This window comes from Notolepis coatsorum (genome assembly GCF_963971535.1).
Source record: "Notolepis coatsorum genome assembly, chromosome: 8".
NCBI lineage: Eukaryota > Metazoa > Chordata > Actinopteri > Aulopiformes > Paralepididae > Notolepis > Notolepis coatsorum.
This window is the reverse complement of record NC_140172.1, coordinates 39352868-39420106: the sequence shown is the minus strand read 5'-3', so window position 1 is coordinate 39420106 and position 67239 is coordinate 39352868. Positions and strand designations below refer to the sequence as shown.

At 42.3% G+C, this 67239-nt stretch overlaps 1 protein-coding gene across 1 annotated transcript; it reads left to right on the top strand.

Annotated features, from left to right (window-relative positions):
* The first annotated feature begins 16878 nt into the window (after nucleotides 1–16878).
* slc7a3a (solute carrier family 7 member 3a) lies at nucleotides 16879–55612 on the top strand. Its single transcript, XM_084319628.1, has 12 exons — nucleotides 16879–16958; nucleotides 35293–35756; nucleotides 36433–36594; nucleotides 39111–39279; nucleotides 42741–42856; nucleotides 43093–43315; nucleotides 43455–43594; nucleotides 44300–44402; nucleotides 46014–46243; nucleotides 46459–46625; nucleotides 46888–46996; nucleotides 51627–55612. Exons 2-12 carry the CDS (start codon nucleotides 35381–35383, stop codon nucleotides 51782–51784), a joined length of 1953 nt encoding a protein of 650 aa, XP_084175754.1. The 5' UTR covers nucleotides 16879–16958; nucleotides 35293–35380; the 3' UTR covers nucleotides 51785–55612.
* Nucleotides 55613–67239: the final 11627 nt, after the last annotated feature.

Here is a 67239-nt window from a genome sequence, read left to right as displayed (position 1 = left end):
ACTAAAGGGTTGCCACCTGTTACGTAAAATATTGAATATTTCCTTACTTTAAATATTAAAAGTGTTCTGTTATGGTGGGTGACAATATTGTCACAAGGAAAGATGAAATTGCCTACCTGGGTTCCATCCTAGAGGCTAATCTTTCCTGTGACAAAATGGCATCCAATGTAATAAAAAAAGTCAACCAACGAACTCGATTCTTGTACCGGATCTCCTCTCTGGTAAACAAGAATACCCTGAAGACTCTGGCAGGAGCACTCATTCAAGGGTACTACGACTATGCTTGCACCTCATGGTACCAAAGCACCTCAAAGGCACTAAAAACCTGGTCTACAAGATACACTACACGACCAAGGTACCCATGTACATGTCAAAATACTTCCCAAAGGTCAGTGAATACCACAATCACAACACCAGAAGGAGCTCCACAAATCATGTTAAACCCAGATTCGGCTCAAACAAGGGACTAAACACGTTTCGCAATTATGCCACATCAATGTGGAACGCCCTACCCAAAGCTGTAAGGAATGTGAATCACTATCCACTTTCAAAAACACTCTCAAAGAACACCTACGGGAGACTGCAATTCGAAACTGGCCCTGCAAAAGTCCTAACCCAACCCCTCCAATGTACAGTAAATGACCAAGTATGGCTTTGTCAATATTCCAATGTACAGTGTACAGTGCCCCCCCCCCTACCCAACTCCCCACCCCAACCACCTCCAATGTACAGTGCCCCCCCCCCACCTAACCAACCTCCTCCAATGTACAGTTTCTACGTCAAATGTATATACTCTCTTTTCTGGACTCTTTTTGTATCACAAACAGTACTGTATTTGCAAATCTGGAATGTCATAAATGTATAGATGTAGCAGTACTGTCTATCTGTATGTTGTGTGTGTCATATTATGTTATGATGATGAATTGAAAATGGGGGACTCTGATGTAAACAAGACGAAAGTCTTTCTCTGGTCTGCATCCCCTTAACAATTGTATGTATTGAGCTGTATACTGTACCCATTCTGCAATCTGTTAATAAAGTTTTCAATCAATCAATCAATCAATGGGATTTCTTCCGTATTTTCATCCCTCCCTGACATGAGGGTCAGAGCTAGAGGGAGAGTAGAGGTGTGGAGCACTGGAAGGAAAGTCTGGCCAACAGGGAACACTTTGTATTTATCATGCAAACTGACTTTTCAAATGCAAATCGATTAGGAGGAGGTGGATCCCACTGCTATATAAATGCGTATTACGTTACGCTTGGGCCATTGGCTCTGGTATTGTCATCAGTGTTGTTTTGTCTCATTTGCAATTGGATCTGGAGGCAGATACCCAGGCTCATTGTTGGAGTACTCGCTATACCTTGGTTCGTCAGGTAGTATTGGTCTAACGTGGTGGCCTCTTTAGTAGGCTACATTATGATGTGGTTTGCTTATTAATGTTGAGTTTTTAAAGTAAAATAAATAAACATTTATTTAATATACGAAACAATATAAATACAGTGCCCATGTGAAGAAAATAAACAACTTTGATATGTTAAATGCTCAACCAGTCTGGAAAATTGCATTCTTCAATACTAATGTTCATGGAAGAGGGTTGAGGGAAGGAGGAATGTTGTTTTAAAGTGTCATATATTGTTCAATCTCTTTAGCTTATTTCTAATATTCATTGTTAATAATGCAAACTTATATGAATCTGAACCAAACTGGAGCTTGATTTTCCACAACATGTAAAAGGGGACATCATAGCCCCTTTACACCGGCCAGGCTCTGTGCTGGAGCCGGTTCCCGAACGTAATCTCGCACCGGCTGGCGCGTTCAGACCGGGATTAATTGGTTCAGAGTGTGACAAATCGGTGCGTGTGTGCTTTTGTGTGTGCACTCTGACGCTGAGGCTCACTCTCCACGCATTATTTTTACCTGAGTAACGCCCCCGTTGATGACGGAGACGGTGGAATGTTGGTTCTGCTTAAATGGGTGTAAACGCGGGGTGGTTCGCCAGAGAGTACCAAGGTTCAGAGGGTTCAGAACGGAGCTGGAGCTTGAACCGGAGCCCGGGCGGTTTAAAAGCACTAACGTTAGGTTATGACTATAACCAAGTTCTGTTAGTAGTGGTGACGCTCGGCGTCACTCGTGCACTGTCCTCGCACACGTGCACGTGCACTGAATAAAGACCACAATGTACCTTTAATCCCAATATTTGTCTGACCACACCCCTATCAGCTTACCCATATAAGCAGGGGTGGGGCCACCCACTCGCCTCCTTCCCAAGCTTTCACCACAAGGCGAGATCAAGGGCTGCAGCGGCGTCGGACGCCGAGCGTCACCACTACTAACAGAACTTGGTTATAGTCATAACCTAACGTTCTGTATCGTAGTCGGTTCCGCTCGGCGTCACTCATGCACATAGGGAGGCCGAGCGGAGCCACCAAAAAGCCCCCAAAAAGCATAAAAAGGGGGCTCCCCGCCCGGAAAGGGCCCTTGAAAATCGCCCTTGTGCGCTACGCGCGCTCGGTTTATAAATATACACACAAGTGTAGTGCCCTTTTCAGCATTTGAGCACCTGCCCCTCTAAAGTCCTGTGCACGTCCCTGACTGGGAGCCAGTGAAGGGAGGCAAGAACAGGGGTGATGTGAGCTCTCTTCTGAGTACCTGTGTGCAGTCTAGCAGCAGCGTTTTGGGGTAGCTGTAGGTGGTCTATGGTCGACTTATTAAGATTCAAGATAGATTCAAGAGGTTTATCGTCACATACATACACAAGACATATAGTGAATTGAAGGTGGCCATGCCCGCCTTCTATTGTGCAAAAATACAATATAATAATAGAATAAAATAGAATAGATAATAAAACAGACATGATAAAATGTAAAGATAAAATATAATACAATGCTAAGCTTACGAATTAAAAGGTAATGGGTCCTATGTACACTACTATACAATATCCTATACAATATACAAGTACCTGGGGGTCCACATCTCAGAGGACCTGACATGGTCAACACACATAGCCACAGTAGTAAAGAAAGCGAAGCAGCGCCTCTACCACCTGAGACAGTTAAGGAAGTTCAGAGTATCGGGGAAGATACTCCAGTCCTTCTACTCAGGAGCTGTAGAGAGCATCTTGACCGGAAACATCACTGCCTGGTATGGGAACAGCACGGCACAGGACAAGAAGGCCCTACAGAGAGTGGTGCGCTCAGCCGAGCGTACCACGGGTATTGCGCTACCTCCCCTGCAGGCTCTATACGACAAGAGGTGCAGATCCAGAGCCTGCAGGATAATGAAAGACCCCCACCACCCCAATAACAGCCTGTTCCAGCTGCTGAGGTCAGGCAGACGCCTGCGAATTCTAGAGACTAAGACGGAGAGGCTTAGGCTAAGCTTCTTCCCCCAGGCCATCAGAGCCTTGAACAATGAACATTGAGAGACACAGAAACTGAACTATCCACACACAAGTACATACACGACACGCACGCTGAGCACGCTCACACACTAGCAGCCACTTTAACACTCATGCCGCACACACGCACACTTATGGCCAGAGGAAAGGCCACTTAAGTAGTATAACATCAGGAACAGTGTATTGCACTACCAAAGCTAACTAGCATTCCTATATGCTCTGTAAATACTAATGTACAGATACCGAGATGGCACACCATGTGCCTGTTTATTGCACTGTTTTATTGGATTCTATTAATATGTTGTACCACTGTATTTTTATTGGATTCTATTATATGTTGTACCACTGTATTGCACATCGTCGCGGGCAAGACCAGCCGCATTTCATTGTATACCTGTATGCCGTGACAATTAAAACTCTTGAATCTTGAATCTTGAATCTTGTTATACTATGTATACTAAACTATCCTAGCTATACTAACTATGAATGAATGAATGAATGAAAACTTTATTAACAGATTGCAGAATGGGTACAGTGCAGTACAGCTCAATACATACAATTGTTAAGGGGATGCAGACCAGAGAAAGACTTTCGTCTTGTTTCCACCAGGGTCCCCCATTTCCATTTCATCGTAACATATATGACATACATGACATACAGATAGACAGTACTGCTACATCTATACATTTATGACATACCAGATTTGCAATTACAGTACTGTATTTGTGATACAAAAAGAGTCCAGAAAGAAAAGAGTATATACATTAGGCGTAGAAACTGTACATTGGATTGGGTAGGTGGGGGTGGGACTGTACATTGGAGGTGGTTGGGGGGGGGGGGGGGGGGGGGGGGGGGGGGTAGGAGTGGGGGGGGGGGGGGGGGGGGTTGGGTAGGAGGGGTGGGTGGGGGACACTCTATAACTGTACAAACAACACTGTACATTGGATTATGGGACTGTACATTGGACTGTACATTGGAGGTGGTGGGTGGGTGGGGGGGGGGTGGGTAGGAGGGGTGGGTGGGGGACACTGTACAACTGTACAAACAACACTGTACATTGGATTATTGACAAGACCATACTTGGTAATTTACTGTACATTGGCGGGGGTTGTGTTCGGACATTTACAGGGGCCAGTTTCGAGTTGCAGTCTCCCTTAGGTGTTTTTTGAGAGTGTTTTTGAAAGTGGGTAGTGATTCACATTCCTTTACAGCTTTGGGTAGGGCGTTCCACATTGATGTGGCATAATTGCGAAACGTGTTTAGTCCCTTGTTTGAGCCGAATCTGGGTTTAACATGATTTGTGGAGCTCCCTCTGGTGTTGTGATCGTGGTATTCACTGACCTTTGGGAAGTATTTAGTCATGTACATGGGTACCTTGGTCGTGTAGTGTATCTTGTAGACCAGGCCCATTGCAAGTTGCTGTACTCTGTCGTCTACTCTAAGCCATCCTAGGTTGTCAAAGTGGGCAGGGGTGAGGTGGGTTCTAGGAGTAAGGTCAAGCAGTAGTCTGACCAGTTTGTTTTGAGATGTTTGTAATTTTGTTTTTAGCGCCTTTGAGGTGCTTTGGTACCATGAGGTGCAAGCATAGTCGTAGTACCCTTGAATGAGTGCTCCTGCTAGAGTCTTCAGGGTATTCTTGTTTACCAGTGAGGAGATCCGGTACAAGAAACGAGTTCGTTGGTTGACTTTTTTTATTACATTGGATGCCATTTTGTCACAGGAAAGATTTGCCTCTAGGATGGAACCCAGGTAGGTAATATCTTCTTTCCTTGTGACAATATTGTCACCCACTGTAACTGAGAAGCCGTCGGTCTTGCTGAGTTTGTTATTTGAACCGAAGAGAATGGACTCTGTTTTGCCCATGTGTAATGATAGTTTGTTATCAGCGAGCCATATGCAGATTTTGCTTAGTTCTGAGCTGAGGGTTTTTTCAACCTGTAATTTGTTCTTGTCAGAGACCAGCAGGGCTGAGTCGTCCGCAAACAGGAACAAGTTGCAGTCACAAGCTGACGACATGTCATTTGCATAAATTAGGAACAGTAGCGGACCTAGTATGCTTCCTTGTGGAACACCACAGTTTACTGTGAGGGGGGGGGATAGGGTACCGTTTACCTCCACCATCTGCTCTCTCCCCTCCAGGTAGGATTGCATCCAGCTCACTGATAGACTATCAAAACCAATTGCTTTTAGCTTGTCAATCAGAATGGTGTGATTGACAGTGTCGAAGGCCTTTTGTAGGTCCAGCATGACCATGCCGCAGTATTCACACAGAACTGCATGTTCTGTACTATACAGAACATGCAGTTATGTTTTTTTCCTTTAAAGTAACCTTTTCTTTTGTGTTTAAAGTGACCTGTAGTGTGTTTGTGTGTGGGAGAGTGCAGGTTGTGTGGTGTGTGGGTGTGTGTGTGTTCATGTGTGACTGTGTGTGAGGGATCAGTGTTGTTCAGTGTTCTGATGGCCTAGGGGAAGAAGCAGAGTCTGAGTCTCTCTGTTCTTGTTGCATGTATGCGTAGGCGCTTGCCTGACCGCAGCAGCTTGAACAGGCTATTGTTGGGGTGGTGAGGGTCCTTCATTATTCTGCAGGCTCTGGATTTGCACCTCCTATAAGTCCTGCAGTGGAGGTAGTGCAATACCCGTAGTACGCTCTGCTGAGCCTTCCTGTCCTGTAAGCCCCAGGTACAGGGAGTTGCAATAGTCTAATTGTGAGGGTATGAAGGCGTGAATGACTCTCTCAAGGTCTGAGCGGGAGAGAATGGCCTTGATCCTAGCTATGGACCGGAGCTGGAAGAAACACCCCTTCACCACGAGTTCACCTGCCTATTGAAACTAAATTCGGGGTCAAAGAACACGCCCAGGCCAGTTGTTCAAAAGGTTTAATCTGAATAAAACTGATCTGGAAATCCTATGTTTTGCTATCCAGGATCACGTAATCCAGTTTATTTTTGTGCCGTTTTTTCAAAGCAACATCGGATTGGATTAGTCTGATCCGGATACAAACTTTTCAGGATGACCAAATCCGGATAACCAGTGCTCGAAATGGGATAGGCTATCACAATGTAGGCTACTAGCTACGTAGACAGGTAGAATAGCCAGCGTGGGGTCACTTCAAGTGTTTTTTATTTTTTTTATTTTAACAGAAAACAACACAATAAAAAAAAATCGATTTTTGGAAACCGGCAGTCCGCTCATCTGAGACCTAAAAATACTGTACATTGAGGATAGTTAGAACAAGTTTCAAATAAAGATGTATTGAATTGAATAAAAAGGCTAAATGTCCAATACTTACCAAAAATAAATAACTTCAGAGTTCTTCATCATCTGCTGTGGAGAGCCGCTTTTAGCAGGCGGATCTCAAGTCTAGCCTTGCTTTGCTGTAGTCCCCTAAGATTACAAATGTAAAAAAAATATATCTTTTTTGTAATAATTTTTTTTTATGTTTTATTCTTGTTTTATTATTATTATTATTATTATTATTATTATTATTATTATTATTATTATTATTATTATTATTATTATTATTATTATTATTATTACAGACATGGATTGGCGGTAGTAGCCTGTTGACCTCATTGGTTAACTATAAAAAAATAAAAAATAATGTCAAAGATGTTGGTAACGTCATGTCAAGTCCCAGTCCGACATTCAACACAAGACGTGGAAGCAGATGTAGCTATAGCTACCTACTGTAACTAGTTTAGTAATAGTGCATTTGCCAGTGCTGATGGGCAACAAGACAAGTATGTTGAAACGTTAGTTAGCACTATATAAAATTACTGACTATTATTCTGACAGAGAACGTTGTCAAATTGGTCATTAGTTCCATGGTGTTGGTGTAATCAGAGGTGCGTTGCTCATGGGACAGGGTTGCACGCTGGGCAACCAAGCTTTTGTGAGCAGAAGCGCGTGCACGCACATGCACGGATGTGCGCGCGCATGCGCGTGCACGCAAGAACGTGCTGCACTCGACTCGTCGCGTGTACCTGGCTACCCGCATAAGCATAACAATTCATGGTATTCACATTCACAGGTTTGGTGTGAACGGTCAGACCATCATTCACACCAAACCTGAGGAATGTGCTGCACTCAACTGATGCGCCAACTCGCTAAGTACCCACCTGGCTACTTTGCATAACAATAGCTCAGGTCGTCAAGTGTGTTCAAATACGTTCTCAGATACATTCACACAAAACTTGTGAATGAAATGTGTTACATTCCATTCGTAGAGGCAATTAGGCATTGTCTTTAGTCTGTGCAAACGCGAGGGGAAATTAATGCCTCAAATTAATCAATTTTGGGCCTCAAAATAATATTTTGTGGCTTCAAAATAGAAAAATATTTTGTGGCCTCAAAATAGTTACCCCAAGTATTTTGTTCCCTCAAATTAATCAATTTGAGGCCTCAAAATAATATTTTTGGGCCTCATAATAGTATTTTGTTCCCTCATGATTTGAACAAACCTTCACTCACTGGAAATGTCTTTTTCCCATAGATGGATACAGGGGCGGACTGGGACACAAATTCAGCCTGGGACATTCAGACGCACCGGCCCCGAAACTGGCCCACACAACGCCCGTTATGAAACACTCGTCCAGTATTAAACAACCCAAGGCTGTGGCTAAGGAGTCAACATCAGGGAGACCAAATCTACACCCGCCACTAGATGTGCACTTGTGCACAGTGCACACACACACACACACACACACGCACACACACACACACACACACACACACACACACATACACACACACACGCACACTAACTCTAGAATTGCCACAGTTATCTACAATAGCAACGATAAAGAAGTGCCAACCACATATTATTATAATAATTCATCCAGTTTTCTTTTAAGTGTTTTGGTTAATCAGAGTGTTTACCATAATATATTATCGTTTTTTTTGTTCCAAGTGTTATTTTTGATTACATCACTAACAAAATAATAAAAGAAAAAGATTAATCACTTTATTCAAATTGAGGATTTAGTTTGAGGATACAAAACATTTTTTTTAAAAAGAATTTATTAAAAAAAAATGTGAATTCGTTTTTTTATTAAATTTTTTTAATTAAAAACGAAGGTTCGAACGTCCGTTAGAAAAACCCTGACGGAGTTTGAATCACTTTATTCAAATTGAGGATTTAGTTTGAGGATATATATATGTGAGGCGGCTATGGCTCAGGGGTAGAGCGGGGCGTCCAATGATCGAAGGGTTGGTGGTTCGAATCCCGCTCAAGCCCATGTCCATCCCATTGCCGTTGTGTCCTTGGGCAAGACACTTAACCTACTTGCCTCGTATGAATGTGTATGCATGTGAATGAATGTTGGTGGTGGTCGGAGGGGCCGTAGGTGATGATTATTCGCAACGCTTCCGTGAGTCTGCCTCAGGGCAGCTCTGGCTGCAATTGTAGCTTACCACCACCGGTATGACTGTGTATGAATGAATAATGGAGTCTGTGAAGCCCTCTGAGTCAGAGAAGAGCACTATATAAATCCAATCCATTATTATTTATATATATAAAAATATATATTTTTATTTTACTTTTTTAATTAAAAACGAAGGTTTGAACGTCCGTTCGAAGAACCCTGACGAAGTTTGAATCCCAAAAATTTGTGTCACAGTATGATGTCATAATAGAACATTCTAGAACATTTGTGATGTCACAGTATGATGTCATAATAGAACATTCTAGAACATTTGTGTTCTATATATATTCAACAATTCTCTTGTATGACAAGAGGAGCAGAGAAGAAGGAGACAGAGACGATAGAAATGTGTTTTGAAGATGAGAAGAAGAAGAAGAGGAGTGTAAACTTTCTCAAGTGTGGGCGAAGCAAGAATTGTGGAGGGCAGTAATACGCCACGATGCGTCTACACTGCCGGAAATTCAAATAAGAAGAAGAAGAAGAAGAAGATCTCATTAACAGATAGACTAAACAACATAGATTGAAGCCTGCATTTCTCAACCAAGGAGCCTTGCAGACCGGTTTGCTGTGGAAAGGTGAGTGTCCACAACGGCTTATAGCTGTTCTACTTGAATACTGAATGTTAATATTGAATCAGACAATATACTGAATCAGACCATATTGAATACTGAATGTTAATTCAGGTTGACAGTTGAAATCATGTGACAGTTGACAGGGGGCTGGAAAGTTGTTTTTAAAGGGGACATGCATTATAAATGCCTTTTTTCTGTGTTTAGCATGGTTTGATAGTAATACAGGTTAGTATCAATGGGTCTGTGTCTCTAATTACCATATTGACTCATCAGTCTAGTCTCGAGTTCACAAGATCTTCCCTCACTCAACTAAACTGTTCTGATTTGACGGTTTCTGTGACGTCGACATAGCATTGATCTGCAGTAACGCCCCCTCTATGGTTGTAGTGCAGTGTAACCCGACACTTCCTCAAACGGGTTTTCACAGGCAGAGAACGAGCGAGAGGGAGAGAGAGAGAGAGAGAGAGAGAGAGAGAGAGAGAGAGAGAGAGAGAGAGAGAGAGAGAGAGAGAGAGAGAGAGAGAGAGAGAGAGAGGGCGGGACTGCAGAAGTGTGTGTAATGTGTGTGCGCCATCTCTCTCCCTCGTCGGGGACACACACATACACAAACTTGACTGCGTGTGTGTCGGGGACGTAGGCATAGTGTAACCCGACACTTCCTCAAACAGGGTTTGACAGGCAGAGAACTAGCGAGGAGAGGGAGAGAGAGAGAGAGAGAGAGAGAGAGAGAGAGAGAGAGAGAGAGAGAGAGAGAGAGAGACGGCGGGAGGGACTGCAGAAGTGTGTGTAATGTCAGGATATATGAAAAAATCTCTCTCTCCCTCTCTATCTCTCTCTCTTCCTCTCTTTCTCTCCCTCTCTCTCTCTCGAACGCAGTGAGCGCTCCATAATATGATCATGATGATCGACTGGAATAAAGAACAATAATAATAGGTTTACTACTTACATACTGTAGTTGTTCATTAATGTTACCTAAATGTCATAAGTGAATTATATAGAAACAACTCACCAAAATTGACTATTGCACAACTGATTTGACCAAAAAAAATCCACCAAGGGGGGGGGGGGGACCCCCCCTTTACCCCCCAGCCCCTGCACCCTCCCTTGCCTGACCATGGCATTTAGTGAAATTATGCTACTGCTCTAGGGGCTGAGCCCCCCTGAAGGTCTGATGCTAGAACCGCCCCTGCCAGTGAGGAATCGGATCCACCTTCTTCCTCAATGATGGGGCTGAGATCCAAAATAAATGTGTCCTCTGGATCAGGAGGAACTGGCTCACTTTCCTCTCAAATTGCAGGCTCACCATGCCCTACATACAACACCTTGAATCCCATGCAGAGTTTGTGACTTCTCACCTCCAATAATGTCAAGTACCACACATGTGTAATCACCCCTCTTAAGGGCTTGTTGCCTGTTTGGGTGTTTTTGGCTTCAGCGTGGTCCTTTGTTGCCCTGGCCCTAAGATTCTTCCATCTAGCTTTCACTTGCTCTGTGGTCCTCTTCTGGCCAGACCCCATGGCATTCACATTCTGGGTGATTTCTACCCAAATATAATTTTTCTTTTTGTTGGTAAGTTCTCCACCCTTAGCAGAAAGCTCCCTACTATTGAGTCAAAATGGCACCTAACACCCTCTAGTAGCGCAGGTTTCTGCAACAGTGAAATTAGGGCCTTTTGAGTCCATGGTTCCATCGCTTTGGTGTAGTGAACATAGTTCATCATTTATAGGCCTTGGTTATGATTGCCTTAATTGAACACAAGTCAAAGTCAAATGACTGATGACCATGTCAGTGATAAGTGACAGGTTATAATTTATATATTATTTGTGTTCAATACTGACTCTTTGGGGGATTATTTTATGAGGCCAAAATCTTTTTAATTTGCTGTACTGAAAGGCTGAATACGTAGCATAATGTCTACTTTATATATTTGATCATTAGCGGATGAACAAATTAAGTGAAAATCTTATGAATAAATGTATACTGTATAATCCAAATATTGGATACACATTTAAAAGTTTCATTACATTTTGTGACTGAAATCCACCCTGAATCCACCGTTCTACTGGATCAGTTTAAGCCTGATTTTTTGGATCAAAGTGATCCCAATCCTACTAAAGGTTTTTGAACAACGCATACTGAAGGTTTGATCCGGATCAAAACCAAGATTTGATTACGTAATCCAATCCGATTTCAGAATCCTTTTTTTCTTTTGAACAACCCATTTTCAAGATTTGATCAAATCTGTTATCCGAAATCCGATCGGATTACTTTTGAAGGTTTTTCACAAAGGGCTGGACTAGGGCAGACAGGTTACCCAGGCTGCAGGTGATGACACTGACAAACCTCCCTACCTCTATAGGGAGGTGTAGTCTGACGTCGCTTTGGACCGCCCGCGAGGTCCACCCGTATAGGGATTTATCATTGGGAAAATGGATTATCGGCTATTGTAACAATTCTGCCTCATGGAAATTGAAAAGCTTTCCATTTGTGCACAAAATGAGTTCCCGTCTATCACTGACATTATTGTTTAAGATTTTTTGGTTGAAATCAAATTCGGCTGGTTTTTTTTATGATTAATTGTGAATATTTTCATGTTGAGCTATAGATTGTGTGAATACGCACAGAAAGGTACACCATGCAAATGTTAATGCTTTATTTGTTTTAAACGAGACAATTTAGAAATGGGCAATGGGGAAATACATTGCGTTGGACAGAGGGTGGAACACGAAAAACGGCAATGACGTAACCACTACACCTCCCTATGTGTAACTATTTTTTATTTAAAACAACATGATCACAAACCTCCCTACCTCAATGTGTAACTGTTTTAATTTAAAACAACATGATCACAAACCACCATACCTCAATGTGTAACTGTTTTTAATTTAAAAACACATTTATTTTCTGTTTTCACCCGTTTTTGTCCTATTCATGCAAATGTCTTTTATCCCTTTTATATGCATTCTGAACTGTTTGTAGTTGTAATCTCAATGGTATTGCAAATTAGGGTAAAACCTCAATGTCCACTTCGAGAATAAATAAAGGTTTCAACAATCAATCAATCAGCACTGTCCGATAAGGTCCTTCAATCCTGCAGTGTCAAATTTCCCACGGGATAATAAAAGTATTTCTATTCTATTCTATTCAATCTGTCTTCAATCACACTGGTGTAATTGTAATTTTGAGAACTTAACATTCTAATGATGACGTCACACTGGCTATTGAAATTCATAGAGTGGTTCTAAGATAGGATTCTTGGGAAAAAATTCCCCCCAAAAACCTCACACCTCAAAGGGTTAATGCATGAGCAGCGGAGAGGTGTAAATAGTCAAAAAAGGACGTGTTCCAGCACCACAGCCTTCATTAGCCGTTGCATGCAAGGGATAAGTCCATTGATGTGGCTGAAACATATATGACCTGTCTCGTCAATGAAGGCCGTCTGACCTACAAAACGTACAACAAAAAAATCACAGACCAGTCTTTGATCTGTTGGCCTTGTCCTGTGTAATGAAGGCATGCAGACTGGATGGGTAGTACGGGCCAAGAGGGAGATTAGGCTCTGTTATGTTAGTCATTCTAACACTGGAGCCTGGTCTGCAGCCATGACGCTTGTTGTATTTGGAGAGACACCTAGTTGGGTTAGCTTGATAAAGTGGAAGTAAATTGAAAGAGCAACCCAAAGCAGTGTCACTGGGCAAGAACAATATAGGTAGACATAGCTACAATAGTACTCTGTCTTCTACAGAGAGAGAGAGTGAGAGTGAGAGAGAGAGAGAGAGAGAGAGAGAGAGAGAGAGAGAGAGAGAGAGAGAGAGAGAGAGAGAGAGAGAGAGAGAGAGAGAGAGAGAGAGAGAGAGAGAGAGAGAGAGTCATAAATGTAGTAAAATGACGTGTGTCACAATGGATGTCGATTCAATATTTTGAAAATATGAATGGAACTCCTCGGTTGGTCAGATAGTTGATTTTCGGGTTGGAAATGCACGTCACACACAACACACACCATATAATCATCTCGATGTCAGTGACCTTTAGCACCAATGGACCTGTCTCAAACCCTGCCCTCTTTTCTTGATCCTCCAATCACAACTGTCGCTTACCTCGGACAAACCAAGTTTGTCCGAGGTAAGCGACAGTTGTGATTGGAGGATCAAGAAAAGAGGGCAGGGTTTGAGACAGGTCAATTGTGGTAGTTGTGGTTCGACTAGTTGTCATGTCAGGCCAACCTGACCAGGGTGACATGGTAACACTTAGAAAGTGTTAATTTAAAGTATTGAATAAATAGCTGTACAGTGTATACATAGCATAGTCAATTTGTGTCTACTTATAGGTTAAAAACTAAATCTGGACAATGCTCATTTTTATTCACTGGGGCGCAGGATTGGAATCAACTGCCTCTCTACCAATTAAACAGGCCTCAAGGCAACACAGCTTCAGGGTCAAGGTCAGACCATGGTCGCTAGATAGGGTTCAGGATTAATACTATATTAATATATATAATATAATATATTTCACTTCAAAAGGTTGTGCAAAGAAAAGATACATAGACAGTATAGCACAGTTTAGTATAATATTGCAGTTTAGCGTGTCAGGATAACATATAGCATAGAGTTGCAGTGTAGGCCAGTATGAGTATAATATAGTATATAGCAGCGTAACATAGAATAATAATATATTAAATATTGTATAATACTGTACCAATATGGTGTAGTATAAATAGTATGATTTAGTTATTATAATAAAATAGAAATTATATAGTATATAGAAGTATAATATAGAATAATACATTATATAAATGTATAGATAAATTCTTATATATACCTGCCTCTACACACACACAACACACCGATAGACGTATTGCGTAAAAACCAAACAGAATATACCCATTTTGCAAAAATGAAAACATCAACACAACCAAATTAAATCAACATAAATAAACCCATTTTGTGTATCTATCAGTCAAACTCCATATTTAGGTTCATTCATTTATACACACACACACACACACACACGCACGAACACACACACACACACACACACACACACACACACACACACACACACACACACACACACACACACACACACACACACACACACACACACACACACACACACACACACACACACACACACACAGATAGCCTATATAGTTGAAAGTGGGGGTGCAAGATTATTAAGTGACAGGCCTCCACGGCAGATTTCTTTTTAATTTAATGAACACCTGTAAGTGCAATTTCCTGCAATATAGAGCCTTCAATCTTGACCAATAAAGCTGCTCGTTTCACTATAAAACTCAGTTTATATTGCAGTATGTAGCTAATTACTATAATAATATATTAATATATATATATATATATATATACTGTATATATACTGTATATTGATTTTTCACCCTTTTATTTTTATTAAATCAATCTCCTTTCAAATAGGCCAAGTTTTTAATAAGAAAGAGAAAAAATATATATTTCCATTACCTGTAACTTGTGTCTCTTTCTCTCCTTCTCTGCCTCCTCCCTGAGTCTGCACAGTCACCATATCATTCTACATTAAGGAGAGCAATACACTTATGAATACACTGAACGGGTTTGAATACACAATCTTTATGCTACTCTGTAAAGAAAGGGAGAGAGGGGGGGATATATGATCCAAGTATTTGTGGCTTAATTTGTTATGTTATCCTACACTTTAAGCTGACTGTCTGATATTTCCATTACCTGTAACTCTTGTGTCTCTTTCTCTCCTTCCTGAGTCTGCACAGTCACCATATCATTCTACATTAAGGAGAGCAATACACTTATGAATACACTGAACATCATTATGAAACATTTCTATTAGCATTTCACCACTCTCTTTTCTTTTTCAACTAGTCTAAGGGCGGGATCCACAAAGAATGGATTGCACGGTGCTTACAATTCATTATAAATTGAAAATGGGGGACCCTGATGTAAACAAGATGAACGTTTTTCTCTGGTCTGCATCCCCTTAACAATCATGTGTATTGAGCCGTACTGTACTGTATGCTGTACCCATTCTGCAATCTGTTATTGATTGATTAAAAATGTTATTAACATATTGCAGAATGGGTACAATACAGTACGGCTCAATACACACAATTGTTAAGGGGATGCAGACCAGAGAAAGACTTTCGTCTTGTTTACATCAGGGTCCCCCATTTTCAATTCATAATGAATTGAAGCCTGGCATCTGTAAATGCAGATATAAGTACTTTATTCTTATTTTATTATCATCATTATTATTATTATCATTATTTTCTTTCCAATGAAATGAAAATCAGAAAATAAGTGGTATTTGATGGAAAATATGAAAGTCAATGCTTGAAGGAAAATGGACTTCGGAAATCAGTTTTTTATCTACTGTTCTGTAAAAGTCTTGTCGAATGTAATGTTTTATGTTTTGTGTGGACCCCAGGGAGACTGGTTGTTGTCATGCAACAGCTAATGGGGATCCTAATCAACTCAAACTCTCATGGGCTTCGATCTACCAGCTAGCCCCTTCCGTGACTGTGATGCACCGAGTGAATCCACAGTCACTTGCTCCTCAATAGCAAACCAACCGTCATATGTTGACCATGAAGGACTGGTTCTGCCCGAACCGCTCGTTATACAAGTATCACAGAGACATTTCAAAGCTACTCACAGTTGCACGAGGGTTTCGGACAGATATACGTGATGGTTTGAAAGCTCGGCATTGCATGCGCACTGACTGCTGGGGGAGGGAGGGGCCGTGGGAGGCACTGGATCAAACCATTAAAATGTGGGGGGCAGGAGGGGCACAATCTTTGGAAACTTAAAAACTCGCTATTAAGTGTCATTGCGTATTATTAATTTGATTGAAATTACGTAGTTATGTTTACAGTTATATATTGGGGGGGGGGACATATCATATTTTTCATATGATCAAAAAGTGGGGGTGCAAAAGCACACATTTGCTCCCCCAAGTTCAATTGTGGGGGTGCAGCTGCTCCGTTTGGTCCATTGCTCAGGCGCCACAAGAATGCATGCACATAGACAAACAACACACACACAAACACCAGCAGACATGCACACACAGACCAACACACGCACACACACACACACACACACACAGTCACACATATAGAGACATGCACACACACACAAAAATGCATGCACATAGACAAACAACACACACACAAACACCAGCAGACATGCACACACAGACTAACACACACGCACGCACGCACGCACACACACACACACACACACACACACACACACTCACACTCACACTCACTCACTCTTTCCCTCTCGTGTATCATTGTATTGCAGACGTTTTAAAATAAAATACATATTATGGAAATCATCAATGACAAGCTCCACCCTCGAGGTTTGTTTATACACGCGCACATGCGTCACTACGCCCCGCCCCGTTGACCACACACACACACACACACACACACACACGCACACACGCCCGGGCGGGATATTTCATCAGCGAACACTCCACGGTTGGTCCAGTGTTGTCCTTGTCTTGCTTTGCTTGTTGCCGAACTACTGCTGTTTCTTCTGAAACGATCAACCAACACGGTGAGTAAATAAACGACTCAATGTAAATGTAAACGGTTGTGTTTGTGTTTCATTGTGATGATGATGATGATGATAATGTCCGCCTCCAGGTGGTAGTAGTATAGTAATAATAACGGACTGACGCAATCTCGCCTCGTGTGTTGTCAGATCATAAACTCATCTGTGACTGTAATACGCTGATATTAACGCGTTAATAACGTGGCTATGAAACTAATGTTTTCAATGAAATATATTAGTTAAAACACCGCCGTTGACTAATTAATAGCTATAGCGTTAATAATAGTTGTTCGGTCAGGGTTACATCAGCTGATTTAGCTAATATAGCCAACGACGTTACCCGCTCATCTCTTAAACAACTAAATATTAAACGAAATTGGGGCATATTACTACGAATTTGATCGTAGTACTATGATGACTCCATCGGTCACTTGATTGTCATGTAGCTCGATCACCACGTCTCGGGGGCTATGTGTCCTGTTTTCATGCATTGTTGTGATGGTACTGTACCACTCGGCCTAGTTACTGTATATTAATGTTCCACCGCTAGAGGAGGATCACACAGAGCCACGCAGCTATAGCTGGATACACCACACACCAGCAAACACTGATCAAACCAAAGGACAAACTCCTCTTCCAGCTGCGTTAACGCTAGCTAGTAGACGCTGAGCTGCTAAATGGCATTTTTGTTTTCAAATAACCATAGTTATATAACTCATTGATTTGATGAGACTACACGGCGATGTACTGTCTGCTGCTGCTGCCCCATACTGTACGTACTGTGTTGCATCAGCAAGTGATGCCAGTCACTTCCCACCACCTACCTCATGGGCTATTATTATTATGGTGAATGCTCGAAAGGTTATTGCCCAGTAAGGAGGTGTAAATTAAGCCTCTTGTCAAATGTCATTTATATGTCACTGGTGGTCAGGGATTTCAATGGAGATGATTCTGTGTGCAGGGAGCCACCCTATAGTCACTTGTTGCAATGTCCTGCTATCAAACATCAACTTGATGGTGTGCATTCATAAATGGGGTAACCAGACATCCACTTTCCTCTTGGGACAGTCCAGCTCAGTCACTTTTCAGTATCCAGTTCATATTTGGTATTTGTTTCAAGAGTGTATATATTTTATAGTCAGCTACCTACAAATGTGGCGTTCATGGTGTTTGGTTATTATGCGCATGCTGTCTCTGTGTGTGCATTTGGCATGTTGTTATTGCATGTTGCCATACTGGGATGCACTGATCTGATACAACACTTGCTATATGAGAAATCTATTAACAAACATTTAATAAATTGATTTGTTATTACTACCGCATCCTGTAAACAAGTTGTAGTTGTAACAGTAATATTATGCTTTTCACTTACTCTATCAATGCACAAAAATCAACACATGCATCTGGTCAGCCACTGTAACACAGTCACGCATACTTGCTTCCAAATATACTGGTATTGTAGATCAGGATTGTAGTACTGTTGTATCCGTACGGTACACTGCATCATACCTGTAGGGGGGAAATCAATGACTGTCTTGTCAAGCCTGCATCAAAATAAGTTCAGGGTTGCTTTTATGATGGGATTTTGGTATCAATTCAGACTTCTTGGTTTAGTATGTATGTCACTTGATTTATATGGTTGTCTATTGTTTTTTTTAATGTTTATTTTCGGTATCAGATAATAACAAAGCAATGGGCAGCCATTTAGAAGTTTAGCAAATAGCAATACATAACTTCCTTTTCAATATTTTTGCAGCATCCCTCCAAGTAGGCCTATGTCTAAGCATGTAGCCTGTACCAAACTGGGTGCTTTTATAGTGCCTAATTTTCAGACAATCTAATCAAAAACTCTGTTTTTAAAAAGAGATGTGTTGTGGGTATGCTTAGTGATTAGGGGTGTAATGGTACACAAAAACCATGGTTCGGTACGTACCTCGGTTTTGAAGTTACGGTTCGGTACAGGTTTTCCATGTTCCACTCAGGGGTGTGCTGTAACTAATTGTACTTGTAGGGCTGTCAACGAATATTCTATATTGAAATGAATAATCGACTTGTACCAAAAAATAATTATATTAGATTGTGAAAAAAACAGCCCCCGGTGGGCGGTCGTTAGTGGTTAACAATAACATACCATTGTATTCGTTCGGTACACAGCCGTTCAGTACGGTACGGTACACACTGAAACGGTTCGGTACGGATACGTGTACCTTTACACCTGTTAGTGATTATTCCATCCATAGACATGTCATGTTGGCATGCTGTGTTCTGCCATTATCTAGGGCTCATATTATGGGTACATACAATGGTTGGGAGTGGGACAGATAAAATGGCCTGTGAGCCTGCCTCTGGTTGGTCCCCCCACGCAACAAGAGGAACAATTATGCGCCTTGTGCGCCCCGCCCACATCTGGGCGCTGTCTGTTTATTTCTGGTAGCTGATGCTAGCTACTAGTGTGGATGTGGATATTGCTAAACCGGATAAATAGCCTCATTTATCTATTAGCCCAAAACTGTTAAGCTTGCTCATTATTCTTATAATACAGCTATTTGTAAATACACAGCCTAAAAACCACCCCTGCCTAAAAAGTAGTTTTGTCCATTGTCTATATCTATTGTTCATTTAACGAAGGACTCCTTTAAATGTCACATAAATCAAAGGATATCCCCTATACACCGGAATACTGCCCATCGGAGAGTACATGCATCCTTAGTTTGGTACATTCCACTTCTGGAAAGGGGAGTTGTTGTGGGTAATAATGGCACCTGGCCAGAAGGGTCCCTCAGTTCAGTCTCAGTGGTCAGTCCATCCACACATATGTGCGCGCAGCCACACACGCACACACACACACACACACACACACACACACACACACACACACACACACACACACAGCAGTCAGTCCCTTTTTTGCCTAGAAAGCAGCACACTGTTCCATAACTTCAAACGGCTAGACTGCCATTGTCTGTGACACATAAAATGAAACGTAGCCCCTTTTTCGTGACTGTGATGCACCGAGTGAATACACAGTCCCTTATTCCTCCATAGGAGAAAATCCCACAATTAACTCTGAAGAACTGGTCCTCAGCTAAACGCTCGTTGTACAAGTATCGCAGAGAAATTTCAAAGGTACTCAAAGTTGCACGAGGGTTTCGGACAGACAAACGCTAGGGTTTGAAAGCTCGGCGTTGCTAATAAACATTTTAAATAATTTTTATAAACTGGTCAACACACAGCTTTATTTCCGGCATTGGGTGCCTGTCCTGATGCGCCTGCGCTGTGATCACAGCGCAGGCGCATCAGGCAGCTAAAGCCGGTTTGAGCAGTGTTGACCAGTTTATACATTTAAAAAATATATATATATTAGCAACGCAGAGCTTTCAAACCCTAGCGTTTGTCTGTCCGAAACCCTTGTGCAACTGGGAGTACCTTTGACATTTCTCTGCGATACTTGTACGAGAAGCGTTTTGATAGAGAAAAGCGAGACAGAGTTAATTGTGGGATTTTCTTATGGAGGAATAAGGGACTGTGTATTCACTCGTCCATGTGTTGGAGTGCATCACAGACTCGAAAGGGGCTAAATGAAACGTAGAGGCAGATCTGGAGTCAGCCTGCCAGGACGCACTGTAGCCTCCATGATAATTAAGCCGGTTCACATTCACCCAGTCACTCAGGGATAGCAGCTAATAATATAACTTAAAACTCATATTTTTTACATTTTTCTTTTCACTGGCATTTAGGTCAGAGAGGCCAGAGTTCTATAACTCTAGTTTATTCTGCCTTGTTGTACCACTTCCTGCTTAGTTTTGTTTGTTTCTTTCCTCACATGATACCTGCTTCGTTTGGACCTGGGCGCGTTAGTAGCGCTGCGCCACATAGCACTGTCTCTTGCTGTCCACGATCTCCCTTATAACGCCCGCGGTGCTGGTGAGGGCCTGGGAAAGAGCCACACTTCTAGGAATGTTTAAATCCTCGTTCGCCACTGGGTCTGATTCATTGTGAGAACCTGTTTGAAGTCTGGGGTCATCCTACATACTGTAGAATGGTGTCATCGTTTTAGCTGTCACTCTCGTATCAGATTAGACTAGATTGCTCTATCCTGGAGTCTTATATCAGGGATTTGGTGCTAATTCTTTAAATAATTGGATTCTAGGCCCTGCCCCCCCCCCCTCCCCTTACATTTAATGTCAGCCAGTTTGGCCCGGGAACAGAGAAAGACGATCATTGTGCCCTGTAGCAAGATAATCTGTAAACGTATCTATTTATATAAGCTATTAAACTGCTTTTATAACAGACACTTACAGCGGTAATAATAAAACGGATACAACCACGTTGTTTTTGTTGACAGCTGAGAGGCAAGACAAAGCCATGCGTTGTTATAGATGGATAGAGGGGCAGCAGACTACAGTATAATGAGGTTAGCAGGTTGCCTTAGTCAATAGTCCTGCTAATCCTCTTAGAGGCCCAAGCTGCCCACAGTCAAGTAAGGGGAACATTAGCTCTGCAACCTGTTGGAACCAAATATTAGAAAATGAAATGACAGTGTTTGCATGGTGCTGTTGTTCCTGGTCCGGTGGCCCGGCTGGCAGTGGCTACACACTGCAACTGAACTCACCAAACGAATAATGAATGAATGAGTAATGGAAAATCAGTATCCGACACACAGTTCTGCGTCGTTTCCTTCTCTCCTTTCCTTCCCTCGGGCTACATTTGCCACTCCTTGTAATTTCTGAAATGTAGGGACAGTTGGAATGAAAAGGAGGTGAGTTAGGGTGTGGAAGCCATCCAGCAGGCTACTCCAAGTCTGAGAGTGTGTGTGTGTGTTTACAGACAGCACTTTGCTGAGTATTGGCCTTCACCTACTGTGCGGTCTAGACTCGTCACTCTCGCCTCAGTGCAACCTGTGTGTAAATTCACCCTTGTTACACACACACACACACACACACACACACACACACACACACACACACACACACACACACACACACACACACACACACACACACACACACACACACACACACATAAACATGCACTCCCACAGTCCTGTGTGTACACACTGGTTTGACCCAGGCACCCTCGTGAAAGACCACAAGGAAAAGATTAGCCTAGAAACTGGCTCTAGCGTGGCCTTTCAGCAAGCTTTACTGTAGGGATCCAGCATCGTTTTAATGAGACCACCCTAGAGCGAGTGAGGGTTTTCAGTGCCAATCGGCCAGGGTACGTACTGCCAACCTTTGGCTATCATCCGACCAGGAACATCCCTGTCACTATCTCAAGGTACTCTGTCAATCTTAATTAAGTGTAACTAAGACAACTGGTGAAAAATATTAAAGACACTCCCAAACTATTCACACTTTTCCTTGTGGCAGTCACCATGGTGGTGTTAGTGTGGTAGTAGTCGTTTCATCCAAGCAATGACTTGTCTTAATCATGTCAAAGATGTAAAAGACCCCTGTAGCTTAGTCTCTCCTGCCGGTGGTACAGTGGTACTGTGAGAACGGAGGGCTGACCCCCGGGGAGATCAGAGTCTGGCCGCAGGGCACCATGAAACCTGCTTGTGAATGTTTATTGACACGGCCTGTGCACCCTCAGATCTCGCCTCCCTGTGAGTGGGAGTGGTGAATGCGGTCGGAATATCACAGCGAGCCGGGGAGGAGGAGCGTTTTTTCCAGCCTGTGCCCGGCGTTTCCCATCACTCTTCAGAAGGCTCGCTGCTGTTTGTTATTGTGACCGCCGGGGCTACTTTCTCTGTTGAATTTGTACATTGTTCCGATAAATGTTTGTTTTTTCCTCTCTCTCTCTCGACACTTGACTGTATGAGAGGCAGGATATTCTCATTTTTTGTTGTTGTTGTTGAAGTTGTCAAAAAGAGAGGTGCTTTGATAATGTAGGTTATATTGATTCAATGGTATTAATAGAACACCTTGTTACAACCTGCCATTGTGTTTTGTGTGTTTATGAAATAAGAGTGGGTACACTACGGACAAACATTCGGTGAAATAGGCTAGCAAAAAGAGATTATTTTTACAAGTTCAAGTATATAACGGTGTTTTCAGGCTTTGCTACTACAGTATCGAATGTTGTGTTGAATCCGATGTGTGGCCCCGTGGTGTAATGTTAGTCTCTACCAGGACATTAAGCTCACAGGTCTTGACTGCGTACTGCAGTAAGTTTGGCCTTTACAGTATCAAGTGAATGTGTCCCTTGTCCTCTGTGCCGTCCGTGTAGAGTGACTCACAGAGCGGCGATGTCCGTCTGGCTCCTCGGCTCGGAGACACGCAGCAGGCTCGGGTGTCACTGGAGCAACAGGCACAGGATGAAGTTGCCCTTGAGCTGCTGACGGGGAATCAGCTGCTCTGCCCCTGGTGCTGACCATAATGATTTAGTGGGGAAATAGCGAAACATACTCCAGACCAGCCATCAGCATATACAGCGTATCTGCAGGGTATTAAAAAGTCTTACATTCATAATTCTCAATTTAAGGCATTAAAAGGTCAAAAGTAAAAAAAAAAAGAAAAAAAAAAAAGTCTTACATTTAATTTGCACATTTAAAAAACGACTGTCGGGAAGTAGTTTTTTGCGTGGATACCGGGAGCTTGGTGCGTCTGGCGAGAGCTTGTGCGAAACGTGCGAGAATAAACATTGGCGTGAAAACGGCAGACACCCTGACACATAGATGGGTGTCATACTCAGCTGATAGAGTTGTGCCCTTCCTGATGACTTGTCGTAGGGCTGGGCGATATGGCCTAAAAATAAAATCTCAGATTATTTTTTAAATACGATTTCCGATTTTAATCGATTTTTTTCTCTTGAAAACTAGAAACGCCTAGGAAATCATTCAAATAACCTTTGTTTTTATTTGACACAAAAAGATTATCAAACCAAGATGAATTTCCCTATTGGGATTGAAGTGCAAACCTAACTTTCACCAATCTTCACAAAAATATAATATATATTTATATATATATATATATATAAAAGGTTACTCTTGATCAAACAAAGATGAATGTCCCTATTGGGATTAATAGTGCAATAATTGCTTTTTCACCAAACTTCACTTAAAACAAATAAAACGTGCCTCTTGATCATCAAACAAGAATGAATTGCCCTATTGGGATTAATAAAGTGCAAATCTAACTTTCACCAAACATAAAATAAAAGGTGAATAAAAAAATAAAAAAATGTGTTGTTGAAAATCGTTAATTTTAGAAAATCGTCCTAGATCATTCATTCGAATTAATCGGAAAAATCGATTAATCGCCCAGCCCTAACTTGTCGTACAGAACTTGCAAGTCGCTTTGGATAAAAGCGTCAGCTAAATTACTAAGTGTAAAGGTTGTTTTGATACAGAGCATCAGAGCAAGCATCAGTCCATTAACCACGAGTGGTGAAGTCTGAAGGCAGACGTTTCCTTCAAGACGAGGAAAGATTCACGTTCCTGCTATCGTTTTTGCATCTTTTGCTTGAATAACCGTTGGCTTTATCTTTTTAATAGAATCTTTTGAGCAAATCCAAGAATGGTTCTATTGAACATTTCAAGCCTTTGTTTGCAATAGCATCACAGGTGCCGTAACTTAGTTTACCAACAAATTATTATATTGTTATTTTTAGCCTGTCAGGTTTATTCATATTCAGAATAGGAAGTGACTGTGATCACTGATGGAGACTCAGTGTTCAGGGTAACAGAACATGAGGTGAGGAGGACCTTTAAGAAAGTGAATATCAGGAAGGCAGCAGGACCGGACGGTATCCCCGGCCGCGTCCTAAAAGTCTGTGCCGACCAACTGGCCCCGGTATTCACTGACATATTTAACCTGTCCTTAGAACATGCTGTCATCCCCACCTGTCTGAAGAAGTCCACTATTATCCCTGTACCCAAAAAATCCAAGCCTGCTTGCCTCAACGACTACCGCCCTGTAGCTCTCACCTCTCACCTCTCACCTCCATAGCCATGTCGTACAGAACTTGTAAGTCGCTTTGGATAAAAGCGTCAGCTAAATGACTAAATGTAAATGTAAATGTATAGCCATGAAGTGCTTTGAGAAGCTAGTAAAGGGCTACATCTGCTCCTCCCTCCCCATCAACCTGGACCCCCTGCAATTTGCATACCGCCCCAACAGGTCCACGGAGGACGCCATAGCCCATGTGCTGCACACAGCAGCATCACACCTGGACAAGAGGCAGGGGAACTATGTGAGAATGCTGTTCATCGACTATAGCTCAGCATTCAATACCATAGTCCCCTCCAAACTCATAGCCAAGCTCAGGGACCTGGGCTTGAACTATGACCTCTGCCAGTGGGTCTTGGACTTCCTGACGGGCAGACCCCAGGTGGTGAGAGCAGGCAACTGCACCTCCTCATCCATCACTCTCAACATAGGGGCCCCCCAGGGCTGTGTTCTGAGTCCCCTCCTCTACTCCCTGTACACACATGACTGTGTGGCACAGCGGAACAACAACACAATCATCAAATTTGCTGACGACACAGTAGTGGTGGGCCTGATCTCTGCAAACGACGAGAGGGCCTACCTGGAGGAGGTCAAGGTTCTAGCGGGATGGTGTCAAGAGAACAGCCTCTCCCTGAACGTCAGCAAAACAAAGAAGATGATTGTGGACTTTAGGAGGTCGGGGACTACAGCCCCCTCAGCATCGACAGGGCACCGGTTGAGAGAGTGAACAGTTTTAAGTACCTCGGAGTCCACATATCCGAGGACTTGACATGGACCACACGCATTGACAGTGTTGTGAAGAAGGCACGGCAACGCCTCTACTTCCTCAGGCGCCTAAGGAAGTTCCAAGTCAGTCAGAAGATCCTTAAGAACTTCTACTCATGCACAATAGAGAGCGTCCTGACTGGCAATATCACCTCCTGGTTTGGGAATAGCACCGCACAAGACCGTAGCAGACTACAGATAGTGGCCTGTTCAGCCGAAAGCACAATTGGAGGGGGACTTCCCACTCTCCAGGACATTTACAACAAGCGGTGCATGGGCAAGGCTAAGAGAATTATCAAAGACTCCAGCCACCCAAACAACTGCCTCTTTGAACTGCTGCGGTCAGGCAAGCGATACTGGAGTCTCATGGCAAGCACAGAGAGACTCAGGTTGCGGTTAGACTTTCGTTTCGTTTTCAGATGAGTTTCGCTTTTCCAGGTCGCAACGTAGGTAGGCGAGTCACACTTTCGTTTTGTCACCTGAGCACAGTGATGTAGTACACTGCCAAAGCAGTAGGTGGCAGTAGGTGGCGAACATGAAGGCAATTTTCAACCAATCAGAACTTGAATGTGCCAATACACTTCCTGCAAAGAAATGTCAACACGCCGCCATCTTTAAATGCCTCGGCTATTTAGCCAATGCAGCACTTATTTTTCAGCAAAGTGTAATAAAAGTGCAATAAACAAAACGGATACATTCACTGTGTGTGTGTGTTCTGCCTCTCATTTGTTGATGAAACAAAACTATCATCAACACAATTGACCACCAAGAGCGGAGTTTAATCTCATCGGCGCGGCATTTAGTTAGCTTACATGCTAACGCGATAGGAATATGCCATTATAACAGTATAGCATTGTGGCTAGAAGCTAACATTTAGCTCACGTTAACCAGCCAGCACCAAACTGATGATATCGGAAGCTATCAGTAGCTAGATAAACATTAGAGACAACGCCTTGTGTATTAAACAAAAGTGAATAGATGACTGGGCCATTTTGTTTAATGCTTGTTAAGATTGAAAGAGGAGCTTGAGCTAACAGGGTCTGATAGCTAACGCTAGCTCACGTTAACCAGCTGCTCATGCAATCGGTAATGCTAGCAGAATGAATGGATGTAAACTTTATTTAACATATTGCATAATGGGTACAATACAATACGGCTCAATACAAACAATTGTTAAGGGAATGCAGGCTGTTGTATCTTGGACTGGGGTCCTTATAACAATAACTTGACAACACATGGTAGCTGCAGCTATTTGGGACAGCTCTGTTGTCACCGGAAGGGCACGCAGATGGTATCTACTGCGCATGGGCGTTGAGCAACAACGGCTCCGCGCAGATTACACGACACGTTGTTGGCGAGTTTTTGGCGTTATTCCAAAACGGAAACACAATTTAGCGTTTTCAGTAGGGCCAGCAAACGTATTCAAAAAACGACCACAAAAACACTAGTCTAACCATGGCCTCAGAAGAAGCTTCTATCCCCAGGCCATCAGGATGCTCAATGAACAATAACACTATGTAACAACCATCAAATGCACTCACAGCACAGACTCACTTTAAACAAACAACTCACTGCAGCACCCACTTTAACCACTTTAGAACACCTAAACACACTTTATATTTATTGGTAAAGAATTTGCACTACAACCCATACCTCATTACACCTTACTGTAAATTGTACCTCAATTGTACCTCATCCCATTTCTGCTTTGCACCGTATAGTATATTGTATGGTAACTCAGTTACTTCTACTCTGCATTGAGCATTGTATATATGTATATACTGTTGGATTCTGATCAATCAGCCGCTATCACGTCTTCGTCTGTTTGGCTTGTGTTCTCATTTCCATCCACTGACTCTACGTTGTGTATTTTTATTCCCCAGACGTCTCCTCATACTGGCTGATAAACCTTATCATTCCCTGTTAGTGCAATCCGCAGCATAAGTATTCACCACCTCCATAAGAATTCGACCCTCAGACAGCATACCTTTCTTGAAAGAGCGTTGTTTATTAAATAAACAGAAACCTCAGCTCAGATGTTATCATATTGTATTGTCATTGCTATCAGTAAAAAAAAATATCCAAACTTCAAATAACTACACCTAGCACCGTTAGATGCTATCATCTCCCCCCAATCTATACATCACATACATTGTAAAACACCCGATTTCTCTCAATACTGAACACTTTTGTCTACGTACTTGACTTCTATTTTATACTTGCTATACTTATTTTATACTTATCTATTTTTGTCTAGCACAGTCTCTGGAGCGTAACAGAAAGAAGCATTTTGTATAAAAGTATTCTGTACTTCTGTATGACAACTAATAAAGAAACTTGAACTTGAGAAACTTTATCTTATTTACTAGTAATAATAACGCACTCCCTCTCATGTTCTGTTGCTTAATTTCCTGATTGCAATCAAGTCGACTCCTCTAGGCTTATTGCCCTACTGCCTGTGGCCGTTGGTAGGATCAACACCGATGAGATAAAAAATTGCTAGGGTCTGCAGGCGGGATAAACATAGCTAGATACCACCACACTCAGCAAAATAATAAAAATGTCAAGGGTAGCGAACATTACACTACCAAAATATCTGTTGCCCTTTACATTGGTGGCCTAGATCTACCCATAGTGTCCCCTATCATGCCTAATTTGAGCTGACCCACTTAGACCTATCTCAAACCCTGCCCCTTTTCTTGATCCTCCAATCACAGCTGTCGCTTACCTCGGACTTCCTCGTACAAACTTTGTTTGTACGAGGAAGTCAGAGGTAAGCGACAGCTGTGATTGGAGGATCAAGAAAAGAGGGCAGGGTTTTGAGACAGGTCCATTGAGCAGAGCAGTCAGGAGAGGAAAGCCCCCCCCCCCCCCCATCCTCTCACCTTTGCATTTTTGCCTATTCTCACCACGGTCTTGTTCTAGGACTGTCACAGTAGTCAAAACATTACAAAGGTGAGGCCATTTTCAGGCTCCTAAGGTGTCCCTTTATTAATCCCCTTCAATTCAAAAGGTCCTCAGACTAGGCTACTAATACCACCAGGTAACGACTCGTGCGGGAGCTTGTGGTGGGTCTGGGTCCAGGAATGACTGAAAGGCTACATTTTCATTTTCACCCTAATAGACTGTGAATTGTTTGGACCTCCTTTAATTCTAGTGCTTACCAGAGCTGTGCTTGTAAAAAAAAATCATCCAGCATAGAGACTTTTTTTTTTTTGGTCGACTAAGACCAAACTGAGAAACTAATGGACTATGAGGGGGCATCCCTGTTCATTCTTATTTCATTTATTTAGTTTTATTTTATGCAAAATCCTATCCTGACAAACTTACATTCTGTCCTAACGTAACCTAAGCACACTAAGACCATGGGCCTCTTTTGTGTGACTGTCCTCTTGCTGTGTTTTGTTTGTTCTGTATGTTGCGGACATTACTGCTGCGTTACACAACGGTTTTGTGACGTGGTGAGGCCTTATTGGTGATGGAACATGTTGGTGTCCGGACCTGGGCGAGAGTCCATTTGAGAACCAGACCACCTGTACAATCAACACGTGTGCTTGTGTTGGTCTTGCCTAAGTGTCCTTTGCCCATCACGCCTGCCCTTGTCTTCCCGTGTGTGTTGTGTGTTACTGTACTGCTCTATTATCTCCCACTTGTCCTGGAGGCAACACGTGTCGCTACTGACGTAGGGTTTCTTGCAGCTGTCCTTGAAGAGAGGCCTGTGTTTGTGTGCGTTATTTACCAGTACTTTATTATTATTATGTGTTACTACTATTCTCTCTAGAGAAATACCTAAATTTGGGGTGAATTCCATTGTGGAACTGTGTAGAGGACGGGCTTCTTCTCCTCATCGGCTCCTGACCGTGAAAGATTCCCACATTGATAAAGCAGTTCATTGCCTCATGGGAAAGGGGGGAAAAAGGTTAGTTTTCAAGGTAAACTCGAGACCAAATCGCAAGCAAATAACTTGAAGTTGAAACAAGGACACAGCGCTGGCTTCAAGGCGGAGCTGCAGTGTTGTGTTCTAGCGTGGAATGAGGGTCAGTCTCTAATCAATACAACATCAAATGAAACCGGACAGCTAAGTAGAAGCATAACCTACAAATCACTAGCTTGCATACCCTTGGAATCGGTAGCTAATAGTAAATTGCAACTGTCACAGAATGTCAGTCAAACGTAACCTAATGTTTATCCAGCCGTCACACCTTGGTCTCTTGACTGAGGCAGTTGGTGCTGGGCACCCTGTCGGCTTGCTGTCTACCAAGCGTTGTTGTACATGGAACTATGCGTGTTGTTGTCGTGACGTCAAGCTGATGCCCGTGGCCGGGTGGGTCACCATTAGGTTAGGGGCAGAGCAGTTAACCACAAGTGACTGAGTTACTGAATGAACTAGGGATGCACCGAATGGGAAATTCTTGGCCGAAACCGATACCGAAAATAGGAAACAGTTGGCCGAAAACCGAATGCCGAAAGGCCGAAAATGATTAATATAAATATATATATATATATATATGTTTTTTTTTTTTTTTTTTTTAGCTACCTGATTATGGCAAAAGACATGATTATGGCTAAACTTAACTTAAATAATATTAATAATCACTATTATGGGCCCATAAAACATTTATTCAGCACTTTTGAATGCATACATTAATTCCAGACTGTTAAGACTAAAAGACTACAACGATTGATGACGACTTCCTGTCCTCGCATTTCCATTTCCGGTTTAACGATACATTTTCAACAACAGATTGCTGCTAATTAAACACTTCATTTAAACGGAGTAACGTTAACGTTATGTCGAGTTCATACGTGTAGTGTAGTATGAACTCGTCATAACGTTAACATTACTCAGTGTCCACTGTTGCTGCCACCGTTGCGTCGCAGATGGATGGTACACTGTTAGCTCCGTAGCTAATCCGCTCCTAGACTACTGATAGCAGTACCGTTAACGTCGGAGCTGATCAATACTCCGGTTTTTTCTAATTTAGTTTAGAACCGGGTTTCAGGGGGCATCCCTACTCCCAAGAGGAGTTAGTTATCACAGGCTGTAGAATGCAGGAAGAGCTGCCAAGCTGCTCACGTTACATGTTGCGCATGCTACCGGTATGTCTGTAGTCGCGTTTTGATGACGTCATCACAACAACACGTTATTTGACTTTCGGTCATATATTTTCGGTGCTAAAACCCTTTCGGCCGAAAGCCGAAAGAGCCTTTTTAACCATTTTCGGCCGATAATTTTCGGTAGCCGAATTTTCGGTGCATCCCTAGAATGAACAATCTCGCAACCCATCGGCTATCGTTTTTATTTTTACTGACTGATTAAAAACTAGGGATGCACCGATATGAAAATTTGCCACCGATACCGATACCGATTGTTCAACTAACACAATCGGCCGACACCGATATTTTCTTTTATTTTTCTTTGTAATATTTTTATTTTTATTTTATGAAACTACTGTATATTTGTGTTATAAATTGTGCTCACCGATATGAACATAGGCCTCTTTACTTACTTAAAAAAAGGAAACATCAAGAAATAGCACTATCTCTCTCCCAGTATGGTCTGCCGGGCTGCAGCTAGATACTAGTTCTCCCAGTATGGTCTACCGGGCTGCAGCTGGTACTATTGTCTCAACCAGAGCTCTCAACCAATGAAATTTTGATTGACAGTCGATTCTGCCAATTACGTCACACACCGCTTGCACCCGCCTCTGCTGTTACCACCAATCGGCAAGCGCGTATACATTTTTTACTTCCGCTTTTGTCCGCCATTGATTTTGACGAGAGGTTTTCTACAACAACAACAACGTTAGATCCCCGCGGCGGCCGGCCGACGTTTAGCTTTTAGCTCCGCAGGATGACTAAACGAGGCATAATGATTTTACTGCAACGAATGTTATAATAAAACAAAGCCTTTCTATACATGTGTCTGATTGAAAACTTTATTAACAGATTGCAGAATGGGTAAAACTCAGGGCTCTATGAGCAACGGAAGGAACTGAGCTAGTATGAACGAGTAATGCTTGCTACATTCGGGTAAATAATATGCTGATGTTATTGAACGTGTAACACTAACTATATAACGTTAATGCCACAAAACAAATGCATTTGTTAATCATAAGTAGTAACTTTGATGCAGTAGCTTGTGTGTGTGTGGGCCGGGGGCGGCGTTGTGCAGGTCGCGACGCGACTGAACTTTTTTTTGCCTTTTGACGCGACACAAATTGATGGATATTTATCGGCTACTGCCATCGGCACATTCGAGCTTATCGGCCGATAGGCCGATTGCAGTCAACAAGGCACTTATCGGCCGATACCGATACCCGACCGATACATCGGTGCACCCCTATTAAAAACGTAATGTTTTTGTGCTTCCGGTGTAGCTGCTGTCTGCTGGCTTCTAATTCCTACGCTCACACCCCCTTATATCGAGGATAAGACTTCCTCTTCCTGTGCGCCGGTCATTGTTTACAGTCCGATTAGCAACCAGCTCCTTTAATTATTTCAAAGGCAGTTGTGTATCAGACTCTGAAAGCAACATGTTTCCTATATGACAGCGTTTCTCCACACCATACTCAAACTGAATAATACTGTTTAGAAGCTGCATTTCTGCTAATGCGTTCCGCCTCTTATCCTCCACACGGACTGTTTACCTCTTCCGCTCCTCCCACACGGACTGTTTACCTCTTCCGCTCCTCCCACATGGACTGTTTACCTATTTCGCTCCTCCCACACGGACTGTTTACCTCTTCCGCTCCTCCCACATGGACTGTTTACCTATTTCGCTCCTCCCACATGGACTGTTTACCTATTTCGCTCCTCCCACATGGACTGTTTACCTCTTCCGCTCCTCCCACATGGACTGTTTACCTCTTCCGCTCCTCCCACATGGACTGTTTACCTATTTCGCTCCTCCCACATGGACTGTTTACCTATTTCGCTCCTCCCACACGGACTGTTTACCTCTTCCGCTCCTCCCACATGGACTGTTTACCTATTTCGCTCCTCCCACATGGACTGTTTACCTATTTCGCTCCTCCCACATGGACTGTTTACCTATTTCGCTCCTCCCACACAGACTGTTTACCTCTTCCGCTCCTCCCACACGGACTGTTTACCTCTTCCGCTCCTCCCACATGGACTGTTTACCTCCTCCGCTCCTCCCACACGGACTGTTTACCTCTTTCGCTCCTCCCACATGGACTGTTTACCTCTTTCGCTCCTCCCACACGGACTGTTTACCTCTTTCGCTCCTCCCACACGGACTGTTTACCTCTTTCACTCCTCCCACACGGACTGTTTACCTGCATGCAACCAAAGTATGTTCCTGTGGAAATCGCTGCCCACGTTATTTTCAAGTGTCATCCCCGCTCAAACGTGATTGGTCAATACGACTTGGACTACAAATGCCTAGAGATTCACATGCAGAATCAGATCTGTTTAATAGTCTGACCTAATAGTCCATCAGTTACAAATAATTGCATACATTTCACCAGGGATTTGTTGTAAGTTGTGAAAGAAAACACAGGCTAAAGAGCTGAACAGTGATGATGCCTGTGGAGAATATAGATTCCACTCTGATAAAGCAGGCTACAGGATTCCCTCCATTAGACCTATTTTTCACTTGTTTCCTCCTCGGTCTTCCCCAGCGGTGCGTTCCTGATATCAACTCTGATTGCACGCATGCTAATGACGCCACGTGCACGCGCTCCCGCGCATGCGCATACATGTCCCCTCGCTTGAGCACAGACTAAAGACAGTGCCTAATTGCCTCTACGAATGGAATGTAACACATATCATTAACAAGTTAGGTGTGAATGTATCTGAGAACGTATTTAACACACCTGACGACCGGCGCTATTGATATGCAAAGTACCCCAGGTGGGTACTTATAGCGAGTTGGCGAGTGCAGCGCATTCCTGTGTGCGTGCACGCGCTTCTGCTCAAATCTTTGGCTGCCTCGTCCCATGAAGAACGCATCCCTGGTCTTCCCAACAGCAGTGGTTTCCTGTTACACAAGCTTGGGCCAGGGTTGGGTTAAACTGGTGCCATACTGGTTTCTCTCTACACCAGTATAATTCTCCACAGCGTCCCTACTGTTATTGCCTTGTCACTGAAAGAGCCAGCCATGGCAAAATAACAGCAGTACTGTGTCACAGTGAGCCTGGCCATCATTTACTGTACTATTCCAGCTTCAATAACCTTTTAGTTTTTTATTTAGCCTAATGTACTCTCCCCGTTCTGCTTCCTGCTAGATGCTGTGACTCGTATAGGGGAAAAAAGAGATGAATCATTAAATCCCAAGATTAAAATGTTATTATTTAAAAAAATTTATCTATGACTTTTTTCAGTGGATATGTGAGGATTTTGGCTAAATGTTATTTCTAACACGCAGGTCGTCTCTCTGGTTCTGCCTCACGCTGAGTTTCTGCTGAACAACTATGGAAACTTAGTCGACCAATTTACACCTTTGATGACAATGGTAGGCGGGTGGTGGCCCCCCTGTGACCAGCATCGTCAAGCCTAAATTGAAATGATATAGAATCAAAATGAAATCAATCGGGACCTTGTGAACCAAAATCAAATTGAACCGACACATCTCTCTCTCTCTATGTTCAGTAGTTTTTAACATTACAATCACCTTGCTACATGACCACAGGGCTGGAGAGATGATTGTTTATTTGATTATTTAGCCAATTTAAATGCAGTGAGGAATTTATTGGGATATGTGTCTGTGTCTCCTTGGCTTCAATCTTCAATAACTCAGTAACAACGTCACAACGTCCAAAGCCTACACCCATACACGCTGTAGTAATACACCTACATTGCCTAATGGTAAAGGTTGCAACATTCACGACAGAGCTTGATGTCTCCCCCCCAAAGTATTGGGTGTGTCGAGGGTTCCTTTGTTTTGTTTAGCTTTACCCCTGCCGGCTTATTTTGGTATGATGGTAAATTGTGGTTGAATGGACACCAGTTGAAACAGCGGTAGCGGCTGACTTTGGTTTTCATAAGGCCTCTCTTTCCGGGTCTGATCGTGCACTTTATTAGGGAGGGTTGGCGGTTTGAATTCCAGGAAGTTGCATAACACACACACACACACACACACACACACACACACACACACACACACACACACACACACACACACACACACACACACAATACACTAGTCCCCTGTAGTGGAATGTGTCTTTATCTCTTCTATCCTGCTGGCTGGCTGACTGGGCGGCTGAGCACCTGCCAGGCTGCTTGAGGTGAGGGCCGGAACATTCCACAGTGGGTTCTAGTATCTTTGGAATGACCCAGCTTCTATTGGAAAGAGATGTGATGCACTATGGTGCCTGTTAAAGTGCTGATGTTAAAAGACCCTTCTAGTCTTGAGTGTAGGCTAAGTTGGCAGCAAATACGGTGCTATGTTAAAAATACTTCTCTGGAGTTTTAGGGATTACATTTTTTTTCATTTTTAGTTCCTCACTTGGTAAATATTTGTTGTAGGAACTAAGGCCAAATTCTAAAACACTTGCATTCCAAAATAATACGTCTTTGAAGGTCTTGACATTTGCTGAATCACGTCCTGCTTTAAACTCAGGTTCCCTCTATCTTTTCTTTTGTTCTTCTTACAGGTGTTGTTCTGCTGCCCCCACATAGTGTGTGCCTGTTTCTTTTGGTCAATCAACTATTTTTGAACAAGTCACGCCACGCAGTCCCAAGATGGCGAAAGTAGCCGAGAAGGTCGCTTACGTGGGGAAGATCCTGCTGCGTCGCCGGGTGCTCGACTTCAACAACGATGAGACCCGCTTTGCCCGCTGCCTGACCACGCTGGACCTGATCGCCCTGGGGGTGGGCGCCACGCTCGGAGCCGGCGTCTACGTCCTCGCCGGCGAGGTGGCCAGAGAGAAGGCGGGGCCCGCCATCGTCCTCTGCTTCCTCATCGCGGCGCTCTCGTCCATGCTCGCGGGGCTGTGCTACGCCGAGTTCGGCGCCCGCGTCCCCAAGACGGGCTCGGCCTACCTGTACAGCTACGTGACGGTGGGTGAGATCTGGGCCTTCATCACCGGGTGGAACCTCATCCTGTCCTATGTGATCGGTGAGTTGACTTACATTTTTGCTTAATATTTATAAACTTGGTAAACCTAAGTCTTTGTGGTCAGAACTACAACCCACCAGTAGACATAGCTATGTCACCAGCCACGCTGTGGGTCTTCATTTTACTCCACCTCTCCACCTCTACCAAGAACAAATGCACGTAAGAGAACCGTAATGTATAGAGCCGCTGCAAACTGGAATTGTATACCTGTGAAGATAATGATGATCAGCAACTAATTTACTTTTAAGAAAAAGTTGAAGGATGCTGTTATGAATGGTAAAATAGAGTTACTGATTTATTTAGTTAGTATTGTTAGTTTAGTTAGTTAGTTTAGTTAGTACTGTATTTGTGGTTGGAGCCTTTGTGTGTTTTCTTTGTGAGATTTTGAAGAATGTGCTTAGGCTATAAGGTGTTTCTTATGTTTTTATTGTTCTTTTGTTACTGTAATGTACTGTAATGTTGTAGGTTGTGTGTTAGGACCCCAGGAAGAATAGTCTTTCACCCATGGGTGTAGACTAATGGGGATCCATAAATAAACAAATTCAGTTACAATTGATGAAACTCCCTAAAGAAGAACTCTATATGTTTGTTAGTTACTGTGTTACGGAAGTCGGGTCGCCTGGCCCGCGTGGTGTTGTTCGAGTCGTCACGTGGTTCTCCGTCCTCCTCTCTTCAGGTACGGCTAGTGTGGCCAGAGCTTGGAGCTCGACCTTTGACAACCTGGTGGGGCAGAAGATCTCTGAGTTCTTCAAAGCCACCATGACCATGAAGGTCCCTGGGAACGTTCTGGCAGAATACCCTGACCTGTTCGCCCTCATCCTGGTCCTGCTGCTCACCGGTGAGTTTACATTCAGTTGTTTGTTGTTGTTTATTTGAAGCTGTGAGAGACTAACTGGATCTCTGGACTCCTGGAGCACTGTGTGGAACTACACATGTGTGTGTAACCTCCTTCCTGCCCTCCCACCACCTTTACCACACAAAGAAGCATCTTCTAAACTAGAAATCTGTGTAGGAGCTATTTGATTGTTTTTGTGTTATGTCTGTAGTTTGTTAAGTTCATCACTAGGTGGCGACGCGGAGCGCATGGTTTTTGTATATAGGCACAGGTGTAGGCTATTGCAGGTATGGGTGACGGAGAGGTCTCACGGTTTTTACCGCATGCACCACGCTCGTTTCACTATCATAATATAATTGTCTTTATACAACGGCTTGCAAATTTCTCGATTCTGATTGGCTGAAACAGTCAACTTACACGTGGGTATTTGTAATAACCCCACGCTCTTGGTCCCAGGACCCGCCCACAACCGCATGACTATCACTCCGCCATGCGAGTTTTTAGAAGTGAAAGCAAGATGGCGGACACACCGGACAGTAAACATGGGAGCATGTCTATGTTCCCCGGGTCCTATGTTCCCCGGGTTCTATGTTCCCCGCTTTGATTGATTGATAGATTGAACATTTTAGACCACCAGCCCTGATTCCAAACTCTAACCTTAACCAGTTCGAACGAGGGCCTAAGCTTAACCGTTCGAAACAAGGCGGACATTAATAATTAATAAAATAATAAAAATTTATTAAATGTTCAATCTATTAATCAATCAAAGCGGGGAACATAGAACCCGGGGAACATAGGACCCGGGGAACATAGGGATGATCCCGTAAACATTACGAAAGGATATGGTGATAGGGTCATAAAGACTAAATGAAAAACGATTCTGTCACAGCGAATGTGTTAGTTTCTTAAACAATGTTGGATGATGTAATTGATGGGTCATTGTGGAACAAAATCACGCGAATTGATTGATTGATTGATTGATTAATTGCAAATGTTATTACTGTCCGCCTTGTTTCCAACTGGTTAAGTTTAGGCACTCTTTCGAAGTCGCTCTCTTTCGAAGTTGGTTAAGGTTAGAGTTTGTCTTTAGAGCAGGGCGATAGACCACCAGTCCTGATTCCAAACTCTAACCTTAACCAACTTCGAAAGAGAGCGACTTCGAAAGAGTGCCTAAACTTAACCAGTTGGAAACAAGGCGGACAGTAATAAAATTAGCAATCAATCAATCAATTCAATAACCCACGCTCACTTAAAACAGCGCACCTCCCAGCTGCTTCTATAGAAAGCAGGTTTAAAAAAAAATTAATAAAAATAAACCTTATAGGGCAAAGAACCCCCCCCCCCCCCCCATATAGGGCAAAGACAACTTTTTTTTATTTGGTTTACCTACAACGTTCTATAGAAGCATCTAAGAATGAAGTTCTATAGAAAGTAGGTTCAAAACAAAAGAAAAGTTGGATGTGTTAGTTTGTTGGATGTCTAGTTGAAAGACAGTTGGATGTCTTAGTTGAAAGACAGTTGGATGTCTTAGTTTGTTGGATGTCTTAGTTGAGAGACAGTTGGATGTCTTAGTTTGTTGGATGTCTTAGTTGAGAGACAGTTGGATGTCTTAGTTTGTTGGATGTCTTAGTTGAGAGACAGTTGGATGTCTTAGTTTGTTGGATGTCTAGTTGAAAGACAGTTGGATGTCTTAGTTTGTTGGATGTCTTAGTTGAGAGACAGTTGGATGTCTTAGTTTGTTGGATGTCTTAGTTGAGATACAGTTGGATGTCTTAGTTTGTTGGATGTCTAGTTGAAAGACAGTTGGATGTCTTAGTTGAGAGACAGTTGGATGTCTTAGTTTGTTGGATGTCTAGTTGAAAGACAGTTGGATGTCTTAGTTTGTTGGATGTCTTAGTTGAGAGACAGTTGGATGTCTTAGTTTGTTGGATGTCTTAGTTGAGAGACAGTTGGGTGTCTTAGTTTGTTGGATGTCTAGTTGAAAGACAGTTGGATGTCTTAGTTTGTTGGATGTCTTAGTTGAGAGACAGTTGGATGTCTTAGTTTGTTGGATGTCTAGTTGAAAGACAGTTGGATGTTTTAGTTGAGAGACATGTCACAAAAGGAAGTATGATGATATATCGCAGTATCAATTTTTTTGTTCCACCCCTAGGTAATTTCTGTCTTCCCAAAACTACACATCGCCGCTTTTAACGAGGTGGAGGCCTAGATCAAAGGTGCCTCTTTCAAGGGCGACCTGACCCAAGAAGACGGCAAGAGCACACGTCTCACATTTAGTCTCAGACAGATGGCCCCCCCCACCTAGCTTGTGATGGTGTATCGGCGAGGGATGTGTTTTGTAGGTGTAGCTGACTGATTACATGTTGTGTAATGAAGCAGTCATCACAGGCCTCCACACGCCCACACGCAAGAACACGCAGTTTGTGGTGATGAGACATGTGTCCTTCTGTCCCTGCTGCCATCCCTCCCTCTCTCCCTCCCTCCCCCTCCTCCTCCTCCTCTCCGCGACTCTCCCTCAGGCCTGCTGGCGTTCGGCGTGAGTGAGTCGGCGTTGGTGAACAAGATCTTCACGGGCGTCAACCTGGTCGTCTTGGGCTTCGTCATCATCTCTGGCTTCGTCAAGGGGGACTCGGCCAACTGGAACCTCACCGAGGCGGACTACCTGGAGTTCAGGAACAGCACCGAGCAGTGAGTCTCCCCGAGTCACTCGCTGGACTTCAGGGGTTTTTAAAGGGGAGATGAAGCATAGCGATAAACACATAGTCATAGTATCAAATTAGTATTTAGATAAACCACAGAAAAAATCACGTTATAAAAATAAGGCGTTTCTAAGAAAAAAACGATTTGTAATGTCCATTTATGTAGCATTTATGAACATGTGCGCCGCCATTTTGTTGCTGACGTCACGGTGTTGGTTTGGTGTATACACTGCTGGTTAGCAGCATAGTAAACATGGACTGTCGGGTCAGTCAAATGTTGCCTACCAAACAACGGGACCGCGGTGGTTCTTTTTGTATTGCTCCTGGCTGTTCAAACTAATTTTACAGTGTGAAAGAGAGACGAAAGTTGGTTAATTTCCACAAACTACCAGTGAAAAAAACAGTGTTGTTGGCTCAGGCTGGCTGCACTCAGGTGGCGCGATCAGCCTGTTGGACAGGGAAGGAGGATCTGCAGCGAACACTTCATTGCCTCGGATTATGTTGTTGGGGGTGGGAGATTTGTCCAGAAGACCACTAATCAGCTGAAGCCTGATGCGGTTCCCTCGGTCTTCGACAGACAGACCGGCGCAGGCAGTTCAGCGTCGCGGAGCATTCAGCCCAGCGTTTCCGTTAGCCGGTAATTACCGGTTTTTGACCGGCAAAATCTGTTGAAGTCCGACATATTTAATCTCTCCGGTCATAGTGTCCGGTGAAAATAGTTCCCTCTGGGCACAGTTTGATTATTTGAATTGTATTTGGATGGGCTGGAGTTGGGTGGCCTATGCGATGAACGAAACAATCATTGCGTTTGTTGTCGTTGCTTCGCTCAGCGAGAGCTTGCTGCTGGATTTGCGGAAGGCATGCAGCTGCAGACCCACAGAACCCACCAGCTTTGCTGGCACAGTGCGGTCCCCAGACCTGGAAAGCTGCTCTGCGGGTCTGCAGCTGGATGCTTCTTGCAAACTAACTGCGACCGGCTCGCGCTGATAACAGCTTTCATTGTTGGACCGGCTGCTTGGTGGAGCAACGATGAAACGAATGTAATGAATCGTTCGTCGCATGGGCTATTTAATTTTGGCCTGTTTTGGTACGGTTCGGGTGGTCAAGTTGTGCTTGGAGGGAGTTGTTTTCACCGGACATTATGACCAGCACCAAGTCGTTGGGACTCGGAGGTGGAGATATACATCACGCAAACCCACGATAATGTTGCAGTCTCTCTCTGCAAAATTTCTCAGTTCTTCGCTTGATATAATTAATACAAATGTCCAATATAACGGAATTCGTTAGCTCATAAAAATGTGATTATAACAGACTGCTGTTTAGTGTCGGACCGACTGCCCACATACGCGGTCTATTTTATTTCAAGTCAGCAGCAGCACGGAGTATCGAGGGACTTATTTTATTTGGAATATATTAATGACTGTATACGCAAAAGTAGCCTATAGTTTTAAGTAATAATATTATAAATCTACATGCCTTGAGGATGACATTCTTTATTCAATTGTTTTAAAGCTCAATAAACTATGACCGGAATTAATCTCATTTGTCCGGTAGATTGAAATCTTGCAGGTCACGGAGACCGGCAACAATTTTTTCTAACGGAAACCCTGATTCAGCCTGCTGGCTACCTAGCTCCACTTCAACCAGCCGAGCGTCGGGAGCTCCAGCAGCTTGTCGATGTGCTAATAGCCTCGGCAAGCTAACGGTAGCTGGCTCCAGCAGCTTGTCGCAGCGTTTCCGTTAGCCGGTAATTACCGGTATTTGACCGGCAAAATCTGTTGAAGTCCGACATATTTAATCTCTCCGGTCATAATGTCCGGTGAAAATAATTCCCTCTAAGCACAATTTGATTATTTGAATTGTATTCAAATAGGCTAAAATTAAATAGCCTATGCGATGAACGAAACAATCATTACATTTGTTATCATTGCTTCACCAAGCAGCCGGTCTAATAATGACGACGCTGTGTCAGCGAGAGCTTGCTGCTAGATTTGCGAAAAGCATGCAGCTGCAGACCCACAGAACCCACCAGCTTTGCTGGCACAGTGCGGTCCCCAGACCTGGAAAGCTGCTCTGCGGGTCTGCAGCTGGATGCTTCTTGCAAATCTAACTGCAGCCAGCTCGCGCTGACAACAGCTTTCATTATTAGACCGGCTGCTTGGTGAAGCAACGATGAAACAAATGTAATGAATCGTTCATCGCATAGGCTATTTAATTTTAGCCTATTTTAATACAATTCAAATAATCAAATTGTGCTTAGAGGGAATTATTTTCACCGGACATTATGACCAGCACCAAGTCGTTGGGAGGTGGAGATATACATCACGCAAACCCACGATAATGTTGCCGTCTCTCTCTGCCAAATTTCTCAGTTCTTCGCTTGATATAATTAATACAAATGTCCAATATAACGGAATTCGTTAGCTCATAAAAATGTGATTATAACAGACTGCTGTTTATTAATGTCGGGCAGACTGCCCACAGACACCTCAAGTCGGCAGCAGCACGAAGTCTCGAGGGACTTATTTTATTTGGAATATATTAATGACTGTATATACGCAAAAGTAGCCTAGTTTTAAGTTAAAATATTATAAATGCCTTAAGGATGTCATTCTTTATATAGGCCTATCAATTGTTTTTAAGCTCAATAAACTCTGACCGGAATTTATCCCATTTGTCCGGTAGAGTGAAATCTACCGGACACTCAGACCTGCAAAAAAAAATTCTAACGGAAACCCTGGCTTGTCGATGTGCTAATAGCCTCGGCAAGCTAACGGTAGCTGGCTCCAGCAGCTTGTCGATGTGCTAATAGCCTCGGCAAGCTAACGGTAGCTGGCTCCAGCAGCTTGTCGATGTGCTAATAGCCTCTGCAAGCTAACGGTAGCTGGCTCCAGCAGCTTGTCGGTGTGCTGGAGCCTCGGCAAGCTAACGGTAGCTGGCTCCAGGCTGCAGATCCTCCTTCCCTGTCCAACAGGCTGATCGCGCCGCCTGAGTGCAGCCAGCCAACGTGCCAACAACACTGTTTTTTTCACTGGTAGTTTGTGGAAATTAACCAACTTTTCTCTCTCTTTCACATGGTAAAATTAGTTTGAACAGCCAGGAGCAATACAAAAAGAACCACCCCGGTCCCGTTGTTTTGTAGGCAACATTTTATTTACTGACTGACCCGACAATCCATGTTCACTATAGGCAGCTAACCAGCAGTGTATACACCAAACCAACACCGTGACGTCAGCAACAAAATGGCGCCGCCCATGGCGAAAACAGGGAAATTATATTAGATTTTTCAGACAAATAAGCAGGATTTCACATTTTATTATAGGACCCTGTCTTACACAAGGTACACAACAAACAAACTAGGATCACATTGTTCACTGCTTCATCTCCCCTTTAACGTGTGAATAATGACCAATGACCCTATAACACCCCGCCCCTCCGTCTCCCTCGCAGCATCAAGGAGCAGTTTGGTGTCGGTGGTTTCGCTCCGTTTGGGATTAACGGGGTTCTGTCTGGCGCCGCCACCTGCTTCTACGCCTTTGTGGGTTTCGATTGCATCGCCACGACAAGTGAGTTGTTTTGACATTGCTGTTAGGGGTTTGAACACCTTTTTTGAATCCACTTTTATGTATGGTTTCACCACTCCAAATAGCATTCTTGACTTAAATTAAACTTCACTTGTAGCAGTGATGGGTGGCGTAGATGTTCAATCTGCACATGCCCTTCACCTAGCAATCAGGTGTTAATATATTAATTATATTGAGACCTACGACCGACTACGTTCTCCCCTCTTGTGTGTCATCAGGCGAGGAAGCCAAGAACCCCATGCGTTCCATTCCCATTGGCATCGTGGCCTCTCTGCTGATCTGCTTCTTCGCCTACTTCGGTGTGTCTGCGGCTCTGACCTTGATGATGCCTTACTACCAGCTGAACGTCCAGAGCCCTCTGCCTGAAGCCTTCAGCTATGTGGGCTGGGACCCTGCCAGACTCATAGTGGCCGTGGGGTCGCTCTGTGCGCTCTCCACCAGGTGAGGGGGGAAATCCATATTCATGTCCTGCCTCCACACTTTAAGGAGATACCTAGCATTAAAAGGCCTATTTCTGTTCCCCTTATGGTCACGGAATTTTTTTTAATGTTTTTTCTATAACACCCCCATCCCCCTCCAGCCTCCTGGGCTCCATGTTCCCTATGCCCAGGGTGATTTACGCCATGGCTGAGGATGGGCTGCTGTTCAGAGGCCTGTCCAAGATGAACTCCCACACCAAGACCCCAATCATCGCTACCATCACCTCGGGCATTGTGGCATGTAGGTTCAATTGTTTTTTTCTTTCCTTTGTCATTCCCTCTTGTAAGTCTTTGTGGTATATCTCTGGTTCCTATATTTGCCTGTGTAATATATATTTTTCAGATATTCATATTTTCAGATGGGCCGTTCATTTAGCAGTCTCTCAGTTAGGGCTGAGCCCAAACGTTCGAACGTTCGGACCTTCGTTCGCTAGGTTGGCATTCGAATTCTAAATCAACATTAGAATAAAACATTTTTAATATATATTTTGTATGTGTCTATTCTGTTTAAACCAATGGGGTTTTTCTTCACAGTTGCAGATAAAGATTAGGCTACACTAATATTATAGTATTAAAACTGATGAGTTATAATATCAGAAAGTTGATTTAATAAAATAAAATAAATACTAATTTAATGAGCTTAATCACTTTATTCAAATTGAGGATTTAGTTTGAGGATATTTATAAAATAAAAAAAATAAAATGTGAATATTTTCTTTAGAATTGTCTTTTTTGTAATTAAAAACGAAGGTTCGAACGTCCGTTCGGAAAACCCTGACGAAGTTCGAAGCCCAAAAACAGGCTTCGGGGACAGCTCTACTCTCAGTCTAGTACAATCACAATCAAAGAGGGTTTATGACCGCAGTACGCATGTGTTAAACGTATCCCTACTATAATGAAAGCTAATAATGTTATTAAATGCACGTCTCTATTCTCTTCCATGTAGCTCTGATGGCCTTCTTTTTCGACCTGGCAGCTCTGGTGGACCTCATGTCCATAGGGACTCTGCTGGCCTACTCCCTGGTGGCTATCTGCGTTCTCATCTTGAGGTAGGCCAACCTACTCCCTAGTAACCATATACTGGAGATAGCTAGGCTCTAGGGCAGGGGTCGGGAACCTATGGCTCGCGAGCCATATATGGCTCTTCTGGTGACAGCATATGGCTCCCAGAAATTTTTTAGTAAATTTTAAAAATAAAATAAAATTTTATTTTATTTTATTTTTTTAATACTTGTGATATTTCTTAATAATACTGTGGCATTTTAAAGTAAACAGAAATTAGTTTTGAAGATACAGCTAATAGTATCTGTAGCTGAAGATATAGCGAGCAGAGCTGGCGAGGGAACACAAGTGGACAGAAATAAAAAATCTTCAACCTGAAGACCAGCTGATTCTTAAAACTTGGAACGAGCTTCCTGTGACATACCACACAATGCAGCGTGAGTATTGCCGTATTGACCATGTTTGGCTCTACATATGCATGTGGGCAGTCATTCTCGCATATGAGGAACATTAAGACCAACCTACGCTCATGTTTAACTGATGGAAGCCTCAACGCCTGCATGAAGCTCAATCTCACCACGTATGAACCAGATTACAAGGCCATCAGCAAAACCATGCAGCACCAGAAGTCGCATTAAAAGTAAGACATATTTAATTTATTATATGTTAAAAATACTATATGGCTCTCAATGAAATATATTTAGAAATATTTGGCTTTTATGGCTCTCCCAGTCAAACAGGTTCCTGACCCCTGCTCTAGGGGTTCATATGTTTCCCTTTCAGGCCATACGATAAATATTGAGATACATACTACACAAAAATGTGATGTCAACCTCCACACACAATAGGTATATTTTCCCATGTTCTTGAAGTGGGAAAGGGTTTCAATGAACCTATCTGAAACTCTGCCCTCTTTTCTTGATCCTCCAACCACAACTGTTGCTTGAGGAAAGCAACTGTGGCGATCGGAGGATCAAGAAAAGTGGGTGGGGTTTGGCAGAGACAATCAACAGCTGTAATTGGAGGATTAAGAAAAAAGGGCGGGGTTCGAGATAGATCCATTCTGCGGGAACGAGTGCATGCTTTATATCGCACGAAAATATGTCATTACAGCGTTACAGCAGCCAAAAAGCTTATCGCTATGATATGGAAAGAGCCTGAGAAGCTCACGGTAATTAACTGGTCCCTGACATTGCTGGATGTTGTTTATTTGGAGATATCGACTGCTCGGGTGGTTGGGGTGGGACAAGCAGGTATTGAATTGTGGACCGCGGCGGCCGAGGTGGTCAAGGAAATGTCCAATGTCTAATGTCTTTTTGTGTTGTTTGTGATGTGTTTTTATTTGTATTTGGTATTTTGTATTTTGTATATTTAGTTAAGTTTTGATCTGTAGGTATTTATTATTTCTCATCGTCTTGTCATTATTATTATTATTATTATTATTATTATTATTATTATTATTATTATTATTATTATTATTATTATTATTATTATTATTATTATTATTATTATTATTATTATTGTCATTATTGTTATTATTGATGTTGATGTTGTGTTGTTGTTTGTTGGTTGAAAATTGAAAATCTTTTTTTTCTTTTCCTAATATGTCATTACGTTCCCCCTCCTGACTCCCCTCTCTCTCTCCCCCCTCTGCTCAGGTACCAGCCCGGCAACCTGACCTCCTCCAGCCAGACGGAGCGGTTGATGGAGGTGATGGGAGGAGAGAAGGTGGCGAAGAGCGGAGTGGACAGCGGAGACGAGTACGGCATGGAGATGGAGGACAGGCCGCCCAAAGAGAGCTTCAACGCCAGGCTGCTCTTCTGCCCCGACGCCAAGGCGCCGACACACACCTCCGGCAAGATCGTCTACGGTGCCACGGCCGTCATCTGTAAGCACGACGAGAGATGGACCAAGATGCAATATACCGCATTGGTCCCCAGTATAAGACGCCGCACAGGGTCTTCGTTAAAAATGTGTCCTCGTTGAAATATTGGGAGCTGTAATCCAGTTTGCGGTTATCCTTTTGCTTCACACACACACACACTAGGCTGGGTGAAGCTAACGAACACAACCTCCTTTCGTTCCTCCTTCCCTCTTCTCCAGCGGTGTTCATCACGGTGCTCTGTGTGGTTTTGGCCAATAAGCTGCCAGAGCTGCTTGCGGTGGACCCGGCCGTGTTGACGACCTGTATCGTTCTGGCCCTGCTCTGTGCCGTCTGTGTCATCATCATCTGGAGGCAGCCTCAGAGCAAAGAGGCCCTCACGTTCAAGGTAACTAGCAGCGACACACGACAAGAGATACTGTAGATTGTTGGTTTACTTTGATTTCATCCGTGTTTGTATTTTTACTCCCTCCGATTTTTCATCAGGGATTTCCTTTTTTGTTTTTCTTTTAGGAAGCACGTTGTTGTAAAAGTGCAATTATAAATATAGTCAGGGGAATTGCTCCTTTTCAAGTGAAGGATTTGTGTATTTTCTCCCCCCACCGTGTTAGCGATAGACTCAGGAACACGTCTCTCTCTGTCCTCTCCAGGTTCCCCTGCTGCCCTGGCTCCCTCTGTTCAGCGTGTTCGTCAACATCTACCTCATGATGCAGCTGGACCTCGCCACCTGGCTCCGCTTCGCTGTCTGGATGGCTATTGGTACGCGGCTGACACATTACTAATGCTTTGTGATGCCACATTAGTACTGCTTTACCATCTTCTACTTTGTGATGCCACATTAGTACTGCTTTACCATCTTCTACTTTGTGATGCCACATTAGTACTGCTTTACCATCTTCTACTTTGTGATGCCACATTAGTACTGCTTTACCATCTTCTACTTTGTGATGCCACATTAGTACTGCTTTACCATCTTACATTTACATTTTGTCATTTAGCTGACGCTTTTATCCAAAGTGACTTACAAGTTCTGTACAACAAGTCAGCAGGAAGGGTACAAAGTAGTAAGGCCATATTAATATAGTAGGAAGAGTGCATGATAGTATAAGACAGTAAGAAGGTATTTAAAAAAAAAAACGATTACATTTTTTTTTTAGATTTAAGACGTTTGTTTTTAGTCGACGGCAAAAGATTGATCAGGTTTCGGCTGTCCTAGCTGGTGGGAAGTTCGTTCCACCATTGTGGAGCGAGGACCGAGAATAGGCGGCTTCTCTTTGATGACCCTCCCGGAGCTTGGATCGGAGTGGTTCTGAGGCGGCCAGAGGATGTAGAGCGGAAGGGTCATGAGGGTGTCATTCCCTTCGCTGCACGATATGCCAGGTCGAGGACATTGAAGCAAATTCGTGCAGCGATGGGGAGCCAGTGCAGGTCCTAAGAAGTGGGGTAACATGGGCTGACTTTGGTAGGTTGTAGATCAGACGGGTTGAAGAGGCTTGGTGATGGTGGTTGGTAGACCAGCGAGAAGTGCATTACAGTAGTCAAGGCGAGACATGACTGTTGATTGGACAAGGAGTTTGGTGGCTTCTTTTGTCAGGAAGGGGTGGATCCTTCTGACATTGCTCAGGAGGAACCTGCAGGTTCTGGTCGTTGCAGCGATGTGAGCAGAGAAGTTCCGCCGGTCGTCAAGGACTACACCAAGGTTCTTGGCGGTCGGGGACGAGGCTACGGCTTCATTTTCCACTTTGATGGAAAGGTCGGTCAGCAGGGAGGATTTGGCCGGCAGGTGAAGCAATTCTGTTTTGCTTAGGTTCAATTTGAGGTGGTTGGTCCGAGGTCGTCATCCAGGCGGAGATGTCGGACAGACAGGCCGAGATCCGCTCAGAGACATGGATATCTGAGGGAGGAAAGGAGAGGAAGAGTTGAGTATCATTGACATAGCGATGATACGAGAAGGCATGGGGTGTGATAATGTTACCCAGAGATTTGGTGTGGAGGGAGAAGAGGAGGGGTCCAAGAACCGAGCCCTGGGGGATGGGGGGCCGACAGGGACCTTCTCCATGATACTCGGTAGGAGCGGTCGTCGAGGTAGGATGTCAGCCATGCCAGCGCAGAGCCAGCCACTCCCATTCCTGCGAGGGATGCGAGGAGGATCTGATGGTTGACCGTGTCAAAGGCTGCCGACAGGTCCAGGAGAATCAGGACAGAGGAGAGGCCCTTTGATTTTGCTAAGCGAAGTGCCTCTGTGACCGCTATGAGGGTCTCTGTGGAGTGACCAGTCCTGAAGCCTGACTGATTAGGGTCTAGGAGGTCATTCTGTAAGAGATATTCAGTAAGTTGGTTGGATACAGCACGTTCAAGTGATTTAGAAAGGAAGGAGAGAAGAGAGACAGGACGATAGTTGTTTATGATGGTGGGGTTCATGGTTGTTTCTTTATGAGGGGTGTGACTCTGGCTTGTTTTAGGGAGGTGGGAACCACCGGCGAGTTGAGAGAGGAGTTGATGGTTGCCGTTAGGAATGAGAGGATGTGTGGTGCTTTGGTCTGGAGGAGTGGGGAGCGTATCGGGTCCAGCTGGCATGTAGTGGAACGGTTCGACGTTACCAGTGTTAATGCTTCGGCATCTGTAATGGGAGAGAATTAATGAATGAATGAATGATCTTTATTGTCATTGTCACAAGAATGGTACAACGAAATTTTAAATGAAAGATGACAGAGTAAAGGATGAGGTTCTCGATTTAGCATTTGGAACAGGCCGGGGTTGGGAGAAGCAGCTGCGGATGCTCTCCACTTTTTTCTCAAAGAAAATCGCAACGTCTTCGGCAGAGAGAGAGGGAGGGGGAGTGAGGAGGGAGGAAATGGTGGCGTGCAGTTTGCGAATGGTGAAAGAAAGAAGCTTTGGCAGTAGTGATGGTTTTGGAGATGCCACATTAGTACTGCTTTACCATCTTCTACTTTGTTATTCCATTATACATTCCTTTGTAGCAACTTACTTAATACTATGCTACATACTACTTCACATTCCTTTGTAGCAACTTAATACTATGCTACATACTAGGGATGGGTACCGAACTTTTAAGGGTACTGACCGAATTACATCGGTACTACCAGGTACCGATTCACATTAGATCAATCGGTGCTAGGGGTGGGCGATATATCGAGTATACTCGATGTATCGCGGATTGTTCTACCCGAGATGTAGTACTGTACTATATCGCGAACATCGAGTATTAGTTTATATAGTTTTACAACAGAAATAACAGTTTTGTGGCGGCTGGGTGGCGCAGCGGACATTGCGCTCGTCACCAATGCAAGAGACACCGGGTTCGAATCCGGCTGTCGGCGTTGCCTCCGGCTTGGGCCGGCTGTCATACTAACTCAATTGGCAGAGTTAGCGGGTGGGAAGTCGAAGGGTGGTAGTCTGGTCGTTGTGAACAGCGACTCCTACAGGTCGGTTGGGGCGCCTGCACAGCAAAGTCAGGAAAATGGCGGGGGCAGTGTGAGCCTCCCACACGTTACAGCTCGCCAATCAGAGTCCACGCTGGCAGGTGAAAAGATGTGACAGGCTGCCTCCACATGTATCGGAGGGGACATGTGATGCAAGGCTTCTATCCTCCCTACAACCGGCCAGTGGGGGGCATATGCGAGCAACGATCAGGACAGGGGAGGGAGAATTGGCACGAGAGGTAAATTGGGATGGGGAGAAAAATCACAGAAAAAGGAGGAGAAAAGGTAGATAAAAAAATAACAGTTTTGTTATAATAAAAGTACCAAAAAAAGGTACCGTCGGGTACCGGTATCAATTCACAGGTACCGGTATCGGTTCAAATGTGAACGGTACCCAACCCTACTACATACATACTACTTCACATTCCTTTGTAGCAACTTAATACTATACTACATTGGTGCTAGGGGTGCACGATATTGATTTTTTTGACCCCGATATCGATACCGATAACTTTCTGCTCCTCAAGGTCGATACCGATAACCGATAATATATATATATTTATTGTATTATAATGTTTTTTTTTAAATATATATTCCTGTAGTTTTGACCTAACCAGATTTATCATGGCATGAGCGTTACTACTATGAACAAAACAAAGCCAAGAGAACAGTTTTGACTCTTCAAATAAAGTGACTATATTTATTTTTCCAAATAAATATAATTTGAGTCAATCACAAAATTCACAATCCGTCAATGTCATTAACAATGTGTTTTGAACTAAAAACCAACAGGTATTGTGCTTTGTCAGCAGATAAAACATTTGACGCTATAGGAGAGGAGACTGTTGTGGTCTTGGTCCATGAAACAACTATTACTTGGCATTTATAGGACAGCACGCCTCAAAAAGAAAAAAAGCCAAGCAATCACAGCGCTCCTACTGTAAAATGCGGAAGCAGCCATTTTAGCGAAGGCTAGCTCAGTGATTTTTTTACTCGTTTATAAAAATGATTTCAAATGTTTATTAGCAACGTCGAGCTTTCAAACCTCGCCGTGTGTGTGTGTGTGTGTGTGTGAAACCCTAATGGTACGCTGGGTACCTTTGAAATTTATATCTGATATATTTTGGACCCACCGCTAGCTTTTAAGCAGTGCTTGGTGGTGCAAATTAACCTGGCTACTACGGAGCAATAAGTGACTGCGTATTCAACCAAGGGTTGCATCACAGTCACGAAAGGGGCTAGATTTGCAGCAGCTTTAGCTGCTTGCGCGGCGTCGTAGGCTTTTAACACACCATCGTAGCGGTGTTGATGTTGCAGGTGACTTATTATGTTGGATGTGTTATAGCTTGTTGCCCTTTTCCCTCCTCGTGGAACTTCTGCATTGCATTTGTTACAAATAGCAAGCAAACTGTTTTCCTCTGAAACTTTGAAAAAGTCCCACACTACTGACGCCATCTTTGTTTACTATCCGCGCTGCTTCTGAAAGTTACGTGACTGCGTCACAGCCAGGCATGAGAAAGGGAGCGCTGGATTTGTGAAAAACTCCCTCTTCCTAAACCACACGCTATCAGTCGTACCACAGTACTGGCAAAACGGGAGGAGCCTACAGTAAAAACAAACGCCCTTCATCCCAATCCACCCACACTGCATTTTTTTAACCAAAAAATATATTATATATTATCGGAGCTATCAATAATTGTATCGGGTTTATCGGGATGACGTAATAATTGCTGATATCGGCCCGATAATTATCGTGCATCCCTAATTGGTGCTACTTCACATTCTTTTGTAACTACTTAATATTTTGTCATACTACATTAGTACTACATCACGTTCTTCTTTAACTACTTAATACTTTGATATACTATATTACATTGGTACTACTTTACTTTACTTACTTTACTCTGCAACTAACTAACTAACCCCCCCCCCCCCCTCCTATTCAGGTTTTGCCATCTACTTCAGCTATGGTATTAGGAACAGCAACGAGGCCGCCAAAAGCTCCTCCCCACGTAAATATGAGCCAGCGCTGCAGTCCAACAGCCCTATCTACCGGGGAGCCCCTCAAGACATGAGTGACGAGGAGGGGGTCAGCAGCCCCTAGTGCAGGCGTGCCGGGTAGACCTGGGGGGGGGGTGTTCCAGAGCATCACCACCTGGAAGCGCCTGGAACGTTAAAGGGAGAAGAGGCCACACATCTTACCTCTTGATCTGGAGGCTGGCTAACTTGATGGGTAGACACACTGTGGCAGAGCTGGTTCTTTGATATCTTAGTGTCTGTCTGTGTATTCGTATTCAGCCTTACTCTGTGTGTGTGTGTGTGTGTGTGTGTGTGTGTGCGTGTGTAGATATTTTACCTGCTTATAACAAATGGCTTTGACTGGACTTAACAACGACTACTACGATACTCCACCGCCTTATTCTGAACAGGTTATTAACAACAGTAAGAAAATGTTATTTATGAGCGTTTATGTATTTTGTCGTTCCTGTCTGTTGTTACAGTTCAGTAGCTGGGTGTGAGAAGATGCGGCAGGCAATATGAAAGAATGGAAACAAAATGACTAGCTTGAGCCAGCATGCTTGCCCATATCAATACTTAGAATCAGTGAGCAAGCTGTCTGTCTGTCTGAAGAAACCATGGTTATATTACCACTAGGCGCCACCAACAAGACCCCCACACACCCCCTTGCAAGAAAAGAAGAAAAAATATGATGAAAATCAAGCACCTGTTATTGAATGAATTCTATGAGGGGTAACTTGTCTAGCTTGTTGTTGGTGGTTCTGTGTACTAGCCTGTCTATCTGCTGCGTTTATACAGGGTAGCATTGTGGCTGTGAGGTTTACAATCCTATTCAGAGCCTCAGTGTACTGAGGTCAATAGCACATGGTAGGTGTGTACTGTATACAGTGTGCATGCACACTAGAATGTGTGTGTGTGTGTGTGTGTGTGTGTGTGTGTGTGTGTGTGTGTGTGTGTGTGTGTGTGTGTGTGTGTGTGTGTGTGTGTGTGTGTGTGTCTGAGCCTGAGGTAGATGCTTTGCAGATAACACACAATCCCCTCCTGGCCCCCTATTATTATTATTGTTGTTATTATTATTATTATTTTCTCTTTTCTTTTTACATAACAACCATATGTGCTACAGTATATTCACAGTGAGCTACAAGTTTTATTGAAACCACTGTAACATCTGTAATTCCGTCAAACAGCGACCTCTAGGCAAAATAGCTCTGCTTGGTGCTGCACTTTGTTTACATGTTTTGTTTTGGTCTGATGTGTGGGTTGAAGTTGAATGGGTATAAGGGAGGGGTTGCTACTGTTGACCACACCTCTCAGGCTCTGCCAGATCTGGAGAAATTCACAGTATAATAAGTTACTAAACTTCAACCCAAACATCAGAGCAAATATATTTTTTTAACAAAGCGTAATACCAAGCAAGGCTCTTGTGCCTATAGGTCACTGTTTGATGACATTACAGATTCTACCTTTAAGGAAATGTAATGGGACCTACAGTATGAAACAACCACTCAGAGATGCAACATAATTGACCTATCCCAAGCTCAGCCCCCTTTGCTTGACCCTCCAATCACAAGTTCACAACTGCTACTTTCCTCGGTCAAACAAAGATTTGTTTCAGCTTTTTTCTTGACCCTCATATCACAAGCGTTGCTTTCCCCTGTCAAGCTAAGACAGGGCAGAGCTTGTGATTGGTCAGTTGGCTACATATGTCACAGTTCATTGAAATGTTTTCTTTTCTCAACATATACATACATACCGGTATATACTTGCTTTAGATGCTTACATGGTTATCCTTGCAACTATTTGTGCAGATCTAAAAAGCTGTGATTATATTATGCAGTATATTCACAGTGAGTTACAAGTAACTTCTTTGACTTGACGGAAATACATTGGGGTGTAAAGTATGAAACACTGAAACAAGATCAGGTGAAGATGCAACCGAGTCTGCATATTTCTTGAACAATCAAGTGTTTTCTTACACTAGTGATTTAGTGTAGTGAGTGATGTAGTTTCTTTTGTGTAATTGGTCCATTTTGTTTTGTTTAAAATAGATATATTTGGATAGGTTTTATCCAAAGAATACATGGGGAGAGAGATCATTATGAATGTTACAGAAACATCCTTGCTACTGTCTTTTACATGTACATTTTACACGTGCACACATAATTAGTGTGATCGATACACATGAAGTCAATTGGGCGAAAGTTTTAAAGCCCTTGTGAGCCCTGGTCAGATAGAAATCTTGGGCTGTGTTCAAATTGTCTAAAAATCATTTTAAACATTGAATAGAGTACATTATTATAAGTCCATTTTGAAAGGTTTTGAAACAACCAACATAATGGCCAATGTTAAAGTCGATCCAAAACATTTGGAGTGTGAATGGTATACATTGCCTGTGACGGACAACAGTGTGTCTACTATTTTATAAGTATGAATGTATACGTGACACTCAAATATACTATTTTTACTATCATCTGAAAACTTGAAAGGTCCTTTTTGTTAGAAGGATAATAATTACTTTGTACCTTAACTGCTAGATTAGCAGAAGTATTGAGGCGAGGCCAAGGAAACACTAAAAGTGTATATTTTTTTTATTTTTTTTTATTTTATTATTGCCAGTTTGAACACAGCTGATTGGCATCTATATCTACTTCTGTCAGATGTACACTGTTGTCTGGAACCTGGGAGTTTTAGGGTATGTTTCCATTACGACATCACCACCACTAGGCCTACACAGTATTCCTTGTGAGAAAAAAAAACACGGTCTTCTCACAGAGATTTTTTGTTTAGTTTCCATTGAAACTTCATCCTCTTCTTGGCAGCTTCATCTGTTGAGCTCCATCTTTTCTCTATTTTTTTTTCTTCATTTACTCTTTTTCAACTACTCATGTATTTTATTATTTTAGAACTGTTTATATTTATATGTGCATAGTTTGCTTTGGGTTACGTCATTAATATTTGGTTTATCCTTTTGTCATATATATTTTCTATCAAGTACTGTGCTAGATTAGATATTTTACTTAAATTAATGTATTTTTAATCCGTACATATACCGTCTTAGTTTTAGTGATGATTTAGGGGCACACCCTCCTGCTTCTATTATGTACAGTATATGGCAGATCTCGCACGTCACCAAACGATTGATCAAGTTTGTTGGCTGCGATTCTACATGACCAAATTAACGTGTGTTTTGGAAACACTGATTTCCATAACAAAGAATGACCACTAAAAGATGGTCTCTAAAATTATGTAAATTCTTTCAACTGGAGTCAATAGCATTTGTTAATAGCTTTGTTTGTTCTTTTTATTCTAGTACAGTGCTTACTGTAGATGGTACAGTATTTTGTGTATAACTCATTGTTTGCATAATTCTTTAAATGATACATGTATCTTCGGTTTGATCGTGTTCAAGTACTGTACAGCCTACATTTGAAAGGAGATTGGTTTCATAATTGTATATGAATTACATTTCTTGGCATACAATTTGGCAAACAATATTGCTGGAATCTAAATTGAATCCTCACTGGCTATCTTTTTTAGGGCTGGGTATCGCCACTGATTTTCCAAATCGATTTTGATTTCGATCCACAAGTTCCCGATTCTATATTTTACAATACCAATTTTGCTTCGATATGAAAAGACATTCTCAGAGAAATAATGCTATAAATTGTACAAGAAACCCTTTAACCTGGTGCATAATTAAACATATTAATGTTTACATTAAGAATTGACCACAAAACTGTTACATTAATGTACTTTTTATTTAACATTCAACACAATATAGCATTATGTATAATTTTCTTTCTTTTTAAAAATCAATTGGGATTTTATGAATCGATATCGGATTATTCAAATGAAGATTGATGCTCTGGAAAATCGATTTGATTACCCAGCTCTTCTATTTTTGTAGATATAAAATTGCATATATATGTATGTGTATATATATATATATATATATATATATACATATATATATATATATATATATATATATATATATATATATATATATATATATATATATATATATATATATATATATATATATATATATATATATATATATATATATATATATATATATATATATATATATATAATATAAAGGGGTGGAAAAGGGAGGTATGTGTAGATTTGGATTCAGCCAGTATTTCTAAAGCCTGTGAATCACTATTTTCTCCTACAGAAACTGGTGCCTAAAACAACCCCCCCCTGCCTCAGTAAGGACCAGGGGCTGATAGATGAATTAGGACCTGGGTCGAGATACAATTTGAATCACCTCAGATACTTATTGAGCTTCTTCTGTCATGAACATGGATTAAACATAGTCCTAGTCCTAGACTATGATTATTTTTAATTCTGCCAGTGGAGAAAATACTGTTACCCGAGTCTAGGACTATGCTTAATCCATGTCCGTTTAATCTTCCTGCATGGGCCCACCACCCGTGAGAACTCGATGAGGAATGTTGCACTTGGGACGGTTCCATTGGAGAACACAAGTATTTGGATGGATATTACATGTGACTCAGACTCCAGTCTTGACAGCGATTGTCTTTATATACAGCCCCTGTGCCTTTGAAAATCGACACAATCATCGTCGCCCCTGTTGTCTCTGCAATGATTGATTTCTGTCTTTTTTTTCAGTTTTATATCCTGTACATATGGCTGTCATGTATAAAACGAGCTGTATTTTTAATGTTGTCTTTTGTTTTTTTTTTATTAAAAATGATTCACGCTAATTATACATTGAGCCTTTGTCTGAGTTGTGTTCTTCATACTTGACTGGAAGTACAGTAGAAGAAATGTCTTAGTTACTGGATGATGATGATTAGAGTGCAGGTAGGGTGGCCTGGTGTTTAAGACTGACATGTAACTGCCCCCATTAATGATGTAATTAAAGATTGTCCCATCTATCCAACAATGCATAGCATCCAAACATTAAGAGCTGCTATGTCGGATACCAAATTGTACAGCTGATACTAATTGTACTAGTGCTAATCAAAACTAGTCTTTAATAGCAATAGTTATAAACTGCAACATTTGGTAGCTGACATTAGCGTTAACATTAGTGTTGGATGATTTGCATTGTGGGATAAATTAATAATAACTAATAATAAACGTTATTTGTATAGCACCTTTCATACAAGAATTGCAGCCCAAAGTGCTTCACAGCAGTGACACAATATAATAATAATAATAATAATAATAACTTTATTTGTATAGCACTTTTCATACAGAGGTTGCAGTTCAAAGTGCTTCACAACAGTAAAAAATACAGGCATAAGCGAGCATAACAAATAAAAAATGTAAATACAAAGAGATAGAGAGGTAGCCAGGTTAGGCAAATCACAGTTCTTCAGCAATCCAAATAATAAAATAGATTAGATAGAGTAAAAAAGTGCGGTTTGATTCAGTTTAAAATAGGCTAAAAATAATAAGATAGAACGGACAGTAAAAAAGTGTGATAAGATTGTTCAATAAAAAATATATAACAGAGCAGTGTATCGCTCTTAGTACTTTGAGTTTCTTTACAAAGTTCTAACATACAACAGAGCATCGCTCTAACATACAACAGAGCAGTATACATAGAATTGGCTTAATTATAGACAGGCATAAAATGAGCAGAGAATTGATATTAAAACCTCACAATTTGTCATTAGAATTTATGAGATTAGGAGGAGTGAGTAATTTATAGGGGGCAGCCATATAGTCCCCCATTGTAGGTCCTAATAGCAAAGAGGTGTGTGGTGGAAGGCAGCTGTCAGATTCTGCAGGCTATTTGGACCTAGTGACAGAATCCCTTCATACTGCAGAAGCTCCAGACATCAGGATATCAGATATACAGTATTTGCCCCTATGATAAAATTATATGTGATATATATGTTAAAATGAGGCATAGAACCGCTATGCTCCAAGTAAAACTATTTCATCAGCTCTCATGGTTGAAACGTCCAGTTTTACAAATAAAGGTGTATTTTGGAGAATAGTGTGCAAGTTCTACACCTCTTCTGAGAAGTTCTTATGAACCCAGAAGATGATGTGCATATGGCTATACAATAGGGGTGGGGGAATCGATACAGCATAGTAATGCGATATTTTGCATACCGATACACTGACAGTGACACCAAGTATTGATGTAAAAAAGTGGTTTATTTTTCTTGACAATCCCATTTTGTTGCAATACAAATTATTGGAGTGAGGTGACCAAACTGAAAACGTGATCCTATTAAATAAAACGGATGATGTATATATACTTTTATTGCAGATGTTGAAGGTTTTCCATTGGGGACATATACTTTGCCGTTCCTGTCACAATATTATAGCATTGTGATTCTAGTATGGTGATAATATCATGTGGTGGGGCCTCTGGTGATGCATACCCCTGTTCAGTCCCGGCGGCCTCCATGGGCGGGCATTAGGGGGCCGGGCCCGCCCACTGAGTCAGCTGTGCCCACCCTGAAAAAGAAATACGTTTTTCTTTCTTTTTTTTTTTTTCAATCAAAGTAAACTATCCAAATCCTTAGTCGGGGACAGCCCTAGTGGGCACTGATGTCAACAACAACACTACTGAAGCTAGCACGGCACTCTGTGAGAATTCGTTTTTTACCCTCAAGAACGTCTTTACAGAACACCGCCTTAGTATGCTTCATCGACGCAACTAAGGCCAATTTAATTCAGTTGGCATTTGAGAAGGACTTAACAAAAAAGTTCAGGAATGAGTGGAGGGGCAGTGTTTTAAGAAGATTTCACTCTGTCCCCAAACACCGCTTGCCTCTCTACTTATGATGGTGAGTAGCCTGTGGAGGAATTTTGTTTGCTTTTTTATGCACCTTATTTTTGTCAGTTCAGTTCAGTTTGTCAGTGAATTCAGAAGTGTTGAATAAATGGAGACTTTTCAAAGATATAGAATAGAATAGAAATGTATTATCCTGAGGGAAATGTGACACTGCAAATCACTCAACATTAAACATTTAGACAGAACAAGTCACAAATAAGAATAACAAAACAAATGGCCTAAGAATAGAATAAAATGAAATAGAATGAAAATAGAATAAAAGATACAGTAAATAAATACAGTAAAAATATACTCAAGTCTACAGTAGGTGTAATAATGCACAGTGCTGTTTAAAAAGTAAGAGTCCAGGAAGATGGTAATTGTCACTCTGTGCTCAGTGATGCAGTGAGGCACAGTGATGCATTGTATAGTCTGATGGCTGTCGGAATGAAGGACTTCCTGTGCCGTTCAGTGCTGCATTTAGGTAGTGTGAGCCTATATGCTCCTCCTGTCAGCCAAGTCTGTGTATAGTGGGTGGGAGGGGTTTTCCCTGATGGCCTGGAGCTTAGCAAGGTTCCTCCTCTCCGCCACCCTCGCTATAGAGTCCAGCTCCACCCCAACCACGCTACTGGCCTTCTTGACCATCTTATCCAGCCTGTTTGTGTCCCCTGCTCTCAGTCCGCTGCCCCAGCAGGTCTGTTATATATATCCGTTCAGTCTGTTTTTGTATAAGTGAAAGTTCTTAAGATAGAGAGAAATTAGATTTTTCAATTGCCTCTCTGCTGTTTAGTTCAGCACCGTGGGCAGCGCCAAGCAAGCCACAGGGCCGCTGTCCCAGCTGAAACATATAAAAGGGAACCTGTGTTGAAAAACCATTGTGCCCCCCGAGAACATTTTATGCCCCCCCACTAATTTGTTTCTGCACCCTGGTCTGCCCCTGTTCATACATGTACGTGTGTCTCCGTGGTACATGAGACCACTTCACTAAAAGGGATTAATAATGTACCACAAATTCTAAACAAAACCACGGCCATCGCATTTGTTTCCCAAGAAGAAACCCAGCTCACTGAGCATAGGAACATGTAAACACAGAGTGGTGATGGTGTAGAGAGCCTACAGGGCTGTTGGGAACTCACGAGAAGACAGTCGCTTCTCCACATGTTTTTTTTTTCTTTTTTCTTTTTTCTTATTTTTTAAACACACATATAAACAAACATGACAACACACGATAAGATACACAAGCATTAATATACAGTGTATATCCAACGAAATTACCATTTATACCAATGTCTTATACAAGATATACCCCTAATACCTGTTATCTAAAAACCTACACACATATGCACCAGCTCGAACCCCCCCTCCCGGACCCCTCTTTGGATAGTACCTCCATTATCCCTCGCTCCTAACCAGACACTACCATTATAAGCTAGCTTTTATTCTCTCCACCACTTCTAACCACATTGACATTTTGGATTCATTGAGACCCAGAATTCTTGCTGTAGATATTTCTTGATAAATCACATCGAGATATGTAAGAAACCAAACTTTCCGGCACATTTTTTCCGGTTGAAACCAGCGTGATGCGATCAGCTTTTTAGCTACTGTGATACCCGATAAAACCAATCTCTTTAGCTGTGGATTTACTGCAAACTCAAAAACATCATTCAATAGTAATACAGAGGGGTGTACAGGTATATTCCAAGATACGAGTTTTGATAATTGTTGGGTCACATCTTTCCAGAATGTCTTAACTGGTGGGCAGTCCCAATACATGTGCATAAATGTCCCTTCGTCCCCATTTGTACATTGGGAGCATTTGGAGTCTTGTTTAAGACCCATTCTGTTCAGTCTTATAGGAGTCAAGTATGTCCTGTGAATATAGTTAAGATTGATTTGTTGATGGTCCGGGTTCCTTGATGTAAGTCGGACATTTGCCCAGGCTCCTTGCCAATCAAAGTCACTTTCCAGGTCTGGTATATCCCTCCTCCAGACAGAGTCTAGTTGGAGGGTTTCATACGAGGACGTTAGTAATTGATGATAAAAATCTGAAACAAAACCTCTCGATGTCTCTCTTTCATAGAAGAATTTGTGGTATCTGTGGTGTTCAATTGGTATGTCTAATGGAACACCGTGAGACTTCAAACATAGCCGTAACTGTATGTAAAAAAGCCATGTGGACTTGGTGAGATTACATTTTTTGCATATTTCTCCATAACTACAAAAACCCTGTTTGTTAAAAACATCCCCTAATGAGTGTATGCCTTGCTCTTCCCATATAGGGAATCTTATAGGTCGTTTTTCAATTAAGAGTGCATTGTTATTGAATAAGGGAGTATGATTGTGCCATTTATGTGGGTTAGGATATTTCTTTTGTGTTTCACGCCATATCCGGATCGCATGGGTAATTATGGGGCCAAATTTCCGTTCACAGTGCTTGATTGGTAGTTTAGTGTATGCTATGTCCTTCAGTCTATGTGGGGCTACTATGTTTTCTTCTAATTTTCTCCAGGATACTAATGCTTGGGGATCAAACCATGTTGTCAATGGTCTTAATGTGTACGCCTTAAAATAATGGAAAAAATCTGGAAATGCCATGCCACCGTCTGCTTTATTTCTCTGTGCGGTGGATCTTTTTATACGTGATGGTTTGTTATTCCAAATAAATTTGTATGTGGAGGAGTGTAATCTTTTCCAGTAACCCTCTGGAGGGGGTAACGGTAGCATTGAACTGAAGAAGTTGATTCTAGGTAGTACATCCATCTTAACTATTGATATCCGTGCCTGTACTGAGTTTTTAAGTTTTGCCCACCTATCAAGGTCGTCTTTGATTTTGTTTTGGATTTTTGTGTAATTGTGCTTCACCGTTTGTCTTATGGTGGGGAATATTTCCACTCCCAAGCATCTAAAATGTTTTACCATAGGTATCTCTCCTGGGAGGGTTATATCTTTTTTTGCAGGGGTGTTAAGTGGAAGGAAAGCCGACTTCTGCCAATTTATCTTAAATCCCAATAAATCACCAAAGTTCTCAATCAACTTGAGCAGATGAGGCAATGTGGTGTTGGGGTTTTGCATGAACAATATTACGTCGTCCGCATATAAACAAATTTTATGTTGTGTGCCCTTGATTACGATTGGTTCTATGGATTGGGATTGTCTTATATATTGTGCTAAAGGCTCTAATGATAGATCGAATAGTCCGGGACTAAGAGGGCAACCCTGTCTGGCTGAGTGTGATACCGGAAAGATTTTGGAGATGATTGTACCTGTTGTAATCATGGCCGATGAGTCTTTGTATAATACTTTAATCATATCAATGAATCCTTTTCCTAACCCCATCCTTTCTAATACTGCCCATAGATACGACCATTCCAGCCTGTCAAAGGCTTTCATAGCATCCAGGGACAGCATCGCCTTAGGTATGGTGTCGTCCTTGTCGGCATCTAGTACGTGCAGTATTCGTCTAATGTTATCAGTGATCAGGCGGCCTCTTATGAAGCCAGTTTGGTCCGGATGAACTAAAGACGTCATATGCTTTTGTAATCTGATGGCTAATACCTTAGAGTACAGTTTGATATCGGTTCCGAGGAGGCTTAAGGGTCTGTAACTACCGCACTCGGTGGGGTCTTTGTCTTTTTTGAGAAGGACTGTTATGAGTGCAATATTGTCGTTTTTATGGAAGTTCCCCTCCTTGACTGAGTATAAGATCATATTTAGTAATAAGGGTCCAATTATGTCCCAACAAGAAAGGTACATTTCTGGTGGGATACCGTCTCTTCCAGGAGCCTTACCACTTTGCATTTCGGATATGGCCTTCTTGAGTTCCTCTAGTGTGATCTGTGTTTCTAACTGTTTAGCGTCATCCTCTGAAAGTTTAGGGAGAATAATTTTATTAAGATATGTGTCCATTTTGTTTTGATCGAAGGTCGTTTCTGATTTATATAAGTCGGAGTAGAATTCTTTGAATGTATCGTTTATTTTTTCAGGGTCTGTTTCAAGTACTTGTTGTAGTAATGGTAGTTATATCTGCAAATTTTGCATTAATTCTTAATCGCATGCCTAATAGGTGACTAGGTTTAGAACCTTGGGAGTACTGCTGTTGTCTTGTGCTGCGTATTTGTATTTCCGATTGTTGTCTGTATATGGCATTGATCTCTATTTTTAGTACGTTAACTTGATTTTCTAGTCGAGTTGAGTTGTTGTATTTTAAAGAATTAAATAACGTTGAGTAAAGCGTTTCCAGTTCAGACAGTTTTGTGCATTGATTCTTGCGCATTTTGGAGGAAAAGCTATCAGTGAAATCCTTGATCATTCCCTTTACTGACATCCATATTATTCTGGGGTCTTGCACCAAGTTTGCATTCTCCCGTAGGAATACTATAAGAGCTTCTTTGAGTTGTGTAATGAATTCCTTGTTATTAAGCAGCATCGATTTAAATCGCCATCTTGGGGCTCGGGAAGATAGTATGCCAAATGTTCCTTTTAGGAGTAAATAACAGTGATCTTGCATTGGGTATCATTTCCACTTCATATTTATCAAATAGTCTCGGGGATGCAAAGACATAATCTATTCTGGATAATGTGTTATGTCTCGCAGATCGACAAGAGTACTTTCGGGTCGTGGGATTAAGTGATCGCCATAAGTCATTTACACCTGTAATCTTCGACCAATCCTTTAATGCTTTAGATGAATTCTTTCGTTCGCTGGAAAAGGCGAGGTAAGATTTGTCCATCCTTGGATTCCAAATGGCATTAAAATCTGCACCTATTATAAATGAGTAATCGGGAAGGTCTAACATTGCATTGGTTAGTGTAGAGAAGAAACCCTCTTCGTACAAATTTGGGGCATATACCGCTGCCAACGCTATTTTCCTGTTATTGTGTACAATCATAGCTATAGTTATACGACCATCTGCATCCGACCATACTCCCTTTAATTCAATATTTAACTTACGTCTAACGACTATGGCTACACCTCGAGTTCTCGTACCAAAAGTAGAGTGACTAATATTATGATATGTGTAGTCCGCTAACGTATCTATGTCTTCCTTTAAAATGTGCGTTTCGCTTAGTAGAGCCACGTCCACATGTTCTTTTCTCATCAGTGTGAGCACGCTTTTGCGTTTGTGTTGTTTATTTATCCCACCAGTGTTCCATATCATTATATTCAAACTAGCCATAATCTATACATGTTGTAGTGTAGTTTTTGGTAATGCTTCTGGAGTGCGAAGCTACAATAGATGTACATCCAATTATTGAGGTCCCGTTGAGAGCCGAGCTTAAAAACATATATATATACAAATAAAAATCCCCTTTTTCCCCCTCTCCCAGAGAGTCGTACAGGCCTGTGTTCCATAGACACATCCTCCGCGTATGACTCCCTCCCTTAGGCCACCGGATTGCCCAAACTGAGTTTTGTAATCCTACTCTTCCTATGCTAATTGCCATAGGATCTAACATTTTCATTCTAATTCAATAGAATGTCGCTTTTGGTCTTGCGCCTTCCCTTAATGCAGTAAAATATTATGAAAAATGAAAAAAAGAATACCTTCATTGATATATTCATTTGAACCTTCTACTAACTTATATAGGAAACATCAGAAAAAGGAAAAGATTGTAGACAAACACTAACACCTTAAAATGAAGAAAAATAGAAAAGAACAATGTAAGATAAAAAAAAGGGAGTGAGAGCTAAAATAAAACTCAACGTGGAGAAACCACTAGAATAAAATTGAATACATAGATAAAAGAGAAAAACAGAGACTTTTAGAGCTACAGTGCCAATCTCTAAATCAGTGGAGTGATTATTAAAATTATTAGAATAACCTTGTTGTGCTCATACATTTAGGTGTGGCTGATTTTTTTTAAAGCCTTATCAAGGCCTGATTAAACTTCAGTCAATTGATAATATGCTTATACACACCGGATGTTAATGTTAAAGTTGCATGCCTTCGTTGTAATGGTGCATTTTATTCTAGAAGGTTGTAGAATACCCTAGTATATACGAACAGACTGCTGTTATGTTCCAGAATGATCTTCCTACCCAGGGTTCATGACTACTAGTATTTTCTGGATATTCCTTAGTGTCCCAGAGCAGTCGAGCGATGAGCCCAGAATATTCCAGATTGTTCACAGTGTCAATGATATATTCTTGTCTCCACGGAGACCAGAAGTCTGTAAATATAATGCATTACGAACCATATTATACACCTTGTGCCCTGGTGCTGCCGGCATGCATATCATCTGCTACTTTTGTTGAGTCGTGGTAAAGTCATTCTAATACTGAAATACAAAGAGAAAGAGAGAGATGAGTAGGCTTATCTGGTGCGAGACAGTGTTGCGTTCTGCCCTGGGGGACCTGCTCCATGTAGATTCAAGTATTCCTCTGCGTCTTTAGGCGTGCGTAATCCTTCCCTCCGGCCGTCTTTTCCCACGATCGATAATAGTGCCGGGTATATTAGCCTTGGTCTGAGGCCACACTTGAACAATTTCTGCATCACCTCCTTGTAGGGGAAACGCTGAGCGATGGCCTCTTTGCATAGATCTTCGTAGATAAATATTGAATTTTCACCATATTTCAGTTTCCCCCTTTGGTTGCGTGCAACTCTGATGATGTCATCTCTTATTGCCGTCTTGCGCAGAGTAACAATGATGACTCTTGGACCGTTGCCTCTTTGTTCTCGAGTACCGATTCTGTAACATTGGTCCACTATCGGCTCTGTGGTTAGAATGTTGTTACCCAAAATCTCTGCTAACACTGTTGGAAACGTGTCGTCTGTGCAATTGACTGATTCATCAAGTCCCACAATGCGGATATTATTTCGCCTGTAGTAACGTTTGGGGCTCGAGCAGCCTCTCCATCGCTTCATCTTTGACTTCTTGTATTTTTATCCGACATGCTTCTTCCACCTTTTTTATCTCCTTCGTTAACTCTGTCAATCCATCGTTGACGTTCTTCTCGTTCTCTTTGACTACCCGTGTAATTTCTGTCACCGTATTCTCCACTGTCGTGATTCGCACAGACTGTACAGCGACCGCTTTCATAACTTCTTCGAATTTAGCATCGATGTGTTCGAATTTAGTATCGATGTGTGCGACGTGTAATTTGAAAGCAACCATCTGTTCTTTCATCAGGATAGTCAGAGAGTTGAAGTCGGGTTGTGTAATTGCACTGCCTGTGTCAGTTGATATTGTAGGTGCAGTGATGGGACCGATGGATTTGTTGGCTATTATCTTCTCAAAATCCTCTGCTTTGTCCTTCACGGTACTTTTTCCTGTCGTTCCCGTTATGTTGTCCTCTATTGTCTCCCTCTCGGAGCCAGTCGCCGATGGTCCCGGTATATTCTCATCGGGGATTGTCAACAACGGATCTGCCGCCGCGCCGCCTGTTGTTGTTTTTTGAACGTGTCTCAATCGTCGCCGTTGGATTTGCTGCTTCGTGTTTCTTTCCAACCTTTTTCTTATCCTTACCATCCATGTTGAGTCTTTATGTCTTTTGATATAGTTAGTAGAAGTTCCTATTAATACATATGATGTGGTTTAATCTCATTGGTATTTGTTAAAATAATGTTTTAGAACGAAATTAACGGTGACGGGAGCGGAGCTGTTACCAAACGCGTGCGCTACATATTGTAGCTAAACCGGAAGTCCACATGGTTTCTTGCAGAGATAGGACCAAGTCATAGTTTTGCAAGTCGGAAGTCAGAAGTGAGTCTTCTTGACAGTGAAATCCCAAGTCAAGACAAGCAAGTCTCAAGTCAAGTCCTGAGTTACACTGATCAGGTCAAATCAATTCACAAGTTTTAAACTTATATTGTCATATTGGGTATTGAGTCCCAGAATAAGTCTCAATGTGTTCTTAAACAAATGTAATGGCATTTATTTATTTTTAAAACCGAGTTATAATATCATAAATCATGAATTATTTATAATAAAGAATATATATTAATAATAATAAATCTAATTTCTATTTACAGTCATGGAGAAAGACACCGCCATAGTGCGAACATGAGATGAGACGTTTGTTCACTCAAGCTCTTGTGCCTTGAAGTCAGTTCAGGGAGGTTATGCCATGGGTTTTAAGAGGGGGTCAAAACACGACTTTCAAGACATAAGATTGAGTCATTTAGTTGGAATAGTTAAGAGAGTTGGAATCCAGGAAGTATTAAATACAGTTTCACTGACTAGATTATGTGACATCATAATGGTATCACACATTCCATTATCTTTAACTCAATAGCTCTCAAACCAAATAGATTTGTTCAAGACAAATTTGTACTTTGGGGGAATATGTAAGATGGTGGACATAATAAGGAAAAGTAAATAAATTCTGACTTTCACAAGTTGATGTGTGGTGATTTCTTATTCTAGCCTTTGAAAGCATATCAGACGTAATGACATGTTGCAACATGGAGACCTAGGTTACAGCAATGGCCCTATATCCTAGATCTCTACAATGGCGAGCTAACAAAGTATTTATACAGGAGAGTGTGTGTGTGCATATGTGTACGGGTTGAAGGCTATGTGTACAGAAAGAGATAGAGGGGGGTAGTATGTGTAGATAGATACTGTAAAGTAAAAAGCACCACATGGTATCTAGATCCAGACTCCCTAGACGTGTCTTGTCATAGATCGGGAGGTCAAGTGAGGCTATAGTAGTATAAATTCCAAATTACTGACATATTTTCTGTACCTATTGTAGCAAATATCACCCCCCCCTCTCATGGATATGTGAAGGATGGGAGATATTATTGCCACGGAAGGAGTAG

What these genes read in the sequence shown, in the direction of transcription:
- slc7a3a (XM_084319628.1), top strand. Translation starts at nt 35,381, where the DNA reads ATGGCGAAAGTAGCCGAGAAGGTCGCTTACGTGGGGAAGATCCTGCTG. An exon ending in CATCCTGTCCTATGTGATCG is followed by an intron (nt 35,757 to 36,432) that starts GTGAGTTGACTT and finishes TCCTCTCTTCAG; the next exon opens with GTACGGCTAGTGTGGCCAGA. An exon ending in CTCTGTGCGCTCTCCACCAG is followed by an intron (nt 43,316 to 43,454) that starts GTGAGGGGGGAA and finishes ATCCCCCTCCAG; the next exon opens with CCTCCTGGGCTCCATGTTCC.